The following is a 62,779-nucleotide window of genomic DNA, read 5'->3' as shown; positions in this document are numbered from 1 at the left end:
TTCTGATAAGGCAAGGTTGAGGCAAACTGCGTTTCAAATTTAAATTCATACATGAGCTTTCATTTTGGTTCCATGCTGGTAACAGGTGAGTCAATCGTCTGTAGATGTCGGCTTACGCGTTAGGTTAGCTAGGCCTAGCTTAAGGTGGCATACCCCTATTAGAGTCTATATCCATCCGCTCGATTGTTGTCCTAATTCAGGAAAAGTGCCAAAAAGCAGCAGGAGAACATCTTTTGTGACCTGTTATCAATCATGATCTAGTTTTTTTGTGGCTTGCATGTTGAAGAGCATGAATGGAAGTACATGTGGTGAGAAAATTGGGTCATTTGAGGCAATTTAAGACCCCTTTAGGCCTCCCAAGAGCAGCGTAGGAAATTTGTTCGGCTCGGATAGCAAAAAATTTACATGGTACGGAAAATTGATAGTGCCATGAAAGGCCAATTTGTCAGCTATCCGGTGATGGGTAGCGTTTAGCTAGTGAAAACTTCTATCTAGACTTAAAGACCACATTACTTTTGTGATTTAGTGTGTAAGTCAATGGGGCTTTTTATGGGCGTATGCTACCTTCAGTACATCCGCTGTCCGGCACATACCATACAAGATATTTCCACGTGTACAGTAGCACAGTATCCATACTGCGCCAATGCTACAGGGTCAAGAAAAAAAGTCTGAAAAACGAACAAAAAAAGTCAGAAAAACGAACAAAAAAATGCCAGACACCCCCCCCCCCCCTAAAAAAAACCAGAAAAAAAAGAGAAAAAATCCAAGAAAAACTAACTAAGAAAAACGAATTTAAAACGAAAAAAAAAAAATTTGGGAAAACGAAAAAACAACAAAAAATATCATGGCCCAATTGAGCCGCCGTAGATACAGCACACGAGAGATGCATAGAAAGTTGACCTATTTCAGTTATATATTCAATGTGAATGAACCATATCAGTAGCTTTGGAAGTTTGCCAACATTGATCATATGGGGAGGAGGGGGGGGGGGGGCTAAGATTGATATCCTTACAAATGAGTGTGTAAATAGGGATATTCAATGGGCCCTAGTCAAATTATTGCAGGGGCTCAGCCCCCCCCACCCACACCGCCTAAGCCTATATACAGGCACATAGCCAGAGATTTGTCATGCGAAGGATCAACTTGTTTTTCTGATCTGGCCCACAGAAGGGCTCCAAAGGGGTCCCCTCCCACTTTAGTGCTAACTGCCACTAATATCAGGTAGCCAACGCCAAGGTCAGCAATTTGCCCTCAATATTAGGGGGGGGGGCATTTAATCGTCACCCATAAAAATGGGGGGCATACCCCATGATCCCCAATGCCAAACCGGGTAACCGAAGCCAAAACTGAGTAACCAACAACAAAACCAGGTAACTGATGCCAAAACTGGGTAACTGTCACCAATACTGGGTAACCAGCGCTAAAACTGGGTGTCCGCAAAATGCAAGTAATCGCCTAGTATATAATATATATTATAGGGTCCGTGTATTCATATTATTGGTTTGGTAAAAACCACAAAAAGCATGATTTATAAAGTACATAACTTAATGTTCCAGTTACATATGTTTATTTTCAAAACAACAGATATATATTGACAAATTATAATTTATGTATCATCAAAATACTTATATATAACAATTAAAACATGATGATATACAGTACTTCACTGTGAAGAATTGAGACATGTGATGTGTTCATTGTGACACGTCACATGTTTAACAATGAACGCATAGTGTTTTCAACCCTAACTGATATAACCTCATTGGTTATTTTGACAGTGACTCATCGTCCCACCTAAATAAACGCAGTGCTTAAATATGTGACCCTTGAAGCATACGTATGGCATGTCATGTGTTAACACATAGCCCATAAGCCTAAAACAATAAATTATTGAATATGATATGCAAATTACGTTATAGCATATATCATATCCAAAAATGCATTTCATCAATTAAGAACCTACCTATGCACCAATATTTCTATCAAGATTAATGTAAAATGCAGTGTAAAAATATATAATTTACACATACTACAGTTGAAACAAATTTACACTTTATATTAATTATATTAAATTTGTGTTACAATATAAACAACATTTGGTGTTCAAAAGCAGAACTGCTATAAATGCTTACATGTGTTTATTTTTTAAACACCTTTGAATATGTTTTTGCATTTAAACACCATGTTTAAGTTGTAAATACATACAGACACATATGACACAGTAGACACACACATACATAACGCACATTTATTGCTGCTCCATCCACATCGCAACACTTAGAGAACCAAAAATACAATACAAGAAATAATAATACACAAATATATACAAAAATGCACTGCAAAGCAAAGGCCTAATGTTTAACATAAATGCAAATGATCAATGTGTTCAAAGGCTGTCACAGCCTGGTGTTTACTTTGGTGTTCAAATCTAAACACTTTCAATTTACAGTGTACTTGTTGACTACCAAACTTTCTGAATAACTTTGCAAGAAGCAAGTGGGCACATCACCAGTGTTGTAATGCTTGTAAAATGGATGGTACTCTAGTACTACTAGAGTACTGATTTGCAAGTTTGTTAGTATTTGTACTCGGATGTTAAAGTACTCCATATCGGATGACAAAGTACCCATACTTGTGCAATGGTGCTTAGTATCAAAAGTACTCAGAATATGCTAGTACTTTTCCAAATATCCTGGATTTGTACTTATTTCACTTACTTTCTTTCCATTCATTGCATATTTTGGTTTGTCTGCAAATTATACTACCCCTGCTACACATATATGACAGTGTGCATATTATGTTATCACATAGGGAATGTCTCTAGAGCTGCTTTTGTGTTCTGGTATAAGCCTGTGTAGATATTATCAATTATCCAGGGAATGCAGAGTCGCAACTCGCAATGCTGGAGTTTAATTATTCAACACTATTGGAAAATACTCCACAAGTACTTGAAAGTACTCTGATAAAAAAGAACTTGCACTCGGTCCCAACTGTATCGTACACGTACAATAGAGCTCATATTCAGATCTTGAAATACTTGGACTCTGATAATGGTACTAAGTATTCAGAGCCAGTGTTGGCACTATGATTATAATGTATTGGGTGGACTCCCCCTTCCAAATATTTTGGGGGAATTTTTAAATTTAAGGGGGGAGGGGGATTCGGTATCACGAATAGCAATATTAAAGCATAAATTTGTACTTTTAACATTTAAATAAGTTGTACTAGTTTTATGCATTAACAAATGACAGTTTGGCTTAAGTAGTATAAATTAAAAGCTGATAAAATTATGAAACAGCCCCCCCCCCCCCCAACAATCCATGCATTTTGTCAATAAAAATATTTAAAAGCAATAACTGAGTCGAGTCAGTCCATCTAATGACTCAAATTCAAGTCTACACATGGCTTACTGCACTATGTCGCTTTCCTAGGCTACGGTTTTCAGTAACACAGGTGGCAAATGAATGTGGTGCATGTCTACCCTTAGGGAGAGTAGTGGAGAGAATTTCAGTTTTCTTATGTTTGCATAACAATGTTTCTGTACATGCGATGATTTACAGGGACAGCCTCCACCATGAGAAGATCTGCCCTGAATAGGCATCTTTCTTCTTGATAATGCAGCTGGCTGCACACCAATGGTTTTCAAGCTGACTAGACTGCATTTCCTGCATTTTGATTTTAAGCCTGAAAACTTCCCAAAGCAGTTCAATGCAGAAAGTAACGCGGCATTGGTATGAAGCTCCCTACCAGATTTAATGAATGCTTCAATAGCAGGAGCATAGCATTCTTGGGTAATCATTTAACTTCTCCAATAGCAAGTCAAATAGTTCCTTAAGTCATTTTTAACTCTGGTTTGTAGGGGTTGCTCTTGAGAGTCAGCAGTATAATGTGCAGTCCTTGCAAGATATGCATTTTGAAATACTCTTTGCTGGTCCAAGCTGCCTTATACAGCAGTAATGTTCCATATTCATCTGACAACACAGCTGAATGCTCACTAGTACTTTCCATCATATCAGATGCAGTATTTACAGTATACACAATGCCATCTTCACTGGAACTGGGTACACTATACTGTGTTTCAGATATGGAAACAATCTGCTCTTGGTCGATGGAACTTGCAGGTGGCAAGAATTTATTCTTCTTGCTATGATACATGCAATTGTTGGCAATGTCCAACATGCGTAGCTCATAGAAGTCCATCATTCTCGTTGACACAAATCAAGAAGCTGGACAACATTAAATGCTTCGCTGCGTTGCAGGATACGATCCTTCAAAACACGCATTGCGGCTTCACAAATGATTGTTTATGTTATTCCTCTCACTGGAATGTCTTTTCTATAGCATAGGGCCCATTGTTCTTTGCGGCTATGCAATTGCTTAACATAATCTTGGAAGCTTGTATACTTTATTACTGTGTTATTTGTTAGTATGGACGTGTACACATCATCAAGTTGTTCGGCATCATTAGCATATAGCAGATCTTTAACACGGGTTACTAATACCATGTTTTGCATCATATAGCACCTCCAGGTAGCCTGCAAAACCTGGAACATGCAAAGACGCAACGTCGAACTTGGGAACACTGCTTGAGGCGCTGTGCGTTCAGCAACACTATCATCAGTCATTATAATCTTGGGTCCAGTACTTCCTTGCCCATAGAAACCATCCTCTGGAATGAATTGAAGGTATTAGGACAGGCGCCCTTAATTGTGTTACTGCTTTCATTGGTGACATTAAGATATCCCACAGGAAGGCCTGCATGAATGAGTCATCAGGAGATATATAAGACAATTCTGTTGATCCACATTACCTGTAGAATCCACAATCATCAATTCGCCAGACAGTTTAACTGTGCTGAGAACACATTTCATCAACAGTGTGCAAATACCTACTATTAGCTGGTTATCTGAAGTGTAGTCCATTTTGACACAGTCACCATCTGCCTGGTTGAGTTGAAGAATCAGATTTTCTAGGTGTTGGAGGACACCAGCCTGCTGAGGCTTTCTTGAAGCATTTATAGTATAGTCTATAAAATATAGAAATAAAATTTAAGTTTGATAGAGTAAAATCTCAATCAGTAACATCAACAACAATCTGACGGACAGACAGACACAATTGTCAATTCAATTGTCATTACATCTGCTCCACAAGTGATCCAAGAGGGTCTCCTCTGATGACACTTATAAATCAGTAAAAGAAATTATTCCAATTGGCACAGTGATTAGTTGTCGGTACAAGATTGTATCTGATGTAGTCATTAATATAATACCAACTTGTTCTGGAATATATACACTGGAAAGTAGGTACCACAAGGTTGAGGACATACATCCATTCAATATAACCAAAAACAATAGGTATCAAAATTCCGCATATTAAAAGGATAAGCCCAATCAAAGTTTGCCTCTCGATTCAAGTTATGCTAAATACAAGTATGAGCTCAACTGAAGTTTTTCTTATAAAGTTAAAGTAGGAATCAGAGTTAATATTTTGGATTTTCGTTGGGTTATAGTTAGGTAGGCAGTCAGTAACTTTTTTCCTCCTAGAACACTATCGCAAATAGAATTAGTGTATTCATCAGTACTCCTGTAAAATAACAAATCAAATAAATATTCATAAAATTGTCCGTTAAAGCACTATATAAAGTACTCGCCATGGGGGCACTACTCGCCCCAGGGGCACTACTCACCCCGGGGGAACTACTGGGGTAACTTTTTTCCTCCTAGAATGCTATCGCAAATAGAATAAGTGTGTTCATCTGTACTCCTGTAAAATAAAATTCAAATCAATATTCATAAAATTGTCCATTAAAGCACTATATAAAGTTCTCCCCCTGGGCACTACTGAACCATGGGGCACTACTCAGTACTCACCCTGGGCACTACTCGCCCCAGGGGCACTACTCGCCATGGGGGCACTACTCGCCATGTGGGCACTACTCCCCCTGGGAGAACTACTCGCCCCAGGGAACTACTCTCCACAGGGGCACTACCAACTGTGAGGGCACTACCCACCATGGCTTACTACTCCCCCAGGGCACTACCAGTTCTCACTACAGGGGCACCACAATGCCACATGCCCTGAGGCACTTCTAGCCCCAAGGGCACTACTCGTCCCGTTTAACGTCATATCCAACCCAGGATCATAGGCTGTAGTTAGTCATACCCTCTTCACTATAAGTCATCTGTGCAGGGCAATTGGTGTTCTTTGAGCAACGTCGCTTGTCTGCAGTTACTAATTTTGGGTCAATTTTATGTTGACAAACGTTAAACTCTCTGTTAATATAGCATAAAATTATTGTACAGTAACAAGAATTCAATATACTAACAAAATACACCAATACTATTTTCAAGTTGTACATTGTTCCAATGGTGCATACTAAGTTTCATGGGCTGTTTGATCTTGTGTAGCCTACTCATCAGTCTTTGCTTGGTTACTGGTTTATCATGTCACTTTCTCACAAAAATGATTCTTGGTATGTTCTGATTTCCTTTAGCATGTTAAGGCTAAAATAAGTCTCATGGTATGATATTAATAGGATGATTACATTAAATGTAAAATCCAGAAAATCACAACGTTAGGTAAGCAAATTTTGCATGAAATTTTACAACTCATAACTACTGTACATGGAAATATTTTGTTTTTCAGAATATAAGCATTAAAAATACACTTTCTCTAGCAGTGGCAGAACCAAAAATGGGAGGGACCAAAATTTAGGAGGGTGGGGGAGGGGGTTGATCAATGTCAAACTTTTAGCACAAAAGGTCAGGACACAAATATACTTTATAAATATTGGTAGGGTGGCCAAAATGGGGGGGGGGGGTTGGACTTGCCCCATCAGTAATTACCCCATCAGTAAGTGATGAGAGTAAACTTGATGTCTTTCTTCATAAGGGCCTTAAGAGCATATTAAAAATACATTGGTCAACAAGAATATCTAATGAAGGATAAGAGAGAAAGCGATAAATATAGAGCACAATGACAGTGTGTAAATAGCCTATGCTCAGCATATCAAACACAGTCATTTTGTGATGAGGGCTAGAAGTAGTCACATAATTGACAGAAAAAACATATTCGGGCAAAATTCCATGTCTGGCAGTAAAAGATCACATATATTCAGACTACCATGGACAATTTCAAGAACTTTTGCTCTTCATTTTATGTTAATATTAGGCCACAAAACAACCACACATCCTTCCATATTTACTACTCTGCACAAAACTGTGAGTGCAGAAGTCAAGCCTGACCACTTAACAGTGTAAATTAGAGAGTTTTCGACTAATCACCTTCTTTTCAGGCTTCTTTATATAAAGAAAACATGTTTTTCAGCTCATGTGTACCTCTGGGACTTTCGAAACCATTTTTTATAGAATGTGTAAAACTTTAACATATAACCTAGCAGCACAGAGTGTGGTATTCTTTTAAAGGGTGGTATAGTTTCAGTCATTTCTACCACCCAAAATCATATAAAATTAACAAGACAGGTTTCATTTTGCTCTCTAGATATAGCTCACATTTATAGTTTCTGGAATGTTTATGAAACTGTTTATGAGAAAGCACTTAAAATACAAAACTGTAGCCTTCAGAAACTATGTAAGGTTTGTGTACAGTGCACACTACAATAACAGGTAAAGACTTACTTGCATTTTCTTCTGGAGATAACATCCTCTGCATTTGGTGTCCAATAATCCAGGAGAAAATATAAGGTACCCTTTGAATGGTTGATCATTTTAAAGTTAATAATATTGTTGGCTATGTCATCTTGGTTTCTGAAAAATACTTCAGATATGTCTTGCCAATCACACTGGGTTGAAAAGTCTTGGATAATCTGTTTAAAGAAGATAGTAGAAAATGAACAATATGTATGTATGTATGTGTATATGTATGTTTAGAATATTCTGTTTAGAATTTAATAGGATATCTGTTTAGAATATTTTGCAGCATAAACGTCCCCCAATTAGTTTGCCTTAAACATTTACTGACAGAAAGTGTCAATTACAAAGAAAGCAACCTAGCAGTTACTGTTCCTTCCTACTGATTCTGGATGCTATTTTTTCTTGGTACATTTATAGACCTTCATAGGATTGTATTGGTGGATAAGAATTACATATTGTTTGCGACATTCCAGGTTCGGTTTTCTATTAGCTTTGTTAAGTATGAAACCAATTACTTTCCTCTGACTTATAAATAATGTATCATCCAATTTGAAATTTCAAGTGGATGTAATTGGTATTCAATTGGGTGTTTATGTTGTAAACAAGGGTTTCATCTTGGGTCTATATAGACCACATATGATATTTGTGCAACTTGGTATCCTCAACCATAATAATTCTACATGGATACTATTAGGAAACCCTGCAGATGTATGCAACCAATTCTAGAACAGCCTCTACGGGTTTTTATATTTTGGTGGGGACTTCCCAGGACTATCTATGCAGCTCTTCCTAAGGGAAATTTTTAACACTGGGAAGCCTAGAACTTGCCGTTTAAAAGTATAACAAGGGGTAAGCTAAAGGCAAATTTACATACTAACCATATCTGAGGCAGATAACAACCGGTAAGTGTCTTTGATGTCTACTACAGGTTTTCCTTTCGAGAATAAAAGATCTTCGGTGTCCGAATGTTTTTGCCATCAGAGATTTTATTTTCTTCTCATCTTGCTGCTATTCTTGGTAGATTCTTGCTTCATGTCCTTCACATGCATATCAATGGTCTCCTTTGTTTCTCCCTCAAGTATAATGGTAACATATTTACGTTTTCTTCCATGTTCTTCCTTAGATGACTGTGATGTTTTTCTATTCCTGGATACTTCATCAGAGTTCATGTGTCACCTTTCATTTCTAAACTTGTCTCTCAAAGCATTTTTCACTGCGTCCTGAGTAATGTGAAGACAGTAGGGAGTGCTTCAGGTACATGTAAGAATTTCATTTCATCAATTTGGCAAAATAAATGTTGTCAAAAATGAAAGAGGTAAATATTTCATGCATGGAATGTAACGTAAACCAGAATGCAAAAATGCACTGAGGTTCTGATGACTTCACAATAGACTTCAAAGGGGGGGTATGCCATGCAAATATCCATGTTCCTGCAAAAGTGTTCAATTCCCCAGGATGTCTGTGAGAGCATTGGGATTTGGCTGCCCAGACTACAAAACCTCAATTTCCTGTATGAACAAAACCCTTTTGTTCTTTTTTAATAAAGAACGATTAGAAGCAAGTAGTTTGAATCTTCTTTATCTAAATTTTATATATCAAAGTTAAGCACTTACAAAAGATTCACAAAACAGGGTTCTTGTAGTCAGGCAAGGAAATGTCACAATAACTGCTGCTCAGTGGTGGGATATCTGAAAATAAACACAGAAGATGATCCATAAGCAAATCGCATTCTCATCACAAGCCTAGATTATTATTGCACACTAGGTGAAATCTTAGTTAAGATCTGTGCATTCTCATTGAAGGATCATACTTGAGTCATGTGCTGAATCTGTTATATTTTTTCATACAAGACTTTGCTTGTTATTGCATCAGGTAATCATAAAATTACATTATCTTTACTCCACCAAACATAAAAAACCAGAAATGGAAACATACATTTCATTTTTAGTAACTTCACAACAGGATTCTGCTGTCAACAATTAGACAAAGCTTACTACTTGGACAGAAAGTCTTCTTGATATCATTCTGTTCTACAATTACAAGGTATTGTAACATCTTATAATAAAGACTGATGGCCCACTATATGTTTAATGAAATAACAAACGACTGTATTCAATTGTAAAGTGAACTCTCACCCTTAATCGTTTAAGGGTGAGAGTTCACTTTAATAATAATAATAATAAGCAAATATTTATAGAGCGCTTTATGCAAAGGCCTCAAAGCGCTTAAAACAAGTACACAAATATGCAAGACAAATCACTGTAAATTTTGGAATAAATGTGTTTTTAAGAGACGCTTAAAACAGTCAACCGATGGTGCATTGCGAATTGAAGATAGTAGATTGTTCCAGAGATGAGGTGCAGCAGAGATGAAGGCTCTTTCTCCATAAAACTTTGTGTTTGGGGTATGGCTGGTGGCAAGAAGACACTTTGTAGACGAGCGAAGTTGGCGTTGAGGATGATACTGAGGAATTAAATTTGTAATGTAACCAGGGGCAAGGGAGTGTTGTGATTTGTACGTTAAGAGGAGGAGCTTATAAACTGACCGATGTTTTACTGGAAGCCAATGGAGTGATTGAAGCACTGGAGACATGTGATCATGACGCGATGAATATGATATTAACCGGGCAGCAGAATTCTGAACAGTTTGAAGTTTTTTTCAGTGTAGAGTCAGGAAGGCCAAATAAAAGGGAGTTACAGTAGTCAAGCCTGGGCATTATCAAGGAACATACAAGTTTTGTAGTTATATCTTTGGTTAAAAACTTCCGTATCCGGCTGATCTTCCGTACGGCATTATATGATGATTTGCAAACAGCATTGACCTGTTGTTTCATGCTTAGATGGGGATCCAGTACAACTCCTAGACTTTTGACGTGCGTGGACGGAGTGATGGTAGTCTGATCAATTTTCACTGAAATAGATTTGATTGTTGTGGATTTAAATTGCGAGGTAGCATGGAGGATTTCAGTCTTTGAGTCATTGATAAAAAGATTGTTTGATATAGCCCATGATTTTACATCTGCAATACAGTTTTGGATTTTTTGAATAGCATCGGAACAATGATCAGGATGGAAAGATGTGAATAACTGAATATCATCAGCATAAATAACAGTTTGCATATTAGCTGAAATGATTAAATCATGCAATGGAGCTACATACAAGGTGTAAAGTAACGGCCCCAGAACTGAGCCTTGTGGGATCCACAATAACACATTGGGTACGGTTTGCTAAGTATGATTTCATCCAATACAATGGAACTCCATCAACACCATATCTTTCATGCAAACGTGTTAAAAGTGTTTGGTGATTAATTGTGTCGAAGGCGGATGAGAAATCCAACAGGACTAGTAAAGCATCTTTACGCTCATCAAGGGCACAGAGGAGGCTATTCTGCACATAAAGTTGAGCAGTTTCTGTGCTGTAATTTGCTCGATATGCATATTGCATTTTCGCATAGAGATCATTGTTTGAAAGATAATCTTGAAACTGTTTGCAATTGAATACAGGCCTTTATCCCTCATTTGTATATATCCGAATGCTAAGACGATATATGTATGATGCCCTTTATTTTGGCAACAATAGTTAATCTTTATGTTCGCTGATGCATGTTAGCTGGGCTCGTCGACATGCCGACGAGCCCTGGCTCGCTTGTGGAGAAGGCTGGTTGAGTTGGCCACAAGGTGTTACAAGGAAGAACTTTGATTAAATATATGTAACGCACCGTCCCTAGTGTTGTACATAGTACTTTGATTAAATATATGTTACGCACGGTTCCAGTGTTGTACATAGTACTTTGATTAGATATATGTGTTGTACATAGTATATTTCTGTATCCTTCCGAACTCTACGTTTACCATGATTGGCCTCGCTTACAGTGTTATGGCAATAATGGCATAGTACAAACTTTAGTCTTCTGTAATAATGCAAGTGTAGTATTGGTATCTGGTAACATGAAAGTGCATTTTGAAATTCAGCAAAGACAAGTTCGTACATGAAAACAGCTGAACATTTAGATGTAAAATTCATCAGTTTTATCCATTTTGAGATACTTGACCTAATAACATGTTCATCTTTAATCTTTGCTGAACTCAGATTCCACAATGGAAGTTGTAATCAATATAATTCATCCACATACCAAATGTGAGAAGTACTCATGCTTCCTATCCAGGCTGCTGGTCAACACATACACACTCTCTCTTATGATAAACCATTTGGCCGTGAGTCTACCCCATCAAGGCAAACCCTGAAAACACCCTGATTCCTGTTTCAAGCATATTAACTGATGGTTTACCAAACAAACTTGCATAACACTGCTAAATTTAAGTGTTTATGTTGCTTCAATTCTGTACATTATTAACTATTGCACACTATCAGAAAGAGTAATATGTGCTATTACATACATCCATACAGTCAGGGGGGCGGATGCCCCCTGACAGACTCAAATGGACTGCTGACGCCCTTTTCAGCTTTTTACCACTTTTTACTTATTCGCGATTATTGACTTTTTTATTGCGCTCTCATCTACATATTGACATTTGTTACATTGTTTGGCGATGACACCTATTTATTCTTCATTTATTTGCAAATTAGCAAGGCAAGGAAAGGGTCATTTCCGGATCTAGGGTGTACCTTCACTCAAAAAAAATATCTGTACGCTCCGCGACAACCTGTGGTGGCGCTCCGCTTAGATAGTGACGAAAGCACCCCTACAGACCATTATCACCCCCCTTGACCAATACCCCTAGCTCCGCCACTGTTCCAAAGGTGTTATTGTTCCAGGTTAAATAACACCACTTTTTTACAAAAAGGTACAGTATAGAATTAGCACTTTCAATAAAGTGACCCTAAACAAAGTTTATATGAACAGTACTTTGACATAGGTTTAACAGCTTGGAAATGTGTAGGACTTAATGTAAACCCACCAACCGCCTCCCCAAACCCTTAATATTTTAGTGATAGCTTAAAGAGAAAATTGAATTTATGCAGCATAACTCTTAGATTTGCCTTTTATATGCAATTATTTATGTTCTAAAATGCCATAAAATATAATCGTAACGTCAGCACCAGAGATTTACAAGATTAAGCTGATATTACATATAGTTTGGGGCAACTGCTTATACCCTTAAATAAGCTCTGAAATGATACATTAAAAAAGATTTATTTTGTTGTTGTTGCTTGTCAATGAAGGATAATAATTGGAGCACGGAGCAAAGAAACAGTCTAACTGGTAAATTCCGCTTTTTGTATAATTATGTTTATTCAATCTGTATCAAAGAAAATAAAGAAAAAAAATAATCAAGAAAATCATTTAAGAAGAGCGCCATCACTTTGAAAACTTGCCCAGCCGTAAATGTATCATTGCGCTTGTACCACTACCTATACACTAAGCCTAGCTTCACACAATCCAGCTAACTCTAAATCCAGGAAAAATGACTTATCTAACCTTCATAGGGCTCGCCAAACCATAGAATAATGATTAAAAACAATACACAAACATACACGCACGACCCCCGGTCGGAACAGTAAAAGTAAACACCTGCCCACCCCCATAAATACGGCAAAGTTGTCGAGTATACTCAAAAATAATCAGTAAGTAGCCTATACACTGCTTACGATTAGGCCCGCAAAACATAAACCTTCAACTAAAGACACTGTAGAACTTAAGAAATTATACATGAACATTATATAAGAATACCTACTTCTTTGGCGGAATCACCGGTATTTCTCACAAAACTTGAACACTTGTATTCAACGTAAAAACATGTAAAATGATCACAAACTGGTTAGCAGAATATGATATCGAACAGGTTAGCTTTACGGTATGACTATACTTCTCGTTTTCCAGGAAAAACGCGACAGAGCGCTCCCTTGGAACGCCGATTGATACAACGAAACACCCTCCCCCCGCCAATGAGAGCGGTGATCTCATTACAACTCATTATCAAAACCCTCTGCTGGATAAATAATTACTATCTTAGTTATTGGTCTTGAATACACTCCCTTTGCAGTTTTCACTTTTACATTTCTGATTTTGTTGTCTGAGCCTGGGTACACATGAATAACTCTGCCTAGAGTCCAGTTACCGCGGACAGTATTTGGATCAGATAACATGACTATATCATCAACCCGAACGTTTCGTCTCTCGACGTTCCATTTCTTGCGAGGAACCAGCAGTGGAAATACGTCACGATTCCAACATTTCCAGAACGCATCAACGATTCTTTGTACAAATTCCACTCTATGCTTCGGGTTCTTGGTTTCTCTGAAAGGACCTTGTGGAACTGTGGTTGACGCTCGTCCCAATAACATATCGTTAGGACAAAGATATGATCCGTCGTCAGGGTCATTAGGCAATCTTCCAATTGGACGCTGATTAACCAAATTGGAAACTTCCACCAAACAGGTGTAGAGCTCAAAAGGTGTTAAAGTTTGACCACCGATAGCTTTCTTTAATGCAAACTTACAACTTTTGACAAGCGATTCAGCGCAGCCGTTCTGATGGGGTGCTAATGGCGTAGTGAATTTCCATTCCACTCCTTTGTCAGCACAAAATTCTTGAAGTTGTTTTTGATCATATCCTTTGATCATTTCCTGCAGTTCTTTCTGTGCCCCAACAAACTGTTTTCCATTGTCACTTGTAATAACTTTCGGGCATCCTCGAAATGCCAAGAATCTTCTGAGAACTTGGATGAACTCCATGGTTGAAGCGTCGGTTGCAAGATCTAGGTGTACTGCTCTTGTGTTCAGGCAAGTGAATATTACTCCATAATGCTTGCTAGTTTTGTTGCGACCAACTTTAACGCTGAATGGTCCAAAATAGTCACAAGCTGTATAGTAGAATGGGGGAGTCTCGGGCATCAAGCGGTATTTTGGCAAATCAGCCATAAACTGTGACTCAGTTTTATGCTCCATCTTCTTACATAGCACGCACCTATGTTTCACTGTTTTCGCAAGCTTGTGCACTCCTATTATCCAATATTTTCTCCGTACTTTGGCAGCGGTAGTTGCCACGCCATCATGACCAATTTCATGAGTTTGCCTTGTAATTAGCATTGATATTGGATGTTGTCGTGGTAGAAGTATGGGATGACGGCAATCGTAAGAAACCAGTCTCTTCTCAACTCGCCCACCAACATGGATGATTCCTTTCTCTTCAAATGGACTGAGTGTTTTGTATTCTCCCTTTTTAATCTGGTCATGTAAGGGTTTCTGAGCTTCTTGAACCCAATACATTTCTGCCCTTTCTAACTCTGAAGGGGTGAGTGTTACAGTCTCAGGTCGGCTAGCATTATCATCCTTGTGGCATCTAAGTTTTAGGTGGCTGAGAAATCTTTGTACATAAGCGGTTACCCTGATCAACTTTCTCCAGCTTGAAAACCTTTTGCAATCAATGACATCTGACTTTGATGTCACCGTGGCAATCTGAAAAATTTTGCGTTTTTCATCAACTCCTGTTTGAGTTTGAACTTCTTGGTGTGGCCATTCTGTCTGTGGTTGGCATAAGAATGAAGGTCCTGTTATCCATCTATCAGATAACTTCTCTACAGGAACACCTCGAGAGATATCATCTGCCGGATTTATGTCTCCCGGCACGTGCTTCCATTGTGTAGGATCTGATCTACTTTGTATCTCTCCGATTCGAGCAGAAACAAAAGGTTTGAATGTCCTTGCCTCGCTGTGAATCCATCCTAGGACAATCATACTGTCGGTCATGTAGACAGTTTCACTGATCTCTAAGGTGGTTTCTTCCTTGAAAGTTGAACTCAGTCGAGCTGCCATAACTGCTGCTTGCAGCTCAAGTCTTGGAACAGTGAGTTTCTTTAACGGAGCCACTCTTGATTTGGCTGTTATGAAACGTGTCTCATACTTGTCGTTGTCCACTTCCCATCGAATGTAAACGCATACACCGAAGGCCATTTCAGATGCATCACAAAATATGCATATCATAGGCTGTCCCATTACATTTGGTGGTGTAAGACATCTTGGAAAAGATGTGTAGTTCAAAGCTTCCATTTCCTTGAACAATTTAACCCATTCCTTTTGCTCAGTAGGTGGGACTTCTTCATCCCAATCTAGGCCCAACCGCCACAAAGTTTGCATACCTATTTTTGCTCGCACCAGAAATGCAGCGGCAAAGCCAATTGGATCGAAAATTCTTGCAATCTGACTCAGAATTTGTCTCTTGGTAAGTTTGATCCCTCCTTCAGAACCATTTAAAGCATGAATTGGTTTTACTTTGTAGGAAAACTCATCTTTCTCTTGATTCCAGGCGATACCTAGAATCTTTTCCTCTGTTAAGGTTTCCAAATGGTTCAAATCTTTAGGACTCTGGGAAACTTCTGATGCCTCCAGAGGCATATTAGATGACCAGCCTTTAACTTTAAATCCACCTTCTGATAATACTGTATCTATATCTTTGGTTAATTTCTGTGCCTCTTCCACGTCCTGAACAGATGTGCACATGTCATCCATGTAGGTGTCTCGATCTATCACCTCAGCTGCTCGTGGAAAATTCTCCCTACATTCTTCGGCCGTTCTTTTCAAAGCAATTTGTGCCATCGCAGGTGCTGGTTTGTCTCCAAATGTGAGGACAGTTTTGACATGCACCTCAGGATCTTGATCTCCCTTCATGTCCCTCCACAAATATCGGTGGACATGTTGATCTACTTCTGGTATCAAGACACGATGGTACATCTTGGAGATGTCCCCACATACCGCAACTGGATGTTCCCTGAAGCGAAGCAGAACTCCGAATAAGTCGTTCAGTAGGTCTGGTCCCTTTGCCCAATAGCTGTTTAAACAGTGCCCTTGAAATGACGCCGAGGCATTGAAAACAATTCGCACTGGAGTACTTTTCTTTTCTGGTCTGACAATGGCGTGATGAGATATGTAGTGGATTGGGCCATCATAATTTTGGGTCTCATCCTTTGCCAACTTCTTTGCAAAGCCCATTTCTAACATTTCTTCCATCTGTTGTTGATAGGCTGCAGCATACACTGGACTTTTGGCAAGCTTCTTTTCGGTAGCGTATAACAACTTTTCGGCATGACATCGGTTATCGGGAAGCAAACTTGGATTTTTTATCCATGGGTAGGGCACCAACCACTGTTTGCCTACCTTTTCACATGAGTTCCATATGGCTTGGTACTCCTCTCTTTCTACTTTGGACATCTTTCCTGGCTTACACTGGCAGTCTGCTTGAATGCCCATGGACTCTGTGCTCCAAAACTCAGACAGATCGATTGGAGCAGCCATTTTTACATGCAAAACTTGATTTACTCCTTGCTGACGAGAGCTCCCTCTTCCGAAAACTAACCAACCCAAGGGCGACTTTCTGGCTACATAGTTGTAGCCACTTCCCACTTGTCTGGTGTCTCCTGTATGCATTTTTGGGTGGTCTATCCCGATTAGCAGATCAACAGAACCTGCGTTCGGTCTATGCAGCTTAGAAACTTCTAGTCTAAGGGCCTTGGCTATTTCAGTCAATGATACCTCTTTAATATCACTGATGTACGGTAACCCAACAGCTTGAACTATATGAGTGCGGTTACTATCCAGTGATGCTATTGGAAACTTGTAAATCTTGGTTTGCAGCTCCTCTATCTCTCCACCCACCTTAGTTATCTCAATGGTGGTGTTCTTTCCCTGCAGTTTGAGTTCAATGGCAAAGGCTTCTCTTATCAGGGTGACTTCTGCCCCTGTGTCCAACAGCACATTTCCTACCCGTTTTTCATTCTGGCGTCCAAAAAACTCTGCTTTGATGACTGGTAGTAATGCATCTTTGCTGCTGACCAGTGCCACACCTACACTGTTTGTTTCTGGTTCACTGTGCAGTAATGGGTGGTGGTAGTACTGACACGGTTGCCCTTTATACTTTTCTGTGCACAGTCGTCGCCTTCTACAGTTTGACATCCTATGGTTACGTCCTGCCTGTTTCAAGCAGCTGTAGCACGCATGGTTTTCCTTTACCAACTTGAACCTTTCTGAAGGCTGTTTTGAAAGCAGGTCTTTGCACTGGTCCGTCCAATGGTCCTGACACTTACATACCCAACACTTATATGTGCCCTGGATTTCTGATTGGGACAACTGGTTTACTGATATTTTATACTTGGTGTCACTTCTCACTGGTGCAGATGATCTCATTCGTGCCTTTAATTCTGTCTCCATCCATGTCAGAAGAGACTCGAGTGAAGCTGGTGTCTCACCCTCTGTCCGGAACCACATTCTTCGGTCCTCGGGGCTCATCTTCCGTTCTATCATAGCCAGCATATGGCTGTTATTCATATCGCTGGTCCTTCCAACCTCATTTAAGGTGTTGAAACTTCTTTGTACGAGGTTGACAAATTCACAAAACCTCTCATCTTCTCCAAGTTTCAAGGGCCGAAACTTAGAAAGATCATCAATAATGGCATCTGCCACCATACGAGGGTCACCATACAGGAGATCTAATTGGTCCCATGCTGCTTTGTAGTTATGCCCAATGCCTTTAATATACTGTAGAGGCTTACCTGTGAGACATGACCGTAGAATCATCAAAGCATCTCTATCACCATATTGATCATGCACGATGTGTTTAAAGTCGGCCTTGAATATGTTGTATTCTCTTATGTCACCATGGAACTTGGGCATTTTGGGCTTTTCCATCTGAAATGTGGTGGATACCGAGGGCGCTATTGGTGGATATGACTCTCCTGGTGTTACGCCTGGGTTGTCTGGTCTATCAATCTGTGTTTCCACAATTCTTTCTGGGTTTGGAGGAGGTCTGTCAACTTGTGAATCTTTCTGTAGGATCTGTAATTTGAGGAAAGTATTCTGACATTCTTCCATCCATTTCTCTTCATTCTGGAATTCTTCCTCATTTTCGACTTTTTCTGCATACTCTTCATGTTTAGTCTGGAGCACCTTATATGCACTTCGCACTTCGCAAAATGCTTCATCTATTTCGGATCTGGATCGGTTTCCTTCTATTAGATAGGTCAAGGCATTACCCAGTCTTGTGAACTTGGCTTTTGCCCCCCTTCGTTGGTTCTTCAAATGTTTAGTATCTTCTGACATGACTGTTCTTGAATCTCCGAGTCCCTGGGCAGCTTTAGAAATTGAATTTTATGGAGCACGGAGCAAAGAAACAGTCTAACTGGTAAATTCCGCTTTTTGTATAATTATGTTTATTCAATCTGTATCAAAGAAAATAAAGAAAAAAAATAATCAAGAAAATCATTTAAGAAGAGCGCCATCACTTTGAAAACTTGCCCAGCCGTAAATGTATCATTGCGCTTGTACCACTACCTATACACTAAGCCTAGCTTCACACAATCCAGCTAACTCTAAATCCAGGAAAAATGACTTATCTAACCTTCATAGGGCTCGCCAAACCATAGAATAATGATTAAAAACAATACACAAACATACACGCACGACCCCCGGTCGGAACAGTAAAAGTAAACACCTGCCCACCCCCATAAATACGGCAAAGTTGTCGAGTATACTCAAAAATAATCAGTAAGTAGCCTATACACTGCTTACGATTAGGCCCGCAAAACATAAACCTTCAACTAAAGACACTGTAGAACTTAAGAAATTATACATGAACATTATATAAGAATACCTACTTCTTTGGCGGAATCACCGGTATTTCTCACAAAACTTGAACACTTGTATTCAACGTAAAAACATGTAAAATGATCACAAACTGGTTAGCAGAATATGATATCGAACAGGTTAGCTTTACGGTATGACTATACTTCTCGTTTTCCAGGAAAAACGCGACAGAGCGCTCCCTTGGAACGCCGATTGATACAACGAAACAATAATGAAAACATAAACTGTTTCATACACAGGCGCCTATCCAGGGGGGGATCCAGGCGTGCGCCCCCCGGGTAAGAAAAAGAGAAGGGATAAAAAGAGAAGAAAGAAGGGAAAAAAGAGGGGGAAAAAAGAGGAGGAATGAGAGGAAGGAAGGGAAAAGAAAAAAAAAGAAAGAGAGAAAAAGGAGAAAAGGAGGGAGTAGTAGAAGATAAATGCCAAGACACCGGGAAGAGAAGAGGAACAGTCATAATTATAGCGCTGATCACTATTATATACACATGGTAGCCAGTGACGGATCGAGGATCACGGAGGGGGGCGTGCGCCTCACCCTACCCCTTACACCGACAACTCCATTTTTGACGTTTCCATTCCCCTCTCTCATTAATGTATATATATATATATATATATATATATATATGCTACATGGTCTATTATAACGCGTGTGGGTGTATGGACGCCTTAATCAATTGTGCTATGAAACCAACTGTGGCTGGTCTCAAACTCAACCGAGTCGTCAGGGAACATGACGCATTTCGGTATTAGACCAGGATCTAATATTATACACTCCGACCTGAGTGCTAATTGTTACCCCAAACCTAGTATCGTTACTCTTACAATGAATCTAAATATAAATTCCGCATGCGATTGGAGAATTGAGCACGTCTCCTGTGAATATCATGTAGTGGATCCAAGGGTGTATCATAGGCGGAGGGGGGGGGCGGACACACCCATCATTTCTTGAGATGGTTCCCATCTGCATGAAAACGAGCCCAAAGCCCAACGCCCCACCCCTCTAATTGCTTCCCAATGAGTTACGAAACTTAATTAATGACCTTCGCCCGTAGTATACCAAGACCTCGACAAAATCCGGCAACACACCACTTCATCGATAACAAGTGATCGGGTTGTGTATTAGTGACGCATAGAGGTCGTGCACTGACCTACATTGAGTGTGACCACTCCGGACTTTGCAATTACCCAAGATCAGGACCCAAAAAATCCAAGAAATCCCAAGGGCACTGTACTGTATGGATATCTAGCAATATCTAGCGATATCTAGGGATGAAATTCCCATTATCTTCCCTAAAGTGAAGGCAGATTGAGAATCGAATCCTTCAGTGTGTAATGAACTTGAAACTGTGCGTCTTTCGAAATGAAAAGAATGTGGGGCAAAGTAGCGTAACTCCTATGGGCTCGGACCGTGCTGAGCCGGTGGCCCGACCAATAGGGGCCCCGCTATACCGATGCACAGAAAAAAGGGTACCTCTTTGGATAGGGAGGGCCCGTTTTACTGGGAAAGAAAAACTCATGCAAGACTGAACAAGACAATATACATATTTTCACGTGATATGGAATACGGACATCATGATCATGGGCTCATTGGGTATTAATGTCTGTATCGACTATCGAGCTAGTTGTGTTATATATTATTATAATGAAAACAAAGTATATAATTTAAAACCCAATTCCAGCCAATGCTGTACTGAATACAACATCGGGACATATGATTTTTTGAAAAATTATAAAACAATAACCCAACAATAACCCAACAGACTTGAAACTGCGTTCATTGAAAAAGAAGGCAAGGCTTTCCTATAAATATAATACTAAAATGTAAGAATAAAGATGCCTTTGGTGTATCTGGTAAGTAAAAATGCACAGGAATTTAGGCCTAGATGGAGGCCTATGCCTAGGTTTGATTACTGTATTTGTACAGTAGTCTCTATTATACTCCATACAGTAGGGGAGGGGGGGCTACTTGCCCACCCCCCTCCCTGGAAATCAAAAATTTAAGAAAAAAGTTAAGCATTTGATATTTCAATGATTTCCCTAACAGTTCTCTAGTTATGTTCATTGCATACACCCCCAAAATGCATAACTGAAATTATTGAAAGTCAAAATCCTAAGACATGAGATCTCAAAATAACAGATGTGTAAATGCAACTTGAACGGGAAGTGTCTTTTCCGACGATCTAGGAGTATTTGTTGGCCAAAAAAAATCCTTGTACGCTCCGCGCCAACCGATGGTGGCGCTCCGCTTAGATAGTATCAATTAGTGTGTTACACCTATATGATCTACTGATCCCCCTTTGTTTACATTTCTGCGGACGCCTTTGCTTGGACCCCCTGATAGGGGGCCCCTTTGGGCCAGGAGCCCCCCAGGCTCATCGTTACGTCACTGGTAGAGCATTGCACAATAAACAGATAATAGTTATTTATTTCAGCCATTTCAATTATTCTAAATTTTAAAGCACACAGCAGATATCACATCATATCAGTGAACATATCATGAAAAAGGCGTTCTGGGATGAACAGCCTCCAAACTGTAAATGTGTGTAGTGTTCTGTTTCGGAAATATCTGGTATTTCATTTCCTTCAACTTTTATAGTAGCGTTATAAGAGGTTTTAACATTTGTGCACCAATAAATTAACTGTGTCTGAATTTTCGAAAATTTTCTGACCACCGTTCTTCATCATACTTCCCTCTGTTAGGGGTTGAAGGAGGTTTTTCTATATTGGTTGTCCATAGATGAAATTTTGTGCAACATTATGGGTATGTTTTGAAGTGAATTTATTCACGAGAATTGTGAATTTTCAAATTCTGAACAAATAATGGGCTTTAAACCTTGAAAAATGAGGCTGATGGGTATTTTGGGCCACGACGTAGAATCACCTACAAAAAGCAATGATCCACAGGAGATGCGATGAGGTCGAACATGATGTGTGACTGGTGACAATCTTCAAAAAGGTTATGGATGAAAAAAAACTATGGGGAAATACTTGGTTCTTCAGGCAAAAGTGTACATCTGGTTGGCCTGTTCAAGCCTGAGAAGTGCCATTTCCGGTGATCTGGGGGGTATCAAAACCAGAAATTTTCTTGTACGCTGCGCGCCAAGCGATGGTGGTGCTCCGCTTAGATAGTAATTCGCGCCCCCCGGATTAGAAAATCCTGGATACGCTCCTGATACCTGTCTGAAACATCACTGGTACAAGGTACATCTTTTTCATTTCAAACCAATGTTATGGTGTCATACAGTATGAACTTGAAGAGCTTGTAAACGAGCAGGCCCCAGGATGTAAGGATTAAATCTGTGTTGCTCAGTACAAAATAACTGGATTTGCACCGCAATTTGCTACTTACTATTAAATCTTAAACAGCTAACCAATTTGATTTTGATTAGCACTTCCATTGGACAGTAGTGCTTGTTGATTGATATTGCTAACTGTTAACTGTTACAATGAAAATTTCAAGTGGTATTCAACTTTGGCATACCAATTTGTCCCTTGCAGAATAGCTTCAGTGATAATTTCTTATCTTAAAGCTTCCCTGAAAATTTCCAATATGATTAGTTACATCCTCCTGTCAAATATCTCAAAAGTTTTCCATTACTGTAGGGGGAAAGCCACGAGGAGGGGTTATCCCAATGTACACTCATTCATATAAGAATGTTTTCTGTGCAGATATAACCCTTGGAACTGCCCAAGTACCAATAAGTTCCAAATGGGGTTCACACATCACATTATGCAAATAAGGCAACTTCATGCGGCTGATAGGCAAATTTTTCTGGACAACAATCTTTTTGCAATTCTGTACAAGAAGCATTTATACTCACCTTCATCTCTGTCATCAATCACCTTCAATTTAACTGCGTTATCTTCCATCTGCTCTTCTTCTACACCACCGCCAATGTTCACCTAGTGTCAAAGTCTTTATCAAAGACCTGAAGCAGAAATTTCTTTATCCCAAATTGAGATTTGATTTCTGGTTCTTCATCACTTGCACTACATAAGAAAACCGTTTTCCTGGATCCATAAGTTACGTGGTACCGTTTAAGTGCTTCACTGAAGACACAAATATATATAAACAGTGTCTAGAAAGTTGTTTCTTCTAACCTTTGAAGTTCAAAGTAACAATGAGAAGAAATGAGATGCTCTATTTTAAGTATTAATGTTTCTCTTAACAAAGTATTTAAGTGTTACCATTCTCTGATTTTGATTTTTGTAAATTGATAAGGGTAAATGACAAGAAAAATCTTCATCAGCAAATATGACCTATTTTTGTTGAAAACACAATACATAGCTATGGAAATGTAGACTGTAACCAATAGTGTGCAAAACCATCATAACAAAATGCACTTCACCACCTTTGATAAAGATTGCATCTATTTTGCCAAATTTATGCAACCTATTTTCTCTTGCCCCTAGAACCATGCAACAACCTCATACAAAGAACTGTAATTCAACAGAAGCTAATGCATACACTTCTTTAATGCCTGGGTAATTGACTTTTCAAAACTCTCTGAATCCTGGCAATCACAAAACTGATGTAAGTTTTGAACGTCCCCTCCTGAGTTGGATGTCATTTTGTCATCCAAAAAATTCTGACCAGCTCCATAATAGCACATAAGTAATTGATGACGCCTTGCCAATGTCTTACACAAATTCCGCCTGTTTTTCTGCCTGTTGGCAATTTCTTTGAAATATGCATGTCTAGCTTCAAACCTCATTGTCCAGCAGTGAACAAGAGGTCCATATTTCAATATTGAACGAGGGGAATGCAATAAGTAATGACTTTTGGGTTTAATTCTATCTTCAGGAAAGAGCTCTTTCAGAGCAACCAGAAATCCATGCACCAAATATTCCAAGTATGCAACTACTTCACATGGTATAGAGAGAGCAAAAGTAATTTCACAATGTCCACAAGTGACAAAAGTAGTTCCCAGTATTAATTTCCCTCTGGATTTGTGCTTCCTATGATTAAAGGCAATAATCTTATCAGGCACTATGTTTGAGATGCTGTTAGTTTGATTTTGAAACTTCCCAGGTAGCAGTGGTATTGCAAGTTGGTTAGTTTTTCTGATCACATTTTCTGAAGGGAAAAGTTCCAAGCATTGTTAAAAAATTCCAAAGTGAAAAAGCCTTCCTGAATAAATGTTGTCACAACCTTCGTCATTTATTCTGGGACAATTCCTTTGCGCTAATCATGAGCTGGATCAGCAAATCTGACAAAACAAATTTAGAAGCTACTCCATTAAAAATGCCTAAGACCTTGATTTTCCATAACTAACTACACCTGATGTTTGTGACCAACACTTGTTTTGATAAAACTGGATGAATCAAAATGATCTTGAATGTCATTACTACTTACCATGCAAAATCTACAAAAATTCTACCAGCATGAAAATGTTGCTGAAAGCCTCCTAACTGATGTGCTGCCAAGTTATCCATGGAAACCAAACTAATGCAACCCTCGAATGTAAACTCCTCCTGGATTAAAGTTGTTATTATCCCCCCCCCCCCCCTTACTTTCTAAGACTTTAACATCCTCAAAAAGCGGTTTGACCACTTTCTAAAAGCCATACTGTTTCATTAATCTTGTGCAGCAGAGGCAAACAAGCTGAATTGATGACAGTTTTGACCGAAACTTTGGGGATAAATTTCCAAGACAAAATAAAATACAACAACTTTGTAGCTGTTAGCTTTACTTCAAAGTGGGTTCACCACACCTAAATTATCATAATACAAGTAACTTGGAGTGCATGTGGCTCCAAAGAGAATAGGGAATGGTTTTGACATGCTTCACCATCACAGTAATGCTCATATCTCTTGCCCCCATGTCTAGAATGGGACTTCAGAACTTCTGCTAAAATGTCATGATGACTTTAAAGACTTTTCAGAGTATCAAGCAATGGTACATAAAGGAATGTATCATCTTTCCCATAGGTGGAACCTAGCACATATTCAACTGGCTCAACTAAACCAGAATGCTCCTTATAAAAAGCTGTCTGTTTATAGTCTGAGGCCAACTTTTCAAAGATGAAATTTTTCTTTTCAAACTTTTTATTGATAAAATTTAAGATATCAGGATTTTTTGCCACTGTGAAACCAGAAGCTGAAAGTTTTTCTTTGATCTCTGTGCTATCATCCCAGAGCAGCAGCATCAATAGCACTTATTCCAGTTGATTCTGCAATACTATTTTTATGTGAATTAGGAGTCACATCATCAACTTCTAAACCAATGTTTTTCGTCACTAGACTTGCGCCTATTTCATTATCCTCCTGCCCACCAGAGTTACTGCCATGCCTTGTGTTAACATCGAACTCTCTTTTATGAAATTTCCGCAGATGGGAATAAAATGGCTAAACACCCTATATTTTCTTTCACAACAATCTATTCCACATCTTATGAAGACGTTGGGTTAAATACTATGTAAGAATCTTATGTGATGTAACAACATTTTGAAAGTACTGGTCCTGAAAGTTTTACAAATTGAACAACTTTGCAACTGCAAGGATGCCATCAGGCCTTATCTAACAAAACCTTGGTTGGGTTTAATTAGGATGGCTTGGCATAAGTATGGGACAAACCTCACAGCATTAATGCACATTCAGTCATAATAGTTCAATCTTGGCCTGTGCTGGCTAGGCCTTATCAACTTTGCTACAATGGTAGGCCACAGTGTATGCTCTGCATTGTACTACTCGCTGCTACTTGTTAGGCATAGCCTAGGCTTGATTATAAAGTCTTCAAGTCTTATGGTAGCATACGCCCATTAAAAGCCCCATTGACTAAACACTACCCGTCACTGGATAGCAGTGACAAGTTGGCCTTTCATGGCACCATCAATTTTCCGTACCATGACCGCGCATTTTTTTTGCAATCAGAGCCTGAAGTTTTTGTCACTTGTAAACAAACTGCTTCACTCAGTAGTAAACAATTTTCGTACGATGCCCCTGGGAGGCCTAAAGGGGTCTAAAATTGCCTCAATTGCCCCAATTTCTGCACCACATGTACTTCCATTCATGCTTTTTAACATGCAAGCCACAAAATAACAGATCATGATTGATAACAGAATCAAAAAAATGTTCTCTTACTGCTTTTTGGCACTTTTCCTGAAGGAGAACATTCGGGTGGAATAATATAGAGGCTAATAGGAGTATGCCACCTTATATAGGCAATTCAGTAGCAGAACAGTTAGGCTAGCTTAGCGTAGGAATAACATTGTAATTGTCTTAACCAAACAACTCTTTCAAAGGTTTTACATCAACTTACACTTATGACATGTTGCTTGAGATTCATATTATAAGACTAGCGGCCGTTGAAGGTGAAGTCCAGTCGTGTCATGTCTCGTCACATGTGATGGCGAGGCGCTTCTGCGGGAACAAAATATGGAATACTTGTAATAGTCGCCAAGCAGTGATGTCAGTATACTGTATATAATGTACTGTCCGTACGTACGTACTGTACTTAGGTCTAAGGCATTGTGTTAGTGCCAAGCGTATGAACGAACCACCCTTTGTGAAAGAGAACTTTTCATTGGCTTAATTTATATTTCAATTTATATCATTTGGGATTGCACCCATTTTCTTTAATACCAACTTTGACTCTTTAACATATTTACCAATATTTATTACCATAGCCACATTCTTGAAAGGCTGTATTCAGTGGATTAAAGTAAAGTAGTGTATTAGGAATTTTGTTTTAAACTAATGAGAAGTAAGAACACTTCTGAGACTTATAGTCTGTCATTATTCTCATGGCACATGCCTGGCGGCAAACGTAACTTTTATTTCTAGTACGAAGAAGTACATCATTGTAGAAAATTCTAGAAGTCACAATGCAAAAATGTTTTAGTTATGGTCGGCGTTTAAGGGTCAGGCATTGTAATTGCGCTCATTCGTTGTGGAGAAAAATGTATGCTGGCCTTGTGCGAAATAGCACTACAAAAAATATTGTTCCAGCTAGCTCAAGCTGTACTACTAAGATTATTGTGTCAACAAGTGTCTCGAGAAATACTCACTTTTAGGTTCCATAAGTTTAAATTGTGAGTCAAACCGTCTTCATGGGCAAATCAAGAAGGGGAGGGATTCAGTGTTTTGCGAAAATATGCGGTAGCTTATATACTTCCCTTTGTTTTGTTATGTACATAAGCGGGACTATCTTCGTTGTGGGAGGGGGGGTGGGGGCTGAGGCAATTTTTGTTTCTTACACAAGCATGCTCGAAAAAAGAGCGGCTTATCTGAAAAAAAGGTACCTTCTGAAGGGAAGGGCAGCCCCTCCCCCTTCTCATAGGCCTATGGTTAGACCTATGTAGATCTTATATTGTTACCCCTGGGTAGGCTTGCACGGTAAACAGGTTTTAGTACCCAAACCGGTTTTTGTTGACCGAATTTCGGTACTATTTTTTATTTTAACAAAAAAAAAGAAAAAAAAAGAAATGTGAATTGCAAATACTGCAAAAAACAAAATTAAAGCTTCCATCCATCATTTGCTGACTTTGGTTTCTCATATTTACTGTTCTTTTTGCAATGTGAAAGTAAATTGCAACAAGAGAAAGCTATTCTGCTAGACGACATTGTCAGCTACGATCGGCACATGCCATATACCAGTGCTTGAGTGTGGATAGCTAGGCCTTACATTAGGCTATGCAGCCCTTATATGTGTTAATCAGTCAGGTGACCTTGTAGTATTGAACTGACCTTGGTGGCCAACGTTAGTAGTTGTGAGAAGTACACAATCAAATGACCAGATGCAGTTCAAAATAAACTGTTATATCCAACGTGTTTGTCCTCTTTGTGTTGTTCTTATTATTTTACTTCAATTTAATAGTAGAGGACATGGAGAAAATCTTTTCAAACACATTCAGCACGGTTCGTGTTCAAAATTTGATCGGCACATTGCGCAATCCACAATACCATACATGTACAGCCGCGCACACAGCCGGCCCAGAACACAGGGCTAGTAGCAGTGACAAACATTTTTAACAGGCTAGCTCTGTGAGTTGAACAACTAAAGATGCAAAAAGTAACATTCAACCAATTACAGTCCATTATTCACAAAATACACCTGGCATCAGGCTTGAGCCAAGGAATACTAAAGGAGTAAAAATGTTGCAAATATGGCTGGAAATTACAGATGTTGCTGTTGGACAAGTTTACTTTGTACGCTAATAGATTTTTTTATATTTGTAAATTTCCTTTCACTATTTCTTCTTATCAGTTATCAGACAAGGCATCTCTCAGTTGGTTGTTCGTTACGTTGATGAACACCATGTTTCCAACTTTAACGTAAACAATTTATAATCTTTGCGACATAATCCCCACTTTTGCCAGCATTATTTTTCAACTTGTACTTGAAAGTGTAGACTGTAAATTCTCTTAACTCCTTGAAGAGAAATTTATTTTACCCCAAAGACACTAATTTTGTGTGTGTTAACCAACGAATTATATTTTATCATCATTAGCAGGTTAAACAGTATGCAACTGACCGAGCAAACCCTTCCTTAGTTAATGGAAATTCTCAGACGATTGTAAGTAAATATTTACTTGTACTGTCAATATCAGAGTAGTTTTCTAGCTGAAGACACCATTGGGTGATCTGGATGACCATGATTTTTTTTCTGAACACGAACATGAACTTCGTGAAGTACAGTAAACACAAGACAAACGATACGTGTGCGTGATGTTAAAACTTTAAGAGAAAATTTCACTAACACATTCCTTTTCAACATTTTTACTTCAGTTAAGTTAACGTGGGTTATAAAAAGAGAGTAATGCATTTCTTGAATTTATTCTCCTTATATTTTACTCTTTTATCTGCGAACGAACTAGACTTGGACCGCTGTCGCTAAAGCTTCAAAAATGTGCGTCTTAGCGATCGTGACACCTCCGTCAGAGCTTTGTATGTTTTCAATGAAATTTGGGTGGGGAAAAATCGGTTTTTGAGCCAGATTCCTTTTTTTTTTGGGCTTGAAAAGAAACGGTTTGCTTACCCCCAGGTCCTATGGGTTAGGGCTGCTACCGGGGTGGTTTTGTTTAGGGCTGCAGAAAGACCTAGAACATATGAGGCGAACAGCTCAATTGGCAGATAGAGCAAGCAACTTTTATTATTTGATCAAATGACAGTAATTTAACTTATTTCCAGTGTAAAACACAATTAACACTGTAACATTGGTCCTGGAATATTGATCTACGGTGAATCCCCTATTTATGCGACAAAATCGGTGGCGCCCTTCAAGTATGTTAAAGAACAATACGCACGGTGTGACTTATTACACGATAGGTCTGTGCCTACGCTAGACAGTAAAGAAACAGTGAGCCTAGCCTAATAGTACAAATTTACTGCCGTACCTCTACGTGATCAACATTTTATAAAATACTCTAATTACCCTACTTGAATTGCCTAATTGACTGTTTATATTACCACAGATCAAAGTCCTGCAATATACGAAACTTAGTTGACGCATTTAACGACGAATAAGTGCTATTCGCTGACCTAACATACAATATTATACGTAATATTCTGTGACATCGTTGCACGTGTGGTAACATATTTTAAGTCTTGTATGATATCATCGTTTGCCTCAACATCATCAACCAAGACTTAATCAAATCAAAACTAGAGGTGTTTTTATACAACTGGCTGAAGTTTTGGTATTTGACATTAAATAATTCATGTAAACTCACCTGCAGAAAGGAGACCGAGAACATATGAAGCGAACAGCTCAATTAGCAGATATAGCAAGCGTCTGTCAACGTACGTTCCTACATATAGGCACGAATGTACACATTTAGTGTGCGTTTAGGTGCTTGTAATTTATAATGAACGCCAATTTGAAATATTTGTAGGGGTACCTATTTTTCCGTGCAACAATATAGATAATTATCTGGACCCGCTAATCGGATGTTTGTATTTACAGGTTGGGCGCGGCTCCTTACCATTTCATTACCTCAGGTTCATTTTCTCTTTTGACTGTATTAGTTAGTTTTGCCTTATTAAATTTTCACGAAACTTCATTATAGGCCTTGCCTACGACTCCATCCCTATCCCCCTGGACCCCCTCACCCCCACATAACAACAGTTCTTATTTTACTAATCACTATACAGACATTTCCATGGAGAAATTCGGGGATACTCCATATATCTGTACGGTTTGCCGTATATTTCTAACAAGATAGGCTATTAATAAATATATGTCAAGCTAAAAAGCTAGCCTACTGTCGCCCCAATTTGACGTCTCTTATGGCATCGTCCTTCGGTTGTTGGGACTGTAGAAATTGAGCCTCTACTCGCCGGGGCAGCTCTGTGATCCAAAATGTTGGTATTTACTATTGGATGCATAAAAACAATGACGGCTTTACCCACGAACATATATAATAATTTTAATTTGGGGGGCGCCAGCCCCCCCCCCCCAGTGAATAAAAGGAGAAGGCGGAAGTATTATTCCGCCCCCCCCCCCCCGCTTCGCAAGTCAGAAAACCCTTTTTCATTTCCAAATGAGAAAAAAGATCTCATTTGGAGCACTAAATTGCATCTAAGGCCACGTGAAAATGCAAAATTATTTACAAATTGAGTGGGTGTTGAAGTGTGCTTTATTGCACCAAATTGCCCCTTAAACCCCTCCCCAGGCCATCAGTCTTCAGCCACCCTACTCAAAAGTGCCTTCTTACGCCACTGAAAAGTGAAACCCACTGAAGTGAATAATAGGCTCTTATCTGGTGTCATGCTACCTTTTAATGATACTTCAAAATAAATTTTGTTGGTGTTATACCCTTTTTGATTGTAAAATAAATACTAAGAAGGGTTATTTTACACCTTGTTACTGAGATATACATACAAATAGGTACCGTTGAAATAGCGTTAAATCATATGTGTGGTAACGTTAAATAGAATGTGCGGTACCGATCAATCGAATATGCGTTACCGTTAAATCGATTGATCGGTTCCGCACATTCGATTCATCGGTACCGAACATTCGATCGATCGGTACCGAACATTTGATTGATCGGTACCGAACATTCGATTGATCGGTTCCGCACATTCGATTGATCGGTACCGCATTTTCGATTGATCGATACCGAGCATTCGATCGATCGGTACCGCACATTCGATCGATCGGTACCGAACATTTGATAGATCGGTAACGCACATTCGATTGATCGGTACCGCACATTCGATCGATCGGTACCGAACATTTGATTGATCGGTAACGCACATTCGATTGATCGATACCGAACATTCGATCGATCGGTACCGAACATTCGATTAAGCGTTACCGCATATTCGATCGATCGGTACCGCACATTCGATTGATCGTTAACGCAAATTCGATTGATCGGTACCGCACATTCGATTCATTCATACCGCACATTCGATTGATCTTTACCAAACATTTGATTGATTAGTTCCGCACATTCGATTGATCGGTACCGCACATTCGATTGATCGATACCGCACATTAAATCGATCGGGTCCGCGCATTCGATCGATCGGTACCGAACATTCGATTGATCGATACCGCACATTCGATTCATCGGTACCGCACATTCCATTCATCGATACCGAATATTCGGTTGATCGGTACCGCACATTCGATTGTACGGTACCACACATTCGATTGATCGGTACCGCATATTCGATCGATCGGTACCGCACATTCGATTCATCGGTACCGCACATTCGATTGATCGATAACGAACATTCGATCGATCGGTACCGAACATTCGATTGATCGGTAACGCACACTCGACTGATCGGTAACGCACATTCGATTCATCGATACCGCACATTCGATCGATCGGGTCCGCGCATTCGAACGATTGGTACCGAACATTCCATTGAACGATACCGCACATTCGATTCATCGGTACCGAACATTCGATTGATCGATACCGCACATCCGATTGATCGGTACCGAACATTCGATTGATCGATACCGCACATTCGATCGATCGGTACCGAACATTCGATTCATCGGTAACGCACATTCGATTGATCGGTTCCGCACATTCGATTGATCGGTAACGCACATTCGATCGATACTGCAAATTTGATTCATCGGTACCGAGCATTCGATTCATCGGTACCGAACATTCGTTTCATCGGTACCGAACATTCGATTGATCGGTACCGCACATTCGATTGATCGATACCGCACATTCGATCGATCGGGTCCGCGCATTCGATCGATTGGTACCGAACATTCAATTGAACGATACCGCACATTCGATTCATTGGTACCGAACATTCGATTCATCGATACCGAACATTCCATTGATCGGTACCGAACATTCGATTGATCGATACCGCACATTCGATCAATCGGTACCGAACATTCGATTGATCGGTACCGAACATTCGATTGATCGATACCGCATAATCGAACGATCGGTGCCGAACATTCGATTGATCGGTAACGCACATTCGATTGATCGGTTCCGCACATTCGATTGATCGGTAACGCACAATCGACTGATCGTTAAATCACATTCGATTCATCGATACCGCACATTCGATCGATCGGGTCCGCGCATTTGAACGATCGGTACCGAACATTCGATTGATCGATACCGCACATTCGAATCATCGGTACCGAACATTCGATTGATCGGTAACGCACATTCGATCGATACTGCAAATTTGATTCATCGGTACCGAGCATTCGATTGATCGGTACCGAAAATTCGTTTCATCGGTACCGAACATTCGATTGTTGGTGCCGCGTATTCGATTGATCGATACCGCACATTCGATCGATCGGGTCCGCGCATTCGAACGATTGGTACCGAACATTCGATTGAACGATACCGCACATTCGATTCATCGATACCGCATATTCGATCGATCGGTGCCGAACATTCCATTGATCGGTAACGCACATTCGATTGATCGGTTCCGCACATTCGATTCATCGGTACCGCACATTCGATTGATCGGTACCGCACATTCGATTAAGCGTTACAGCACATTCGATAGATCGGTACCGAACATTCGATTGATCGGTACCGCACATTATTTTGATCGGTGCCGCACATTCGATTGATCAATACCGCACATTCGATCGATCGGGTCTGCGCATTCGAACGATTGGTACCGAACATTCGATTGAACGATACCGCACATTCGATTCATTGGTACTGAACATTCGATTCATCGATACCGAACATTCGATTGATCGGTACCGAACATTCGATTGATCGATACCGCACATTCGATCGATCGGTACCGAACATTCGATTCATCGATACCGCATATTCGATCGATCGGTGCCGAACATTCGATTGATCGGTAACGCACATTCGATTGATCGGTTCCGCACATTCGATTGATCGGTTCCGCACATTCGATTGATCGGTACCGCACATTCGATTAAGCGTTACAGCACATTCGATCGATCGGTACCGCACATTATTTTGATCGGTGCCGCACATTCGATTGATCAATACCGCACATTCGATCGATCGGGTCCGCGCATTCGAACGATTGGTACCGAACATTCGATTGAACGATACCGCACATTCGATTCATTGGTACCGAACATTCGATTCATCGATACCGAACATTCGATCGATTGGTACCGAACATTCGATTAAACGATACCGCACATTCGATTGATCAATACCGCACATTCGATCGATCGGTGCCGAATATTCGATTGATCGGTACCGAACATTCGATTCATCGATACCGCATATTCGATCGATCGGTACCGCACATTCGATTGATCGGTACCGCACATTCGATTAAGCGTTACAGCACATTCGATCGATCGGTACCGAACATTATTTTGATCGGTGCCGCACATTCGATCGATACTGCAAATTTGATTCATCGGTACCGAGCATTCGATTGATCGGTACCGAACATTCGTTTCATCGGTACCGAACATTCGATTGATCGGTACCGCACATTCGATTGATCGGTACCGAACATTCGATTGATCGATACCGCACATTCGATCGATAGGTACTGAACATTCGATTCATCGTTACAGCACATTCGATCGATCGGTACCGAACATTCGATTGATCGGTACCGCACATTATTTTGATCGGTGCCGCACATTCGATTGATCAATACCGCACATTCGATCGATCGGGTCCGCGCATTCGAACGATTGGTACCGAACATTCGATTGAACGATACCGCACATTCGATTCATTGGTACCGAACATTCCATTGATCGATACCGAACATTCGATTGATCGATACCGCACATTCGATCAATCGGTACCGAACTTTCGATAGATCGGTACCGAACATTCGATTCATCGATACCGCATATTCGATCGATCGGTGCCGAGCATTCGATTGATCGGTAACGCACATTCGATTGATCGGGTCCGCGCATTCGAACGATTGGTACCGAACATTCGATTGAACGATACCGCACATTCGATTCATTGTTACTGAACATTCGATTCATCGATACCGAACATTCCATTGATCGGTACCGCACATTCGATTAAGCGTTACAGCACATTCGATCGATCGGTACCGAACATTCGATTGATCGGTACCGCACATTATTTTGATCGGTGCCGCACATTCGATAGATCAATACCGCACATTCGATCGATCGGGTCCGCGCATTCGAACGATTGCTACCGAACATTCGATTGAACGATACCCCATATTCGATTAATCGGTACCGAACATTCGATTGATCGGTGCCGAACATTCGATTGATCGATACCGCACATTCGATCGATAGGTACCGAACATTCGATTCATCGATACCGCATATTCGATCGATCGGTGCCGAACATTCGATTGATCGGTACCGAACATTCGATCGATCGATACCGCATATTCGATCGATCGGTGCCGAACATTCCATTGATCGGTAACGCACATTCGATTGATCGATACCGCACATTCGATCGATCGGGTCCGCGCATTCGAACGATTGGTACCGAACATTCGATTGAACGATACCGCACATTCGATTCATCGGTACCGAACATTCGATTCATCGATACCGAACATCTGATTGATCGGTACCGAGCATTCGATTGATCGATACCGCACATTCGATCGATCGGTACCGAACATTCGATTCATCGGTAACGCACATTCGATTGATCGGTTCCGCACATTCGATTGATCGGTAACGCACGTTCGATCGATACTGCAAATTTGATTCATCGGTACCGAGCATTCGATTGATCGGTACCGAACATTCGTTTCATCGGTACCGAACATTCGATTGATCGGTACCGCGCATTCGATCGATTGGTACCGAACATTCGAATGAACGATACCGCACATTCGATTCATCGGTACCGAACATTCGATTCATCGATACCGCACATTCGATTGATCGGTTCCGCACATTCGATTGATCGGTAACGCACGTTCGATCGATACTACAAATTTGATTCATCCGTACCGAGCATTCGATTGAACGGTACCGAACATTCGATTCATCGATACCGCATATTCGATCGATCGGTGCCGAACATTCGATTGATCGGTAACGCACATTCGATTGATCGGTTCCGCACATTCGATTGATCGGTACCGCACATTCGATTGATCGGTACCGCATATTCGATTGATCGGTACCGCACATTCGATTAAGCGTTACAGCACATTCGATCGATCGGTACCGAACATTCGATTGATCGGTACTGCACATTATTTTGATCGGTGCCGCACATTCGATTGATCGATACCGCACATTCGATCGATCGAGTCCGCGCATTCGAACGATTGGTACCGAACATTCGATTGAACGATACCGCACATTCGATTCATTGGTACCGAACATTCGATTCATCGATACCGAATATTCGGTTGATCGGTACCGCACATTCGATTGTACGGTACCACACATTCGATTGATCGGTACCGCATATTCGATCGATCGATAACGAACATTCGATCGATCGGTACCGAACATTCGATTGATCGATACCGCACATTCGATCGATCGGTACCGAACATTCGATTGATCGGTAACGCACAATCGACTGATCGGTAACGCACATTCGATTCATCGATACCGCACATTCGATCGATCGTGTCCGCGCATTCGAACGATTGGTACCGAACATTCGATTGAACAATACCGCACATTCGATTCATCGGTACCGAACATTCGATTCATCGATACCGAACATCTGATTGATCGGTACCGAACATTCGATTGAACGATACCGCACATTCGATTCATCGATACCGAACATTCCATTGATCGGTACCGCACATTCGATTGATCGATACCGCACATTCGATCGATAGGTACCGAACATTCGATTCATCGATACCGCATATTCGATCGATCGGTGCCGAACATTCGATTGATCGGTACCGAACATTCGATTCATCGATACCGCATATTCGATCGATCGGTGCCGAACATTCGATTGATCGGTAACGCACATTCGATTGATCGGTTCCGCACATTCGATTAAGCGTTACAGCACATTCGATCGATCGGTACCGAACATTCGATTGATCGGTACCGCACATTATTTTGATCGGTGCCGCACATTCGATTGATCAATACCGCACATTCGATCGATTGGGTCCGCGCATTCGAACGATTGGTACCGAACATTCGATTGAACGATACCGCACATTCGATTCATTGGTACCGAACATTCCATTGATCGGTATCGAACATTCGATTGATCGATACCGCACATTCGATCAATCGGTACCGAACTTTCGATTGATCGGTACCGAACATTCGATTCATCGATAACGCATATTCGATCGATCGGTGCCGAACATTCGATTGATCGGTAACGCACATTCGATTGATCGGGTCCGCGCATTCGAACGATTGGTACCGAACATTCGATTGAACGATTCCGCACATTCGATTCATTGGTACTGAACATTCGATTCATCGATACCGAACATTCCATTGATCGGTACCGAACATTCGATGGATCGATACCGCACATTCGATCGATCGGTACCGAACATTCGATTGATCGGTAACGCACATTCAATTGATCGGTTCCGCACATTCGATTGATCGGTACAGCACATTCGATTGATCGATACCGCACATTCGATTCATCGGTACCGAGCATTCGATTGACCGATACCGAACATTCGATCGATCGGTACCGAACATTCGATTGATCGATACTGCACATTCGATCGATCGTGTCCGCGCATTCGAACGATCGGTATCGAACATTCGATTCATCGGTACCGCACATTCGATTGATCGGTAACGCACATTCGATTGATCGGTTCCGCACATTCGATTGATAGGTACAGCACATTCGGTTGAACGATACCGCACATTCGATTCATCGGTACCGAACATTCGATTCATCGATTCATCGATACCGAACATCCGATCGATCGGTACCGAACATTCGATTCATCGATACCGCATATTCGATCGATCGTTGCCGAACATTCGATTGATCGGTAACGCACATTCGATTGATCGGTTCCGCACATTCGATTGATCGGTACCGCACATTCGATTGATTGGTACCGCATATTCAATTGATCGGTACCGCACATTCGATTAAGCGTTACAGCACATTCGATCGATCGGTACCGAACATTCGATTGATCGGTACTGCACATTATTTTGATCGTTGCCGCACATTCGATTGATCAATACCGCACATTCGATCGATCGGGTACGCGCATTCGAACGATTGGTACCGAACATTCGATTGAACGATACCGCACATTCGATTCATTGGTACCGAACATTCGATTCATCGATACCGAATATTCGGTCGATCGGTACCGCACATTCGATTGTACGGTACCACACATTCGATTGATCGGTACCGCATATTCGATCGATCGATAACGAACATTCGATCGATCGGTACCGAACATTCGATTGATCGATACCGCACATTCGATCGATCGGTACCGAACATTCCATTGATCGGTAATGCACAATCGACTGATCGGTAACGCACATTCGATTCATCGATACCGCACATTCGATCGATCGGGTCCGCGCATTCGAACGATTGGTACCGAACATCCGATTGAACGATACCGCACATTCGATTCATCGGTACCGAACATTCGATTCATCGATACCGAACATTCGATCGATCGGTACCGAACATTCGATTGATCGATACCGCACATTCGATCGATCGGTTCCGCACATTCGATTGATCGGTAACGCACGTTCGATCCATACTGCAAATTTGATTCATCCGTACCGAGCATTCGATTGAACGGTACCGAAAATTCGTTTCATCGGTACCGAACATTCGATTGATCGGTACAGCACATTCGATTGATCGATAACGCACATTCGATCGATCGGGTCCGCGCATTCGATCGATTGGTACCGCACATTCGATTGAACGATACCGAACATTCGATTCATCGGTACCGAACATTCGATTCATCGATACCGAACATCCGATCGATCGGTACCGAACATTCGATTCATCGATACCGCATATTCGATCGATCGGTGCCGAACATTCGATTGATCGGTAACGCACATTCGATTGATCGATACCGCACATTCGATTGATCGGTACCGCACATTCGATTGATCGGTTCCGCATATTCGATTGATCGGTACCGCACATTCGATTAAGCGTTACAGCACATTCGATTCATTGGTACCGAACATTCGATTCATCGATACCGCATATTCGATCGATCGGTACCGAACATTCGATTGATCGGTACCGCACATTATTTTGATCGGTACAGCACATTCGATTCATCGATACCGCACATTCGATTCATCGGTACCGAGCAATTGATTGATCGGCACCGAACATTCGTTTCATCGGTACCGAACATTCGATTAAGCGTTACAGCACATTCGATCGATCGGTACCGAACATTCGATTGATCGGTACCGCATATTATTTTGATCGGTGCCGCACATTCGATTGATCAATACCGCACATTCGATCGATCGGGTCCGCGCATTCGAACGATTGGTACCGAACATTCGATTGATCGATACCGCACATTCGATTGATCGGTAACGCACGTTCGATCGATACTGCAAATTTGATTCATCCGTACCGAGCATTCGATTGAACGGTACCGAACATTCGTTTCATCGGTACCGAACATTCGATTGATCGGTACCGCACATTCGATTGATCGATAACGCACATTCGATCAATCGGTCCGCGCATTCGATCGATTGGTACCGCACATTCGATTGATCGGTACCGAACATTCGATTAAGCGTTACAGCACATTCGATCGATCGGTACCGAACATTCGATTGATCGGTACCGCACATTATTTTGATCGGTGCCGCACATTCGATTGATCAATACCGCACATTCGATCGATCGGGTCCGCGCATTCGAACGATTGGTACCGAACATTCGATTGAACGATACCGCACATTCGATTCATTGGTACCGAACATTCGATTCATCGATACCGAACATTCCATTGATCGGTACCGAACATTCGATGGATCGGCACCGAACATTCGTTTAATCGGTACCGAACATTCGATTGATCGATACCGCACATTCGATCGATCGGTACCGAACATTCGATTGATCGGTAACGCACATTCGATTGATCGGTTCCGCACATTCGATTGATCGGTACCGCACATTCGATTGATCGGTACCGCAAAATCGATTGATCGGTACCGAACATTCGATTGATCGTTAACGCACATTCGATTGATCGTTAACGAGCATTCGATCGATCGGTACCGAACATTCGATTGATCGATACTGCACATTCGATCGATCGGTACCGAACATTCGATTGATCGGTAACGCACAATCGACTGATCGGTAAATCACATTCGATTCATCGATACCGCACATTCGATCGATCGGGTCCGCGCATTCGAACGATTGGTACCGAACATTCGATTGAACGATACCGCACATTCGATTCATCGGTACCGAACATTCGATTGATCGGTAACGCACATTCGATCGATACTGTAAATTTGATTCATCGGTACCGAGCATTCGATTGTTCGGTACCGAACATTAGATTGATCGATACCGCACATTCGATCAATCGGGTCCGCGCATTCGATCGATTGGTAGCGAACATTCGATTGAACGATACCGTACATTCGATTCATCGGTAACGCACATTCGATTGATCGGTTCCGCACATTCGATTGATCGGTAACGCACATTCGATCGATACTGCAAATTTGATTCATCGGTACCGAACATCCGATTGATCGGTACCGAACATTCGATTGATCGATACCGCACATTCGATCGATCGGTACCGAACATTCGATTGATCGGTAACGCACATTCGATTGATCGGTTTCGCACATTCGATTGATCGGTAACGCACATTCGATCGATACTGCAAATTTGATTCATCGGTACCGAGCATTCGATTGATCGGTACCGAACATTCGTTTCATCGGTACCGAACATTCGATTGATCGGTACCGCACATTCGATTGATCGATAAAGCACATTCGATCTATCGGGTCCTCGCATTCGATCGATTGGTACCGAACATTCGAATGAACGATACCGCACATTCGATTCATCGGTACCGAACATTCGATTCATCGATACCGAACATTCGATTGATCGATACCGAACATTCGATTGATCGGTACCGAACATTCGATTCATCGATACCGCATATTCGATCGAACGGTTCCGAATATTCGATTGATCGGTAACGCACATTCGATTGATCGGGTCCGCGCATTCGATCGATTGGTACCGAACATTCGATTGAACGTTACCGCACATTCGATTGATCAATACCGCACATTAGATCGATCAGGTCCGCGCATTCGATCGATCGGTACCGAACATTCGATTGATCGATACTGCACATTCGATCGATCGGTACCGAACATTCGATTGATCGGTAACGCACAATCGACTGATCGGTAAATCACATTCGATTCATCGATACCGCACATTCGATCGATCGTTTCCGCGCATTCGAACGATTGGTACTGAACATTCGATTGAACGATACCGCACATTCGATTCATCGGTACCGAACATTCGATTGATCGGTAACGCACATTCGATCGATACTGCAAATTTGATTCATCGGTACCGAGCATTCGATTGATCGGTACCGAACATTCGTTTCATCGGTACCGATAATTCGATTGATCGGTACCGCACATTCGATTGATCGATACCGTACATTCGATCGATCGGGTCCGCGCATTCGATCGATTGGTAGCGAACATTCGATTGAACGATACCGCACATTCGATTCATCGGTACCGAACATTCGATTCATCGATACCGAACATTCGATTCATCGGTACCGAACATTCGATTAATCGATACCGCATATTCGATCGATCGGTGCCGAACATTCGATTGATCGGTGCCGAACATTCGATTGATCGGTTCCGCACATTCGATTGATCGGTACCGCACATTCGATTGATCGGTACCGCACATTCGAACGATTGGTACCGAACATTGGAATGAACGATTCCGCACATTCGATTCATTGGTACCGAGCATTCGATTCATCGATACCGAACATTCGATTGAACGATACCGCACATTCGATTCATTGGTACTGAACATTCGATTCATCGATACCGCACATTCCATCGATCGTTGCTGAACATTCGATTGATCGGTACCGCACATTATTTTGATCGGTGCCGCACATTCGATTGATCAATACCGCACATTCGATCAATCGGGTCCGCGCATTCGATTGATCGGTTCCGCACATTCGATTGATCGGTACCGCACATTCGATTGATCGGTACCGCAAAATCGATTGATCGGTACCGAACATTCGATTGATCGTCAACGCACATTCGATTGATCGTTAACGAGCATTCGATCGATCGGTACCGAACATTCGAATGATCGATACTGCACATTCAATCGATCGGTACCGAACATTCGATTGATCGGTAACGCACAATCGACTGATCGGTAAATCACAATCGATTCATCGATACCGCACATTCGATCGATCGGGTCCGCGCATTCGAACGATTGGTACCGAACATTCGATTGAACGATACCGCACATTCGATTCATCGGTGCCGCACATTCGATTGATCAATACCGCACATTCGATCTATCGGGTCCGCGCATTCGAACGATTGGTACCGAAAATTGGATTGAACGATACCGCACATTCGATTCATTGGTACCGAGCATTCGATTCATCGATACCGAACATTCCATTGTTCGGTACCGAACATTCGATTGATCGATACCGCACATTCGATCGATCGGTACCGAACATTCGATTGATCGATACCGAACATTCGATCGATCGGTACCGAACATTCGATTGATCGATACTGCACATTCGATCGATCGGTACCGAACATTCGATTGATCGGTGCCGCACAATCGACTGATCGGTAACGCACATTCGATTCATCGATACCGAACATTCGATCGATCGGTACCGAACATTCGATTGATCGATACCGCACATTCGATTGATCGGTTCCGAACATTCGATTGATCGGTAACGCACGTTCGATCGATACTGCAAATTTGATTCATCCGTACCGAGCATTCGATTGAACGGTACCGAACATTCGTTTCATCGGTACCGAACATTCGATTGATCGGTACCGCACATTCGATTGATCGATAACGCACATTCGATCAATCGGTCCGCGCATTCGATCGATTGGTACCGCACATTCGATTGATCGGTACCGAACATTCGATTAAGCGTTACAGCACATTCGATCGATCGGTACCGAACATTCGATTGATCGGTACCGCACATTATTTTGATCGGTGCCGCACATTCGATTGATCAATACCGCACATTCGATCGATCGGGTCCGCGCATTCGAACGATTGGTACCGAACATTCGATTGAACGATACCGCACATTCGATTCATTGGTACCGAACATTCGATTCATCGATACCGAACATTCCATTGATCGGTACCGAACATTCGATGGATCGGCACCGAACATTCGTTTCATCGGTACCGAACATTCGATTGATCGGTAACGCACATTCGATTGATCGGTTCCGCACATTCGATTGATCGGTACCGCACATTCGATTGATCGGTACCGCAAAATCGATTGATCGGTACCGAACATTCGATTGATCGTTAACGCACATTCGATTGATCGTTAACGAGCATTCGATCGATCGGTACCGAACATTCGATTGATCGATACTGCACATTCGATCGATCGGTACCGAACATTCGATTGATCGGTAACGCACAATCGACTGATCGGTAAATCACATTCGATTCATCGATACCGCACATTCGATCGATCGGGTCCGCGCATTCGAACGATTGGTACCGAACATTCGATTGAACGATACCGCACATTCGATTCATCGGTACCGAACATTCGATTGATCGGTAACGCACATTCGATCGATACTGTAAATTTGATTCATCGGTACCGAGCATTCGATTGTTCGGTACCGAACATTAGATTGATCGATACCGCACATTCGATCAATCGGGTCCGCGCATTCGAACGATTGGTACCGAACATTCGATTGAACGATACCGCACATTCGATTCATCGGTGCCGCACATTCGATTGATCAATACCGCACATTCGATCTATCGGGTCCGCGCATTCGAACGATTGGTACCGAAAATTGGATTGAACGATACCGCACATTCGATTCATTGGTACCGAGCATTCGATTCATCGATACCGAACATTCCATTGTTCGGTACCGAACATTCGATTGATCGATACCGCACATTCGATCGATCGGTACCGAACATTCGATTGATCGATACCGAACATTCGATCGATCGGTACCGAACATTCGATTGATCGATACTGCACATTCGATCGATCGGTACCGAACATTCGATTGATCGGTAACGCACAATCGACTGATCGGTAAATCACAATCGATTCATCGATACCGCACATTCGATCGATCGGGTCCGCGCATTCGAACGATTGGTACCGAACATTCGATTGAACGATACCGCACATTCGATTCATCGGTGCCGCACATTCGATTGATCAATACCGCACATTCGATCTATCGGGTCCGCGCATTCGAACGATTGGTACCGAAAATTGGATTGAACGATACCGCACATTCGATTCATTGGTACCGAGCATTCGATTCATCGATACCGAACATTCCATTGTTCGGTACCGAACATTCGATTGATCGATACCGCACATTCGATCGATCGGTACCGAACATTCGATTGATCGATACCGAACATTCGATCGATCGGTACCGAACATTCGATTGATCGATACTGCACATTCGATCGATCGGTACCGAACATTCGATTGATCGGTGCCGCACAATCGACTGATCGGTAACGCACATTCGATTCATCGATACCGAACATTCGATCGATCGGTACCGAACATTCGATTGATCGATACCGCACATTCGATTGATCGGTTCCGAACATTCGATTGATCGGTAACGCACGTTCGATCGATACTGCAAATTTGATTCATCCGTACCGAGCATTCGATTGAACGGTACCGAACATTCGTTTCATCGGTACCGAACATTCGATTGATCGGTACCGCACATTCGATTGATCGATAACGCACATTCGATCAATCGGTCCGCGCATTCGATCGATTGGTACCGCACATTCGATTGATCGGTACCGAACATTCGATTAAGCGTTACAGCACATTCGATCGATCGGTACCGAACATTCGATTGATCGGTACCGCACATTATTTTGATCGGTGCCGCACATTCGATTGATCAATACCGCACATTCGATCGATCGGGTCCGCGCATTCGAACGATTGGTACCGAACATTCGATTGAACGATACCGCACATTCGATTCATTGGTACCGAACATTCGATTCATCGATACCGAACATTCCATTGATCGGTACCGAACATTCGATGGATCGGCACCGAACATTCGTTTCATCGGTACCGAACATTCGATTGATCGGTAACGCACATTCGATTGATCGGTTCCGCACATTCGATTGATCGGTACCGCACATTCGATTGATCGGTACCGCAAAATCGATTGATCGGTACCGAACATTCGATTGATCGTTAACGCACATTCGATTGATCGTTAACGAGCATTCGATCGATCGGTACCGAACATTCGATTGATCGATACTGCACATTCGATCGATCGGTACCGAACATTCGATTGATCGGTAACGCACAATCGACTGATCGGTAAATCACATTCGATTCATCGATACCGCACATTCGATCGATCGGGTCCGCGCATTCGAACGATTGGTACCGAACATTCGATTGAACGATACCGCACATTCGATTCATCGGTACCGAACATTCGATTGATCGGTAACGCACATTCGATCGATACTGTAAATTTGATTCATCGGTACCGAGCATTCGATTGTTCGGTACCGAACATTAGATTGATCGATACCGCACATTCGATCAATCGGGTCCGCGCATTCGATCGATTGGTAGCGAACATTCGATTGAACGATACCGTACATTCGATTCATCGGTAACGCACATTCGATTGATCGGTTCCGCACATTCGATTGATCGGTAACGCACATTCGATCGATACTGCAAATTTGATTCATCGGTACCGAACATCCGATTGATCGGTACCGAACATTCGATTGATCGATACCGCACATTCGATCGATCGGTACCGAACATTCGATTGATCGGTAACGCACATTCGATTGATCGGTTTCGCACATTCGATTGATCGGTAACGCACATTCGATCGATACTGCAAATTTGATTCATCGGTACCGAGCATTCGATTGATCGGTACCGAACATTCGTTTCATCGGTACCGAACATTCGATTGATCGGTACCGCACATTCGATTGATCGATAAAGCACATTCGATCTATCGGGTCCTCGCATTCGATCGATTGGTACCGAACATTCGAATGAACGATACCGCACATTCGATTCATCGGTACCGAACATTCGATTCATCGATACCGAACATTCGATTGATCGATACCGAACATTCGATTGATCGGTACCGAACATTCGATTCATCGATACCGCATATTCGATCGAACGGTTCCGAATATTCGATTGATCGGTAACGCACATTCGATTGATCGGGTCCGCGCATTCGATCGATTGGTACCGAACATTCGATTGAACGTTACCGCACATTCGATTGATCAATACCGCACATTAGATCGATCAGGTCCGCGCATTCGATCGATCGGTACCGAACATTCGATTGATCGATACTGCACATTCGATCGATCGGTACCGAACATTCGATTGATCGGTAACGCACAATCGACTGATCGGTAAATCACATTCGATTCATCGATACCGCACATTCGATCGATCGTTTCCGCGCATTCGAACGATTGGTACTGAACATTCGATTGAACGATACCGCACATTCGATTCATCGGTACCGAACATTCGATTGATCAGTAACGCACATTCGATCGATACTGCAAATTTGATTCATCGGTACCGAGCATTCGATTGATCGGTACCGAACATTCGTTTCATCGGTACCGATAATTCGATTGATCGGTACCGCACATTCGATTGATCGATACCGTACATTCGATCGATCGGGTCCGCGCATTCGATCGATTGGTAGCGAACATTCGATTGAACGATACCGCACATTCGATTCATCGGTACCGAACATTCGATTCATCGATACCGAACATTCGATTCATCGGTACCGAACATTCGATTAATCGATACCGCATATTCGATCGATCGGTGCCGAACATTCGATTGATCGGTGCCGAACATTCGATTGATCGGTTCCGCACATTCGATTGATCGGTACCGCACATTCGATTGATCGGTACCGCACATTCGAACGATTGGTACCGAACATTGGAATGAACGATTCCGCACATTCGATTCATTGGTACCGAGCATTCGATTCATCGATACCGAACATTCGATTGAACGATACCGCACATTCGATTCATTGGTACTGAACATTCGATTCATCGATACCGCACATTCCATCGATCGTTGCTGAACATTCGATTGATCGGTACCGCACATTATTTTGATCGGTGCCGCACATTCGATTGATCAATACCGCACATTCGATCAATCGGGTCCGCGCATTCGATTGATTGGTACCGCACATTCGATTGATCGGTACCGAACATTCGATTAAGCGTTACAGCACATTCGATCGATCGGTACCGAACATTCGATTGATCGGTACCGCATATTATTTTGAACGGTGCCGCACATTTGATTGATCAATACCGCCCATTCGATCGATCGGGTCGGCGCATTCGAACGATTGGTACCGAACATTGGATTGAACGATACCGCACATTCGATTCATTGGTACCGAACATTCGATGGATCGATACCGCACATTCGATCAATCGGTACCGAACTTTCGATTGATCGGTACCGAACATTCGATTCATCGATACCGCATATTCGATCGATCGGTGCCGAACATTCGATTGATCGGTAACGCACATTCGATTGATCGGGTCCGCGCATTCGAACGATTGGTACCGCACATTCGATTGAACGATACCGCACATTCGATTCATTGGTACTGAAAATTCGATTCATCGATACCGAACATTCCATTGATCGGTACCGAACATTCGATTGATCGATACCGCACATTCGATCGATCGGTACCGAACATTCGATTGATCGGTAACGCACATTCGATTGATCGGTTCCGCACATTCGATTGATCGGTACAGCACATTCGATTGATCGATACCGCACATTCGTTTCATCGGTACCGAGCATTCGATTGATCGGCACCGAACATTCGTTTCATCGGTACCGAACATTCGATTGATCGATACCGCACATTCGATCGATCGGTACCGAACACTCGATTGATCGGTAACGCACATTCGATTGATCGGTACCGCACATTCGATTGATCGGTACCATACATTCGATTGATCGGTACCGCAAAATCGATTGATCGGTGCCGAACATTCGATTTATCGTTAACGTACATTCGATTGATCGTTAACGAGCATTCGATCGATCGGTACCGAAAATTCGATTGATCGATACTGCACATTCGATCGATCGGTACCGAACATTCGATTGATCGATACTGCACATTCGATCGATCGGTACCGAATATTCGATTGATCGGTAACGCACAATCGACTGATCGGTAAATCACATTCGATTCATCGATACCGCACATTCGATCGATCGGGTCCGCGCATTCGAACGATTGGTACCGAACATTCGATTGAACGATACCGCACATTCGATTCATCGGTACCGAACATTCGATTGATCGGTAACGCACATTCGATCGATACTGCAAATTTGATTCATCGGTACCGAGCATTCGATTGATCGGTACCGAACATTCGATTCATCGATACCGCATATTCGATCGATCGGTGCCGAACATTCGATTGATCGGTTCCGCACATTCGATTGATCGGTTAAGCACATTCGATTGATCGGTACCGCACATTCGATTGATCGATACCGCACATTCGATTGATCGGTACCGCACATTCGATTAAGCGTTACAGCACATTCGATCGATCGGTACCGAACATTCGATCGATCGGTACCGCACATTATTTTGATCGGTACCGCAAAATCGATTGATCGGTAACGTACATTCGATCGATACTGCAAATTCGTTTCATCGGTACCGATAATTCGATTGATCGGTACCGAACATTCGATTTATCGATACCGCATATTCGATCGATCGGTGCCGAACATTCGATTGATCGGTAACGCACATTCGATTGATCGGTTCCGCACATTCGATTGATCGGTACCGAACATTCGATTGATCGATACCGCACATTCGATCGATCGGTACCGAACATTCGATTGATCGGTACCGAACATTCGATTGATCGGTACCGCACATTCGATTGTACGGTACCGCACATTCGATTGATCGGTATCGCATATTCGATCGATCGGTACCGCATATTCGATTCATCGGTACCGCATATTCGATTGATCGATAACGAACATTCGATCGATCGGTACCGAACATTCGATTGATCGATACCGTACATTCGATCGATCGGTACCGAACATTCGATTGATCGGTTCCGCACATTCGATTGATTGGTACCGCACATTCGATTGATCGGTACCGCACATTCGATTGATCGGTACCGCACATTCGATCGATCGGGTCCGCGCATTCGAACGATTGGTACCGAACATTCGATTGAACGATACCGCACATTCGATTCATTGGTACCGAACATTCGATTCATCGATACCGAACATTCCATTGATCGGTACCGAACATTCGATGGATCGATACCGCACATTCGATCAATCGGTACCGAACTTTCGATTGATCGGTACCGAACATTCGATTCATCGATACCGCATATTCGATCGATCGGTGCCGAACATTCGATTGATCGGTAACGCACATTCGATTGATCGGGTCCGCGCATTCGAACGATTGGTACCGAACATTCGATTGAACGATACCGCACATTCGATTCATTGGTACTGAACATTCGATTCATCGATACCGAACATTCCATTGATCGGTACCGAACATTCGATTGATCGATACCGCACATTCGATCGATCGGTACCGAACATTCGATTGATCGGTAACGCACATTCGATTGATCGGTTCCGCACATTCGATTGATCGGTACAGCACATTCGATTGATCGATACCGCACATTCGATTCATCGGTACCGAGCAATTGATTGATCGGCACCGAACATTCGTTTCATCGGTACCGAACATTCGATTAAGCGTTACAGCACATTCGATCGATCGGTACCGAACATTCGATTGATCGGTACCGCATATTATTTTGATCGGTGCCGCACATTCGATTGATCAATACCGCACATTCGATCGATCGGGTCCGCGCATTCGAACGATTGGTACCGAACATTCGATTGAACGATACCGCACATTCGATTCATTGGTACCGAACATTCGATTCATCGATACCGAACATTCCATTGATCGGTATCGAACATTCGATGGATCGGCACCGAACATTCGTTTCATCGGTACCAAACATTCGATTGATCGATACCGCACATTCGATCGATCGGTACCGAACATTATTTTGATCGGTGCCGCACATTCGATCGATACTGCAAATTTGATTCATCGGTACCGAGCATTCGATTGATCGGTACCGAACATTCGTTTCATCGGTACCGAACATTCGATTGATCGGTACCGCACATTCGATTGATCGGTACCGAACATTCGATTGATCGATACCGCACATTCGATCGATAGGTACTGAACCTTCGATTCATCGATACCGCATATTCGATCGATCGGTGCCGAACATTCGATTGATCGGTAACGCACATTCGATTAAGCGTTACAGCACATTCGATCGATCGGTACCGAACATTCGATTGATCGGTACCGCACATTATTTTGATCGGTGCCGCACATTCGATTGATCAATACCGCACATTCGATCGATCCGGTCCGCGCATTCGAACGATTGGTACCGAACATTCGATTGAACGATACCGCACATTCGATTCATTGGTACCGAACATTCCATTGATCGATACCGAACATTCGATTGATCGATACCGCACATTCGATCAGTCGGTACCGAACTTTCGATAGATCGGTACCGAACATTCGATTCATCGATACCGCATATTCGATCGATCGGTGCCGAACATTCGATTGATCGGTAACGCACATTCGATTGATCGGGTCCGCGCATTCGAACGATTGGTACCGAACATTCGATTGAACGATACCGCACATTCGATTCATTGTTACTGAACATTCGATTCATCGATACCGAACATTCCATTGATCGGTACCGCACATTCGATTAAGCGTTACAGCACATTCGATCGATCGGTACCGAACATTCGATTGATCGGTACCGCACATTATTTTGATCGGTGCCGCACATTCGATAGATCAATACCGCACATTCGATCGATCGGGTCCGCGTATTCGAACGATTGCTACCGAACATTCGATTGAACGATACCCCATATTCGATTAATCGGTACCGAACATTCGATTGATCGGTGCCGAACATTCGATTGATCGATACCGCACATTCGATCGATAGGTACCGAACATTCGATTCATCGATACCGCATATTCGATCGATCGGTGCAGAACATTCGATTGATCGGTACCGAACATTCGATTCATCGATACCGCATATTCGATCGATCGGTGCCGAACATTCGATTCATCGGTAACGCACATTCGATTAATCGGTTCCGCACATTCGATTGATCGGTAACGCACGTTCGATCGATACTGCAAATTTGATTCATCCGTACCGAGCATTCGATTGAACGATACCGCACATTCGATTCATTGGTACTGAACATTCGATTCATCGATACCGCACATTCCATCGATCGTTGCTGAACATTCGATTGATCGGTACCGCACATTATTTTGATCGGTGCCGCACATTCGATTGATCAATACCGCACATTCGATCAATCGGGTCCGCGCATTCGATTGATTGGTACCGCACATTCGATTGATCGGTACCGAACATTCGATTAAGCGTTACAGCACATTCGATCGATCGGTACCGAACATTCGATTGATCGGTACCGCATATTATTTTGAACGGTGCCGCACATTTGATTGATCAATACCGCCCATTCGATCGATCGGGTCGGCGCATTCGAACGATTGGTACCGAACATTGGATTGAACGATACCGCACATTCGATTCATTGGTACCGAACATTCGATGGATCGATACCGCACATTCGATCAATCGGTACCGAACTTTCGATTGATCGGTACCGAACATTCGATTCATCGATACCGCATATTCGATCGATCGGTGCCGAACATTCGATTGATCGGTAACGCACATTCGATTGATCGGGTCCGCGCATTCGAACGATTGGTACCGCACATTCGATTGAACGATACCGCACATTCGATTCATTGGTACTGAAAATTCGATTCATCGATACCGAACATTCCATTGATCGGTACCGAACATTCGATTGATCGATACCGCACATTCGATCGATCGGTACCGAACATTCGATTGATCGGTAACGCACATTCGATTGATCGGTTCCGCACATTCGATTGATCGGTACAGCACATTCGATTGATCGATACCGCACATTCGTTTCATCGGTACCGAGCATTCGATTGATCGGCACCGAACATTCGTTTCATCGGTACCGAACATTCGATTGATCGATACCGCACATTCGATCGATCGGTACCGAACACTCGATTGATCGGTAACGCACATTCGATTGATCGGTACCGCACATTCGATTGATCGGTACCATACATTCGATTGATCGGTACCGCAAAATCGATTGATCGGTGCCGAACATTCGATTTATCGTTAACGTACATTCGATTGATCGTTAACGAGCATTCGATCGATCGGTACCGAAAATTCGATTGATCGATACTGCACATTCGATCGATCGGTACCGAACATTCGATTGATCGATACTGCACATTCGATCGATCGGTACCGAATATTCGATTGATCGGTAACGCACAATCGACTGATCGGTAAATCACATTCGATTCATCGATACCGCACATTCGATCGATCGGGTCCGCGCATTCGAACGATTGGTACCGAACATTCGATTGAACGATACCGCACATTCGATTCATCGGTACCGAACATTCGATTGATCGGTAACGCACATTCGATCGATACTGCAAATTTGATTCATCGGTACCGAGCATTCGATTGATCGGTACCGAACATTCGATTCATCGATACCGCATATTCGATCGATCGGTGCCGAACATTCGATTGATCGGTTCCGCACATTCGATTGATCGGTTAAGCACATTCGATTGATCGGTACCGCACATTCGATTGATCGATACCGCACATTCGATTGATCGGTACCGCACATTCGATTAAGCGTTACAGCACATTCGATCGATCGGTACCGAACATTCGATCGATCGGTACCGCACATTATTTTGATCGGTACCGCAAAATCGATTGATCGGTAACGTACATTCGATCGATACTGCAAATTCGTTTCATCGGTACCGATAATTCGATTGATCGGTACCGAACATTCGATTTATCGATACCGCATATTCGATCGATCGGTGCCGAACATTCGATTGATCGGTAACGCACATTCGATTGATCGGTTCCGCACATTCGATTGATCGGTACCGAACATTCGATTGATCGATACCGCACATTCGATCGATCGGTACCGAACATTCGATTGATCGGTACCGAACATTCGATTGATCGGTACCGCACATTCGATTGTACGGTACCGCACATTCGATTGATCGGTATCGCATATTCGATCGATCGGTACCGCATATTCGATTCATCGGTACCGCATATTCGATTGATCGATAACGAACATTCGATCGATCGGTACCGAACATTCGATTGATCGATACCGTACATTCGATCGATCGGTACCGAACATTCGATTGATCGGTTCCGCACATTCGATTGATTGGTACCGCACATTCGATTGATCGGTACCGCACATTCGATTGATCGGTACCGCACATTCGATCGATCGGGTCCGCGCATTCGAACGATTGGTACCGAACATTCGATTGAACGATACCGCACATTCGATTCATTGGTACCGAACATTCGATTCATCGATACCGAACATTCCATTGATCGGTACCGAACATTCGATGGATCGATACCGCACATTCGATCAATCGGTACCGAACTTTCGATTGATCGGTACCGAACATTCGATTCATCGATACCGCATATTCGATCGATCGGTGCCGAACATTCGATTGATCGGTAACGCACATTCGATTGATCGGGTCCGCGCATTCGAACGATTGGTACCGAACATTCGATTGAACGATACCGCACATTCGATTCATTGGTACTGAACATTCGATTCATCGATACCGAACATTCCATTGATCGGTACCGAACATTCGATTGATCGATACCGCACATTCGATCGATCGGTACCGAACATTCGATTGATCGGTAACGCACATTCGATTGATCGGTTCCGCACATTCGATTGATCGGTACAGCACATTCGATTGATCGATACCGCACATTCGATTCATCGGTACCGAGCAATTGATTGATCGGCACCGAACATTCGTTTCATCGGTACCGAACATTCGATTAAGCGTTACAGCACATTCGATCGATCGGTACCGAACATTCGATTGATCGGTACCGCATATTATTTTGATCGGTGCCGCACATTCGATTGATCAATACCGCACATTCGATCGATCGGGTCCGCGCATTCGAACGATTGGTACCGAACATTCGATTGAACGATACCGCACATTCGATTCATTGGTACCGAACATTCGATTCATCGATACCGAACATTCCATTGATCGGTATCGAACATTCGATGGATCGGCACCGAACATTCGTTTCATCGGTACCAAACATTCGATTGATCGATACCGCACATTCGATCGATCGGTACCGAACATTATTTTGATCGGTGCCGCACATTCGATCGATACTGCAAATTTGATTCATCGGTACCGAGCATTCGATTGATCGGTACCGAACATTCGTTTCATCGGTACCGAACATTCGATTGATCGGTACCGCACATTCGATTGATCGGTACCGAACATTCGATTGATCGATACCGCACATTCGATCGATAGGTACTGAACCTTCGATTCATCGATACCGCATATTCGATCGATCGGTGCCGAACATTCGATTGATCGGTAACGCACATTCGATTAAGCGTTACAGCACATTCGATCGATCGGTACCGAACATTCGATTGATCGGTACCGCACATTATTTTGATCGGTGCCGCACATTCGATTGATCAATACCGCACATTCGATCGATCCGGTCCGCGCATTCGAACGATTGGTACCGAACATTCGATTGAACGATACCGCACATTCGATTCATTGGTACCGAACATTCCATTGATCGATACCGAACATTCGATTGATCGATACCGCACATTCGATCAGTCGGTACCGAACTTTCGATAGATCGGTACCGAACATTCGATTCATCGATACCGCATATTCGATCGATCGGTGCCGAACATTCGATTGATCGGTAACGCACATTCGATTGATCGGGTCCGCGCATTCGAACGATTGGTACCGAACATTCGATTGAACGATACCGCACATTCGATTCATTGTTACTGAACATTCGATTCATCGATACCGAACATTCCATTGATCGGTACCGCACATTCGATTAAGCGTTACAGCACATTCGATCGATCGGTACCGAACATTCGATTGATCGGTACCGCACATTATTTTGATCGGTGCCGCACATTCGATAGATCAATACCGCACATTCGATCGATCGGGTCCGCGTATTCGAACGATTGCTACCGAACATTCGATTGAACGATACCCCATATTCGATTAATCGGTACCGAACATTCGATTGATCGGTGCCGAACATTCGATTGATCGATACCGCACATTCGATCGATAGGTACCGAACATTCGATTCATCGATACCGCATATTCGATCGATCGGTGCAGAACATTCGATTGATCGGTACCGAACATTCGATTCATCGATACCGCATATTCGATCGATCGGTGCCGAACATTCGATTCATCGGTAACGCACATTCGATTAATCGGTTCCGCACATTCGATTGATCGGTAACGCACGTTCGATCGATACTGCAAATTTGATTCATCCGTACCGAGCATTCGATTGAACGGTACCGAAAATTCGTTTCATCGGTACCGAACATTCGATTGATCGGTACCGCACATTCGATTGATCGATAACGCACATTCGATCGATCGGGTCCGCGCATTCGATCGATTGGTACCGAACATTCGATTGAACGATACCGCACATTCGTTTCATCGGTACCGAACATTCGATTGATCGATACCGCACAATCCACTGATCGGTAACGCACATTCGATTCATCGATACCGCACATTCGATCGATCGGGTCCGCGCATTCGAACGATTGGTACCGAACATTCGATTGAACGATACCGCACATTCGATTCATCGGTACCGAACATTCGATTCATCGATACCGAACATCTGATTGATCGGTACCGAGCATTCGATTGATCGATACCGCACATTCGATCGATCGGTACCGAACATTCGATTCATCGGTACCGCATATTCGATTCATCGGTACCGCACATTCGATTGTACGGTACCGCACATTCGATTGATCGGTATCGCATATTCGATCGATCGGTACCGCATATTCGATTCATCGGTACCGCATATTCGATTGATCGATAACGAACATTCGATCGATCGGTACCGAACATTCGATTGATCGATACCGCACATTCGATCGATCGGTTCCGCACATTCGATTGATCGGTACCGCACATTCGATTGATCGGTAACGCACATTCGATTGATCGGTACCGCACATTCGATCGATCGGTACCGAACATTCAATTTATCGGTACCGCACATTCCATCGATCGGTACCGAGCATTCGATCGATCGGTACCGAACATTCGATTTATCGATACCGCATATTCGATCGATCGGTGCCGAACATTCGATTGATCGGTAACGCACATTCGATTGATCGGTTCCGCACATTCGATTGATCGGTACCGAACATTCGATTGATCGATACCGCACATGCGATCGATCGGTACCGAACATTCGATTGATCAGTACCGAACATTCGATTGATCGGTACCGCACATTCGATTGTACGGTACCGCACATTCGATTGATCGGTATCGCATATTCGATCGATCGGTACCGCATATTCGATTCATCGGTACCGCATATTCGATTGATCGATAACGAACATTCGATCGATCGGTACCGAACATTCGATTGATCGATACCGTACATTCGATCGATCGGTACCGAACATTCGATTGATCGGTTCCGCACATTCGATTGATTGGTACCGCACATTCGATTGATCGGTACCGCACATTCGATTGATCGGTACCGAACATTCGATTGATCGTTAACGCACATTCGATTGATCGGTACCGCACAATCGATACATCGGTACCGCACGTTCGATTGATCGATACCGAACATTCGATCGATCGTTACCGAGCATTTGATTGATCGGTAACGCAAATTCGATCGATCGGGTCCGCACATTGGATTGAACGATACCGCACATTCGATTCATTGGTACCGAGCATTCGATTGATCGGTACCGAACATTCGTTTCATCGGTACCGATAATTCGATTGATCGGTACCGAACATTCGATTTATCGATACCGCATATTCGATCGATCGGTGCCGAACATTCGATTGATCGGTAACGCACATTCGATTGATCGGTTCCGCACATTCGATTGATCGGTACCGAACATTCGATTGATCGATACCGCACATGCGATCGATCGGTACCGAACATTCGATTGATCGGTACCGAACATTCGATTGATCGGTACCGCACATTCGATTGTACGGTACCGCACATTCGATTGATCGGTATCGCATATTCGATCGATCGGTACCGCATATTCGATTCATCGGTACCGCATATTCGATTGATCGATAACGAACATTCGATCGATCGGTACCGAACATTCGATTGATCGATACCGTACATTCGATCGATCGGTACCGAACATTCGATTGATCGGTTCCGCACATTCGATTGATTGGTACCGCACATTCGATTGATCGGTACCGCACATTCGATTGATCGGTACCGAACATTCGATTGATCGTTAACGCACATTCGATTGATCGGTACCGCACAATCGATACATCGGTACCGCACGTTCGATTGATCGATACCGAACATTCGATCGATCGTTACCGAGCATTTGATTGATCGGTAACGCAAATTCGATCGATCGGGTCCGCACATTGGATTGAACGATACCGCACATTCGATTCATTGGTACCGAGCATTCGATTGATCGGTACCGAACATTCGTTTCATCGGTACCGATAATTCGATTGATCGTTAACGCACATTCGATTGATCGGTACCGCACAATCGATACATCGGTACCGCACGTTCGATTGATCGATACCGAACATTCGATCGATCGTTACCGAGCATTTGATTGATCGGTAACGCAAATTCGATCGATCGGGTCCGCACATTGGATTGAACGATACCGCACATTCGATTCATTGGTACCGAGCATTCGATTGATCGGTACCGAACATTCGTTTCATCGGTACCGATAATTCGATTGATCGGTACCGCACATTCGATTGATCGATACCGTACATTCGATCGATCGGGTCCGCGCATTCGATCGATTGGTAGCGAACATTCGATTGAACGATACCGCACATTCGATTCATCGGTACCGAACATTCGATTCATCGATACCGAACATTCGATTCATCGGTACCGAACATTCGATTAATCGATACCGCATATTCGATCGATCGGTGCCGAACATTCGATTGATCGGTGCCGAACATTCGATTGATCGGTTCCGCACATTCGATTGATCGGTACCGCACATTCGATTGATCGGTACCGCACATTCGAACGATTGGTACCGAACATTGGAATGAACGATTCCGCACATTCGATTCATTGGTACCGAGCATTCGATTCATCGATACCGAACATTCGATTGAACGATACCGCACATTCGATTCATTGGTACTGAACATTCGATTCATCGATACCGCACATTCGATCGATCGTTGCTGAACATTCGATTGATCGGTACCGCACATTATTTTGATCGGTACCGAACATTCGATTGATCGATACCGAACATTCGATTGATCGATACTGCACATTCGATTGATCGGTACCGCACATTCGATTGATCGATACCGTACATTCGATTGATCAATACCGCGCATTCGATCGATCGGTTCCGCGCATTCGAACGATTGGTAACGAACATTCGATTGAACGATACCGCACATTCGATTCATTGGTACCGAACATTCGATTCATCGGTATCGAACATTCGATTGATCGGTAACGAACATTCGATTGATCGGTACCGAATATTCGATTGATCGATACCGCACATTCGATCAATCCGGTCCGCGCATTCGATCGATTGGTAGCGAACATTCGATTGAACGATACCGCACATTCGATTCATCGGTAACGCACATTCGATGGATCGGTTCCGCACATTCGATTGATCGGTAACGCACATTCGATCGATACTGCAAATTTGATTCATCGGTACCGAACATCCGATTGATCGATACCGCACATTCGATCGATCATACTGAACATTCGATTCATCGGTAACGCACATTCGATTGATCGGTTCCGCACATTCGATTGATCGGTAACGCACATTCGATCGATACTGCAAATTTGATTCATCGGTACAGAACATTCGATTGATCGGTACCGAACATTCGTTTCATCGGTACCGAACATTCGATTGATCGGTACCGCACATTCGATTGATCGATACCGCACATTCGATCTATCGGGTCCGCGCATTCGATCGATTGGTACCGAACATTCGAATGAACGATACCGCACATTCAAATCATCGGTAACGCACAATCGACTGATCGGTAACGCACATTCGATTCATCGATACCGAACATTCGATCGATCGGTACCGAACATTCGATTGATCGATACCGCACATTCGATTGATCGGTTCCGCACATTCGATTGATCGGTAACGCACGTTCGATCGATACTGCAAATTTTATTCATCCGTACCGAGCATTCGATTGAACGGTACCGAACATTCGTTTCATCGGTACCGAACATTCGATTGATCGGTACCGCACATTCGATTGATCGGTAACGCACATTCGATTCATCGTTAACGCACAATCGATTGATCGGTACCGCACATTCGATTGTACGGTACCGCCACATTCGATTGATCGGTATCGCATATTCGATCGATCGGTACCGCACATTCGATTCATCGTTACCGATCATTCGATTGATCAATAACGAACATTCGATCGATCGGTACCGAACATTCGATTGATCGATACCGCACATTCGATCGATCGGTACCGAACATTCGATTGATCGGTTCCGCACATTCGATTGATCGGTACCGAACATTCTTTTGATCGATACCGCACTTTCGATAGATCGGTACCGCACATTCGATTGATCGGTACAGCACATTCGATTGATCGATACCGCACATTCGTTTCATCGGTACCGAGCATTCGATTGATCGGCACCGAACATTCGTTTCATCGGTACCGAACATTCGATTGATCGATACCGCACATTCGATCGATCGGTACCGAACACTCGATTGATCGGTAACGCACATTCGATTGATCGGTACCGCACATTCGATTGATCGGTACCATACATTCGATTGATCGGTACCGCAAAATCGATTGATCGGTGCCGAACATTCGATTTATCGTTAACGTACATTCGATTGATCGTTAACGAGCATTCGATCGATCGGTACCGAAAATTCGATTGATCGATACCGCACATTCGATCAATCGGGTCCGCGCATTCGATCGATTGGTAGCGAACATTCGAATGAACGATACCGCACATTCAAATCATCGGTAACGCACAATCGACTGATCGGTAACGCACATTCGATTCATCGATACCGAACATTCGATCGATCGATACCGCACATTCGATCGATCGGTACCGAATATTCGATTGATCGATACCGCACATTCGATCAATCGGGTCCGCGCATTCGATCGATTGGTAGCGAACATTCGATTGAACGATACCGCACATTCGATTCATCGGTAACGCACATTCGATGGATCGGTTCCGCACATTCGATTGATCGGTAACGCACATTCGATCGATACTGCAAATTTGATTCATCGGTACCGAACATCCGATTGATCGGTACCGAACATTCGATTGATCGATACCGCACATTCGATCGATCGGTACCGAACATTCGATTCATCGGTAACGCACATTCGATTGATCGGTTCCGCACATTCGATTGATCGGTAACGCACATTCGATCGATACTGCAAATTTGATTCATCGGTACAGAACATTCTAATGATCGGTACCGAACATTCGTTTCATCGGTACCGAACATTCGATTGATCGGTACCGCACATTCGATTGATCGATACCGCACATTCGATCTATCGGGTCCGCGCATTCGATCGATTGGTACCGAACATTCGAATGAACGATACCGCACATTCAAATCATCGGTAACGCACAATCGACTGATCGGTAACGCACATTCGATTCATCGATACCGAACATTCGATCGATCGGTACCGAACATTCGATTGATCGATACCGCACATTCGATTGATCGGTTCCGCACATTCGATTGATCGGTAACGCACGTTCGATCGATACTGCAAATTTTATTCATCCGTACCGAGCATTCGATTGAACGGTACCGAACATTCGTTTCATCGGTACCGAACATTCGATTGATCGGTACCGCACATTCGATTGATCGGTAACGCACATTCGATCGATACTGCAAATTTGATTCATCGGTACCGAACATCCGATTGATCGGTACCGAACATTCGATTGATCGATACCGCACATTCGATCGATCGGTACCGAACATTCGATTCATCGGTAACGCACATTCGATTGATCGGTTCCGCACATTCGATTGATCGGTAACGCACATTCGATCGATACTGCAAATTTGATTCATCGGTACAGAACATTCTAATGATCGGTACCGAACATTCGTTTCATCGGTACCGAACATTCGATTGATCGGTACCGCACATTGGATTGATCGATACCGCACATTCGATCTATCGGGTCCGCGCATTCGATCGATTGGTACCGAACATTCGAATGAACGATACCGCACATTCAAATCATCGGTAACGCACAATCGACTGATCGGTAACGCACATTCGATTCATCGATACCGAACATTCGATCGATCGGTACCGAACATTCGATTGATCGATACCGCACATTCGATTGATCGGTTCCGCACATTCGATTGATCGGTAACGCACGTTCGATCGATACTGCAAATTTTATTCATCCGTACCGAGCATTCGATTGAACGGTACCGAACATTCGTTTCATCGGTACCGAACATTCGATTGATCGGTACCGCACATTCGATTGATCGGTAACGCACATTCGATTCATCGTTAACGCACAATCGATTGATCGGTACCGCACATTCGATTGTACGGTACCGCCACATTCGATTGATCGGTATCGCATATTCGATCGATCGGTACCGCACATTCGATTCATCGTTACCGATCATTCGATTGATCAATAACGAACATTCGATCGATCGGTACCGAACATTCGATTGATCGATACCGCACATTCGATCGATCGGTACCGAACATTCGATTGATCGGTTCCGCACATTCGATTGATCGGTACCGAACATTCTTTTGATCGATACCGCACTTTCGATAGATCGGTACCGCACATTCGATCGATCGTTAACGCACATTCGATTGATCGGTATCGCACATTCGATTGATCGTTACCGCACATTCGATTGATCGGTACCGCACATTCGATTCATCGGTACCGAACATTCGATTGATCGATACCGAACATTCGATTGATCGATACTGCACATTCGATTGATCGGTACCGCACATTCGATTGATCGATACCGTACATTCGATTGATCAATACCGCGCATTCGATCGATCGGTTCCGCGCATTCGAACGATTGGTAACGAACATTCGATTGAACGATACCGCACATTCGATTCATTGGTACCGAACATTCGATTCATCGGTATCGAACATTCGATTGATCGGTAACGAACATTCGATTGATCGGTACCGAATATTCGATTGATCGATACCGCACAT

General features: G+C 42.7%; 1 protein-coding gene and 1 long non-coding RNA gene across 10 annotated transcripts; both read right to left on the bottom strand.

Moving 5' to 3' along the window:
- Positions 1 to 4,099: 4,099 nt before the first annotated feature.
- Positions 4,100 to 30,013, bottom strand: LOC139967696 (uncharacterized). 7 transcript variants are annotated; one of them, XR_011793087.1, is made up of 8 exons: positions 29,924 to 30,013; positions 26,511 to 26,611; positions 23,071 to 23,299; positions 9,266 to 9,340; positions 8,531 to 8,872; positions 7,638 to 7,825; positions 4,893 to 5,026; positions 4,100 to 4,755 (listed from the first exon to the last, which is right to left on the bottom strand). It is a non-coding gene; the product is annotated as an uncharacterized lncRNA (long non-coding RNA). The 7 variants fall into 7 exon arrangements; XR_011793083.1 differs by having other exon boundaries at positions 4,100 to 6,231; XR_011793082.1 differs by having other exon boundaries at positions 4,100 to 5,026.
- Positions 12,843 to 19,461, bottom strand: LOC139967682 (uncharacterized). 3 transcript variants are annotated; one of them, XR_011793078.1, is made up of 3 exons: positions 19,261 to 19,461; positions 13,351 to 18,825; positions 12,843 to 12,915 (listed from the first exon to the last, which is right to left on the bottom strand). XR_011793078.1 is itself a non-coding variant. In XM_071971698.1 (2 exons), exon 2 carries the CDS (start codon positions 18,704 to 18,706, stop codon positions 13,580 to 13,582), a length of 5,127 nt encoding a protein of 1,708 aa, XP_071827799.1. In that variant the 5' UTR covers positions 18,707 to 18,825; positions 19,257 to 19,461; the 3' UTR covers positions 12,951 to 13,579. The 3 variants fall into 3 exon arrangements, 2 of the variants coding, with proteins under 2 accessions (XP_071827799.1, XP_071827786.1); XM_071971698.1 differs by lacking the exon at positions 12,843 to 12,915 and having other exon boundaries at positions 12,951 to 18,825; positions 19,257 to 19,461; XM_071971685.1 differs by lacking the exon at positions 12,843 to 12,915 and having other exon boundaries at positions 12,951 to 18,825.
- Positions 30,014 to 62,779: the final 32,766 nt, after the last annotated feature.

This window comes from Apostichopus japonicus, chromosome 1, assembly GCF_037975245.1.
Source record: "Apostichopus japonicus isolate 1M-3 chromosome 1, ASM3797524v1, whole genome shotgun sequence".
Taxonomy (NCBI): Eukaryota; Metazoa; Echinodermata; class Holothuroidea; order Aspidochirotida; family Stichopodidae; genus Apostichopus; species Apostichopus japonicus.
The sequence above is the reverse complement of the archived record's forward strand: the minus strand, read 5'-3'. Positions and strand labels throughout refer to the sequence as shown.

Excerpts from the sequence above, each read along its gene's own strand:
- LOC139967682 (XM_071971698.1), bottom strand. The coding sequence starts at position 18,706 with ATGTCAGAAGATACTAAACATTTGAAGAACCAACGAAGGGGGGCAAAA.